The 60,948-nt window shown below is 39.7% G+C and overlaps 1 pseudogene; it reads left to right on the top strand.

Annotated features, from left to right (window-relative positions):
• Nucleotides 1-8,909: 8,909 nt before the first annotated feature.
• Nucleotides 8,910-22,803, top strand: LOC118675796 (annotated as a pseudogene).
• Nucleotides 22,804-60,948: the final 38,145 nt, after the last annotated feature.

The following is a 60,948-nucleotide window of genomic DNA, read 5'->3' as shown; positions in this document are numbered from 1 at the left end:
GAAAAAAGGACATTCTGGGCACAGAGAACAGAGTGTGAATAGGAGATCAAAGTGGGGGGAAGGATGCCAGCAAATGAGGAATAGTGCGTCACCTTTCTCCTCTTTCTTCGTCCAATACTGAAACTGTAACTCAAGACTTAAAAATTAACACAAAGAGCTTATTGATGATATAAAAATGAAAGAGAAACATTTTTTCCAACTCTATTTTAGTCTCAAAGGAAACCATTTAGATTCCATTAAGAGAAGGTGAAAGGGGATGATAAATGGCCACTGAAAATATTTAGTTTGCAAAGGGATCATAAGTGACATATTACTTAGAAAAAGTTAATAAAGAATCTGTATTTATTCATTTATTCAGCAAATATGGAACAACTGTCTTTTTTAAATGTGAGCTCCATTGTATCACTATTTTTAAAGCCCTTCGGTGGCTTACATAGACACTAGAATAAAATCCCAATTCCTTACTATGGCTTTCAAGATTTTATCTTCTCTGTCCTCTGCTGACCTCTCTTTTTCTCTTACTTGCCATGATCCACCCATGCAGGCTCCTTTCTGTTCTTTGGGCACCCCAAGCTTGCTCCTGCTGTAAGGCCTGTAAACTCTATGTCCAGATCTTCTTCTTCTTTTTTAAGAATTTATTTCAGAATCTTCTTTTCTCAGCTTTATTGAGGTATTAACTTATATGACATGTAACCTATGTAAGTTTAAGAGTGTACAATGTGACAATTTGATGCACGCATATAGGGTGGGCAAAAGTAGGTTTTTAGTTGTAATACAAATACATAATAAATAATAATACAAGAATAAACTTTATGTTTTGTGTACTCACAACTGTAAACCTCCTTTTGCCAATCCTGTATATTGCAAAATGATAACTATAACAAGGTTAGTTAAAATGTTTATCCTCGCCCTCGCCGGCTGGGCTCAGTGGATAGAGCACAAGCCTGAGGACTGAAGGGTCCAAGGTTCAGTTCCAGTCAAGGGCACATGCCCAGGTTGTGGGCTTGATCCTCAGTAGGGGCTGTGCAGGAGGCAGCCGATCAATGGTTCTCTCTCATCATGGATGTTTCTCTCTCTCTACCTTCCTCTCGGAAATCAATAAAAATACATTAAAAACATGTTTATCCTCCCATATAACTGCCGTTTTTGTGTGTGTGGTGATAACATCTACTCTTTTAACAACTTTCAAGTATATAACACACATTGTTAATTACAGTCACCAGGCTGTACATTACATCCGCAGAATTTGTTTATTTCATATCTGAAAGTTTGTAGCCTTTAACCAACATCTCCCATCTCCCCCTAACCTCAGGCCCTGGCAATTACTATTTTACTGTTTTTCATTTTAGATTTTTTTAAAGATTCCTCCAATAAGTGAGAACATGTAGTATTTGACTTTCTCTTTCTGACTTATTTTACTTAGCATAATGGCTTCAAAGTCCATGCACATTGTTACAAAAACCCAGAATTTCCTTCTTTTTTATTGCTGAATAATACTCCATTCTGTGTGTGTGTGTGTGTACATTTGAGCTGCAATCGGAATGGCATGACAAAACAGCATGAAGAACATCTGATCAGGGATGCAGATCAAAACTACAGAAGAAAAAGACTGTTGCCCCTTCCAGGAAGGCCCGACATAGAATGTTGTAGTTAATTCTGGTTTAAGAGCACACAGACATTGCTTTTACTCCTCCCAAAATGCCCTGTGGGTGGTTGTAACTGTGTCTACATCTCTCCCTTAAGGAATATTAAGGGGCTATTGTGAAGTATTGAGTTTTAAGGGACTTATCCTCAACTATATGGGAAAGTTATCATTTACTCACAACGGCTTGCTCTTATACCCCTAATTGTTTAGCAAGAAATATATGTTCTGAATGTCTCTGGTATACATATGACACACAAATGGACTTTTTGAGGTCTTTGGAGGGTGAAAGAGAGAAATGATTAAAGCATCCTTGGGGAAATATGAAGAATTCTTTGAGTCACAAAATTACCCCCCAATAAAGCAAGTTCAAAGGGACTTTTTGTCTGCATGGTGAATACAATTATTTTTTTATGCAAACTACATATGCTTTTACAACTTCTAATTTAGCAACTCATCTAAACCACTGAACGTTAGGAAGTATTCCTGCCCCATTTCTTAGAACTTTCACTGTTCCCTTTTCTTCTGAAGACTGTTGTTATGAACATATATGTCAAAATGATTTATGTGCTTCAGGATAAGTCTTGTTGGTCCATGTTGCTATTCAAAATCTTCCTGTGCTGATTCAAGACGGCTTTGAAAACAAATTTATGAGTTGACATGGTTGAGCTGTGAAAACTGACATTAAAAGTTTTACATGGTTTCAAATAAATTGCCTCACTGAGTTCCATACCTCCTTCTGTTTAGGTGGTTTAAAGTTTTAATTTTATAGTGCTTGAAGACTATACATATAAATATATTTCTCACGGGCATTTACTAAATTTAAAATTACAGGCAAGGAGGAGGCATTTCCCTCCCCTGAAGACAATCTTATTTTGCCCAACAATAATAATTTAGCAATACTAATTATATTCCAGATGATTGATGTGATTTTTGTGTCTCATAGAATTTTTTTAATAAATAGCTTTTTAAGTGGTACTTTCTAAATACACATGTTCCCATGCCATAGCAACCCCCAAGAGGTATTGAAAACTAAGTTTTTTTTTTGTTGTTGTTAAATCTAAGAACTACTAAAGAAAAGTCTATATATATTGGCAAAATTTGTGAACACTCTTTAGCCTTTTCCTGTAACCTTACTGTGAGAAGGGATGACCTTTTAAGAGAGTATATGAGAGGCCCTGCAGTATATTGAAGTGGCTCTAGAAATACTATCAATAAATATAACCAAGCACATTGAAATGTTCAAAGAAGTAAAGATTGCCCTGGCAGGATGGCTCAGTTGGTTGGAGTGTCCTTTCATAAATCAAAAGGTTGTGGGTTTGATCCCTGATCGAGGCAAGTACTGGAGGTAACCCATTGATGTTTCTCTCTCTCTCCTCCCTCTAAAATCAATGAACATCCTTGGGTGAGACTAAAAAAAAGAAGTAAAGATTATCTGAGGGAAAATATGAAATAAAAAGAAAAGCAACAGTACTGAGCTTGGTTATTGTCAATATAAAGATATAAGACTTATGAGATGAAAAATATATTGGTTATCTAATACCAATTTCTTGATGTAGATTGTGGTTGCTATTCAAAAAGAAAATGTTGCTTGTTCTATAGAATGAAGGCAAAATAATGCTTCATTCCCTCCCACCTTTCTTCTCTCTTCCTCTCCTTTCTCTCCTTTGAGTGGCTTACTATGTATGTGCTCCCACTGTGGAAAGTACTGATAATATGATTAGCAAGATGGAGAAGCTCCTTGCTCCTCTGGAGCAGGTCATATGCAGATATAAAAGTGGGGGATAGAGGAGGATGTTCTTGAATTCTCTGCCTTTGTAGAGTCTCATTGGCCACGTGCACATGGCCAATTTCCTCTCTTGGCTGTTTCTTCAAATATTCTCTTGCTGTTGGAGCATCTCTATTAATATAATTATAAATTTTCAAAACTTACAAATATTAAAAAGATTATCCTAAATTTTTTACTCCCTTCTCTTTTTTCCCCTTTGTTTTTATTCCTTTCCTTTTTTTTCCTCTTTCACTTTTTTTAAGGGATGAAAAGGGGTGACACAGAGCCTAGACAAACAGATAGGCTTGGGCCCTAACCGGTTTGGCTCAGTGGGTAGAGCGTCGGCCTGCGGACTGAAAGGTCCCAGGTTCGATTCCGGCCAGGGCATGTACCTTGGTTGCGGGCACATCCCCAGTAGGAGGTGTGCAAGAGGCAGCTGATCGATGTTTCTCTCTCATCGATGTTTCTAACTCTCTATCCCTCTCTCTTCTTCTCTGTGAAAAATCAACAAAATATATATTAAAAACAACAACAACAACAACAACAAAAAACAGATAGGCTTGGTCTATAAACCCTACCAGCAAGGACAAAAGCCATTCAGAGCTAAAAACAGCTCAGCGATGGAGCTCTTACTGCAATCCCTTGTCAGTGGAAGGAAAGAAGCTAAGGAGGAGACCATAAAAGTGGGACAACAAGAAATTTTAGCGTATGTTCCCTGAGTTCTCCTCCTATAGCCCCCTCCACTATCATCAGGGTCTGTTTGTTCCAGACTCTGTCAGCTACACCAGATTGCTGTGAAAATAAGCCCAGAGACTCAGCATTGACTTAAAAATCTGGCACATAAAGAGAAACAAGGAGGATTGACTGCCAGCCAGAAGCAAAGGACTATTATACATCAGTTCTCTTTTTATTTTATTTTTACAATTTTTTAAATTATTTTTTGTTGTTAATCCTCACCCAAGGATATTTTTCCCATTAATTTTTAGAGAGAGTGAAAGGGAGGGGAAGAGACAAAGAAAGAGAAACATCACTGTGAGATGTTTGCCTCCTACACACATCCCATGGTTGGGGGTCAAACCTGAAACTAAGGTATGTGCCCTGGACAGGAATTGAACCCGGGACCCCTCAGTCTGGTTAGGGCTAGATCTCTCTTTTTTTTCTTTATTGATTAAGGTATTACATATGTGTCCTTATCCCCCCATTGTCCCCCCACTCCCCTATTCATGCCCTCACCTCCCTGGTGTCTGTGTCCATTGGTTAGGCTTATATGCATGCATACAAGTCCTTTGGTTGATCTCTTTTATACATGAATACAACTCAAGATTCTCCTGATCTTTCCGGGCATTGTTTTTGGACCCAAAGGTGAAGGAGATCCTTGCAGTTACAAATAAATAAATTTAACATATATATTTGAAAAGAGATTAAAGTATATGTTTTGATTAAAAGGTAGAGCAAGTGTAATGGAGGTCAAACATACATATGAAGAGATTCAAATTTACATTTTGAAAACAAGGGGAGTTGTAGTAAACAATGCAAAATATAATTGTGAAAGGGTATTCAGGTTTACTTACAAAACAAAATGAACAATGGAGGCACCATATTTGTTCTAAAGAATAAAGTGAATTATGACATTTAGAGAATGAAGAATATAGGATATTGTCCTGTGGGTTGAGCTAACTTTGAACACATGAAATCAATTTCTCTTGATTGTGGTAGGGGGCTGATTTTCCTCCTCAGAGGAGATGGTATAAGCATGTAATATGAGTAAGGATAGAGCAAGCTTTATAATAGTATTACAAGCAATTTCTATGGGAGCACAAAGAAGAGAGAATTTTAACTCAGGGGGTTAGTAGATAATGCCATGAAAAAGGTGTCCATGTGTGCACCCTGAAGAAGAAAATTTCTAAGGGTGGGGTTGGGGGAGGACAATAATCTAGGATGCTGCTAGCTATCTTGAGGAAAGATGCATAATTTGTTTATTCAGCAGATGTTTATTGAGCTTCTACTGTGTATCAGGCAATGTACTTGGTTCACTGGGAGCTTTGTGTAATTGGACCTTAGGAAGTGTATAAAGGAAGATAAGTTTGGCAAAAGTAGGTTGGGGAGTGGTGATATGTAATTCGCTTTAGTTTTAGGCAATTTTATGTAAGTTAGGTCAGTACTTTTGGGTCTTATTTAAAATAAAGGAGGTTGCCCAGCTGGCATGGCTCAGTGGTTGAGTGTCGAAATATGAACCAGAAGATCACAGTTTGATTCCCAGTCAGGGCACATGCCTGGGTTGTGGGCTCAATTCCCAGTGTGTGTGTGGAGGTGCAGGGGAACATCAGATCAATGATTTTCTCTCATTATTGATGTTTCTATCTCTCTCTCTCCCTCTTCCTTCCTCTCTGAAATCAATAAAAATGTATTTTAAAATAAATAAAATAAAATAAAATAAAGGAGGTCGTAAAAGCAGGGGTTGAGAGTTGAAGGGGTTGACTCTGTAGCTTCTTGCTAGCTTGCTCCCTGTTGCACTTTTTTTTTTACAGTTCTTGTTGGCCATATGGTCTACCCTCTAGGGAACAACCCTTTTAGAAGGGAACCATTCTGCTACCCCCCATCCATCTCCACCGGGAACAATGTGTAATACAAACTGTGGGATAAGGTCACATAATTGGGCGTGGGTGGTGAGGAAGAAAGTAGCAATAAAAGAATTAAATGTTTGCCTTCAGCATGGAATTTTCCTTTAATTTTGATCTCTCTCTGTTTCTCTCCCCTTGCCCCTTCCAATTTGGATCATTTCTCTTTTTGTTTTGCATTGCCTCTTTTGGAGATTTTTCATTTTCAGTAAGATGTTTGGCTTTGGACCACCTTCCATTTCAGAGGAACCCTGAGCCTTAGAAAACCAAGCAGGTGACAGTCTGAAATCCAGGTAGAGACAAAGGAGTAGGATGCCCGTGGGGGTGCAGGTTGTCCAAATTAGGTGGTGCTAAACAACATTTGGACACCACAGTCCTAGTCAGTAATTAATACACAGTGCCTCTCATGTTTTTTGTAATATACAGAAATCTCCTTGAAGCTCTGGCTATGCCAGGAGCAGATGGCTTTAACAATAAAGAATTCAGGGATTTGACTATCTTTTGATCAAAACTGGGCCAATTTCTCTTTTTGTTCTATTGGTTTAGGAACTTTAGGACAATTGAACATGATTGTACGCCATGTTCTAGCTCAGGGGTGGGCAGCCCCTGGCACGCGTGCCAAACATAGCATGCCAGTAACTTTTGCTGGCACGCGAAACCCTCTCTTATAATCTTCCATTTACAATTTTTTTCTTAATATCGACTTTTTTATTTTTCAGATAAATTCAGTGTAGGTGCATCTTAGATAAATAAATAATTTTACATAACAAGTTATCTTAAAGACCATAGACATGGATTGACGAGAGAGGGGAGGAGCAATTTCTATGCCTCTGCCTTAACTCTCCCTGCCTTCCTAGATCCGACCAGTGTTTTGGTTTCATCCACATACGCTTGTAAATCTTTGTTCTCAGTGATAACTTTTGTTAAGTCTCATAATAGGAGTAGCCTGATGGATGAAAGTAGTAGCTCGTGCATATCTCTGAAGGTCATGAAATATAAACCTGATGTAAAATCTCTGTCATCAGTGATGCAGCAGCAAAAGTCCCACTGATAATATCAAATGGAGTCATAAAATTTTCTGTCGGACTATCAGTGTACATGTATACATTAAAAAATAAATGTATTTTTCATCATTATATACTGTGTCGCTCAAATGAATTTTATTATTTCTTCAAGGTTCTTCACATATGTATACCTTAAGAGATATTAAGTAGGCATAACATGTTCTCAAAAAATTAGGGTTGGCACGCAGAAGAATTTTGAGGCAGAGATTTTGCTGGTTTGGGCACGCACTCCCAAAAAGGTTGCCCACCCCTGTTCTAGCTATTATGTGCTCGTGTCTTTGCATGCTTGGAAATTCCTATCTCCTACATTCCAGCAATCTGAATATAATATTTTATTTTATTTCACTATTTTTATTAAAGTATAATAAATGAATGAGTGTTTTGGGGGAGCAGGTAGGTATTGAAAGGCTTTCCTAAGGCAATACTAAAATTGTGTGAGTGTCCAGGTCATACTTCTCAAACATTAATGTGAAGATGAATTTTGAGGGAACCCTGTTAAAATGCAAATTCTCCTTCAGTAGGTGGGTGGCACCTGAGATTCTGCATTTCTAATAATTCTCATGTGATGTTTTGAATAGGATCTAGCGCACCATTACCAAGTCAATTGCACCAACAAGGGGTATTACTGTCCTAGTTACATATTTGCACTAATTTCTCAGCTACTTGAAATGTAGTGGCAGTACCGGCCCTGTTTACAGCATCATTCTAACACATTTAATCACAACATCACAAAGCAAAGAGAGCTGGAGGAGTAGGTCTATCTACTAAAGTAAGGGGATATTGAAAACTAACTGCAAATCAGTATGGGTCAATTTCAAAGCATAAGGATAAACAACTTGAAGACCCACATTAATGAAAAGGATGCTTAAGTGCCTCTTTGCAATATAGGTCTCTGCACAGTCTCATTGGGAGGGTCCTCTTGGGGCATTAATAGAATCCTTGGATGTAGCATTTTCACTGCTCTTCTACCTTGGGAATAGTGCTAGTTATTTGAGTATTCCTGCTGTTCTTCTAGAAATAGTGGGCATTTAGAGAGAGAAAGTAGAGGCCAATAACTGTCAGAAAAACTAGACAATTAGGAAGAAAGTGGTGCCCAAGGAATTCCAGTGTTCTTCCTAATTCTCATTCAGGTCCTCTGATAGCTCCCTCCTTTGCCCCATGTGAAAGTTACATCCTAGGTTGTCTTAGCTGCTTGCCATTCTCCAAACAGGAATGATCCATCTGCCCTTGGCACCATATCTCACACTATTTCCTTGGTGTCTTAGTCTATTTGAGTTGCTATAACAAAATAGGACTAGGGGGCTTAAGTGACAGAAATCTATTTCTCACAGTTCTGGAGGCTAGGAAGTCCAAGGTCAAGGGGCCGTGAGATTCAGTGTCTGGTGAGGACCTGCTTCATGGCTTGCAGACATCCCCCATCTAGCTGTGTGGTCACATGGACTTTATTTGGTGCCGGCTAGTGGGGGGGAAGGGCAAGAGGGAGAAGAGGAGACAGAGAGGGAGGAGAGAAAGAGAGCCCTGGTATTTCTTCTTATTAGAAGGGCATTAAACCTTATCATGAGATACCACCTTGATGATCTCATCTAAACCTACTTACTTCCCAAGAGCCCCACTTCCAAATACCATTATGTTGGGCTGTAAGGTCTTAACCTGTGAATTTTGGAGGGGACACAAACATTCAGTCCATAAAACCTGGCATACCCTCACCCACTAGCTTTTTCCCTAGTAGTAATCATTGCTATCCAGTGCAGGGCACTAATGTCAGGCTCCTGATTTTTATGCATCATTCAATTTAATTCTCAAAACAGGCTTACAAGATGGGTATTGGCATTACCTACGTCATCACCTTACAAATAGGAAAACCAAGTGTTGAGATGATAGACTTTTCTGAAGATCAGCTAGGATGTGGCAAAGCAGGGTTCCGTTCTAAGCATGTAAGCACCAAAGCAGGGGCTTAAATCAGAGGCTCAAATTGTGTCGTAGGATCAGCAGTTTCAGTATCACCTAACAGGGGTGGGCAAACTTTTTGACTCGAGGGCCACAATGGGTTCTTAAACTGGACCGGAGGGCCGGAACAAAAGCATGGATGGAGTGTTTGTGTGAACTAATATAAATTCAAAGTAAACATCATTACATAAAAGGGTACGGTCTTTTTTTTTTTTTAGTTTTATTCATTTAAAATGGGCCGGATCCGGCCCGCAGGCCGTAGTTTGCCCACGGCTGATTGAAGTCAAAAGCTTGAGTCGTACTGGAGACCTACTAAATCAGAGGCATTGGGTGCGGCTGAGCAATTTGTGTTCCAACAAGCTTTCCAGGAGATTCTGATGCATGCGCAAGTAGAGAATCACTGCTCTAAATAAGTGTGAGAAAGGAAATCTCAGGTAAGTGGCTACTTATTAGTGGGGAAGTTTGTTTCCATGTTAATATTGGGTATATGTTGATGTGAACAATATTCATCAGATGTGCTATAGGTTAAAACAGGCACTGGTGGTGCAGATACTCTCTATGGAAAACCTTCCCATCCTTAAGGTCAAGTTCAAATCCCACCTGCTTCATAAAGATTTTTTTGCTTAATCACTGCCATTTCCCTTGTATCACTCATGTGGTTGATGTAAAGTATCATTTATTAATCTCCATCAGGGTTGGGATTATCTTCCATCATTTTGATTCAGCACAGCAACAGTGTCTCATGTGTACTATGTGCTTAATAAACATTTGTTGGATTCATGAGTAGGTTTCTATTTACAGAAAAAATTTACTTCTGTACTTATGCTTGAAATTCTGCACCAGAATAATTTCTGATTCTGAAAAGAGACCAACACTTTGCCCCCTTTCATTTTGGTATATATGTATTTATTTTGAACAATTGCTAGCTCCCAATGGAGAGGAGCATATAATTTATAATAAAATCCATAGGTAATGTCTAAATTTGATATTTGATTGGAGGATAATACCAGTTTAAAATGCAAACCATTAGGGGAGGGATAAAGAAGGAAATCAGGAAATCTAAGAAATGGGAAATCATTTTTGGAATCATTAGCTACATGCTGAATTAGCTTAAGAGCAACTAAACAAGACATCTCTGACAATGCAACTTATTACTTTTTTTAATGCTCATAAGAGATTTTTAATTTAATTTTATTGAATTTATTGGGTGACATTCTATATAATAAAGAAGTAATATGCAAATTGACCTTTACACCCTCGCACGAGATGGCTGTCCCCATGAGGTCACAAGATGGCCACCACAAGATGGCCGGCAGGGGAGGGCAGTTGTGGGCAATCAGGTCAGCAGGGGAGGGCAGTTAGGGGCAACTAGGCCAGCAGGGGAGTGAAGGCAGTTGGAGGTGACCAGGCCTGCAGGGGAGGTCAATTGAGGGTGACCAGGTCAGCAGGGGAGGGCAGTTGGGGGAGACCAGGCCTGCAGAGGAGGGCAGTTGGGGGAGACCAGGCCTGCAGAGGAGGGCAGTTGGGGGTGACTGGACCAGCAGGGGAGGGCAGTTGGGGTCAACCAGGCCTACAGGGGAGAGAAGGCAGTTGGGGGTGACTGGGCCAGCAGGGGAGGGCAGTTGGGGTCAACCAGGCCTGCAGGGGAGAGAGGGCAGTTGGGGGTGACCGGGTTGGCAGGGGAAGGCAGTTGAGGGTGATCAGGCCAGCAGGGGAGAAGTTAGGCGTCAATCAGGCTGGCAGGGGTGTGGTTAGGGGGTGATCAGTCTGGCAGGCAGAAGCAGTTAAGGGCAATCAGGTAGGCAGGCAGGCGAGTGGTTGGGAGCCAGCAGTCCTGGATTGTGAGGGATGTCCCACAGGGATTGGGCCTAAACCGGCAGTCAGACATCCCCCAAGGGGTCCCAGATTGGAGAGTGTGCAGGCTGGGCTGAGGGACACCCCTCCAGTGCATGAATTTCATGCATCAGGCCTCTAGTTGGTTAATAAAATTATATAGGTTTCAGGTGTACAATTCTATAATACATCATCTGTATATTATATTGTGTGTTCACCACCAATGCTATTACTTTTTAAAAATTTTTATTTATTTGAGGGAGAAACCAAGATGGCGGCATAGGTTAACGCTGGAGATTGCTGCCTCGAACAACCACTTCAAAAAACAACTAAAAGACGGAACGGATATCATCCAGAACCACAGGAAGGCTGGCTGACTGGAAATTCTACAACTAGGAGGAAAGAGAATATCATACCCAGACTCAGAGGAGGCGCAGTGCTGAAGTGAAATACTAAGGTGCGGAGTGCACGCGGAGCGGGCTGGAGGCGGAGGGCGCGGTTGTTGTTTTCAATCGGGAGGGAGTTTCAGACTCTGAGCTCCAGATCCAGGCTAGTCTCTAGGGACCCAGACTCAAACGGGAGAAGCGGGACTGTCTGGCTTCGGTTGGAACTCAAAGGCAGCTTTCTCTCCGAGGTTTGCAGCGGTTGCTGGGACTCTGTGAGGCAGAGCCCCTAGGGACGGAACTGAGAGCAGCCATAACTGCTTGCTCCAGCCCACCCTGTAGATCCCCGGGGACCCGCCCCGCCCAAGCCCTGCGCAGAGCCATTTGCCAGATAGCCTCAGGCAAACGCTAGATTAGCACCGCCCTAGAGATCCAGCTCAGAAGCTCTCCCACTGCAGACACAGCAGACTCTCATAGCCAGTTAGCCTGGAGGTCAAATCACCCCCGGTATTGCCGACAACAATCAAGGCTTAACTACAACAAGACTGCGCACAAAGACCACTAGGGGGTGCACCAAGAAAGCATAAAAAATGTGGAGACAAAGAAACAGGACAAAACTGTCAATGGAGGATATTCAGTTCAGAATCACACTTTTAAGGTCTCTTAAGAACTGTCTAGAAGCCGCCGATAAATGTATAAATGTAGTGAGATCCTCAAGAATACTAATGAGACCCTCGATGTTATGATAAAGAACCAACTAGAAATTAAGCATACATGGACTGAAATAACGAATACTATACAGACTCCCAATAGCAGACCAGAGGAGTGCAAGAATCAAGGCAAAGATTTGAAATGCGAAGAAGCAAAAAACACCCAACCAGAAAAGCAAAATGAAAAAAGAATCCGAAAATACGAAGATAGTGTAAGGAGCCTCTGGGACAGCTTCAAGCGTACCAACATCAGAATTATAGGGGTCCCAGAAGATGAGAGAGAGCAAGATATTGAAAACCTATTTGAAGAAATAATGACAGAAAACTTCCCCCACCTGGTGAAAGAAATAGACTTACAGGTCCAGGAAGCGCGGAGAACCCCAAACAAAAGGAATCCAAAGAGGACCACACCAAGACACATCATAATTAAAATGCCAAGAGCAAAAGACAAAGAGAGAATCTTAAAAGCAGCAAAAGAAAGAAACTCAGTTACCTACAAGGGAATACCCATAGGACTGTCAGCTGATTTCTCAACAGAAACTTTGCAGGCCAGAAGGGAATGGCAAGAAATATTCAAAGTGATGAATACCAAGAACCTACAACCAAGATTACTTTATCCAGCAAAGCTATCATTCAGAACTGAAGGTCAGATAAAGAGCTTCACAGATAAGGAAAAGCTAAAGGAGTTCATCACCACCAAACCAGGATTATATGAAATGCTGAAAGGAATCCTTTAAGAAGAGGAAGAAGAAGAAAAAGGTAAAGATACAAATTATGAACAACAAACATGCATCTATCAACAAGTGAATCTAAGAATCAAGTGAATAAATAATCTGGTGATCATAATAGAATCAGGGACATAGAAAGGGAATGGACTGACTATTCTTGGGGGGGAACGGGGTGTGGGAGATGCGGGAAGAGACTGTACAAAAATCGTGCACCTATGGATGAGGACAGTGGGTGGGGAGTGAGGGCGGAGGGTGGGGCGGGAACTGGGAGGAGGGGAGTTATGGGGGGAAAAAAGAGGAACAAATGTAATAATCTGTACAATAAAGATTTAATTTAAAAAAAATTTTATTTATTTGAGAGAGATTTGGCATCAAGAGAAAAGGAGAAAATAAGTAGAAATATTGTGCAATTGAGTTTCATTTTTTAAATTCTCCGAGAAAAGCTGACTACTACTTTCATTCACTTTTCCCTTACACATCAGCACAAGACTGAAGTAAGAGAGTACTATATTGTGAGACAATTCATACCAAATATCAGTGAATCATCACAGCAATTATGTAAGTTGGGCAAGATTTTAATATTCCAAATCCTATTTCCTACCCAGTAAATGAGAGGAAAGCACTAGTATTATTTTTGCTTTGTAAATTATTACCCCTTTGTTCTTTAATTTGTATTATACAAAACAATTACAATTCCCAGTAAAATACGAAGCTAAATTAGTTTTCACAAATAGAGATATTTTCATCCATGTAAACACACATCCAAATGAAAAAGCAGAGTGTGAACAAACAGATGTCTCAAGACTGGTGAAATATTAAGACTTGTTGAGCTTGGGTCATGTGTACATGGACTGCTTTGTACTGTTCACTCTACTTTTGAGTATATTTGAATATCCTCATTTATAAATAAGTAGTAAATAATATTTTTACAGATGTTTGTGAACACTTTCACTCAGTTCTGAGAGTCTAAACCCTCATATTCCTGCTCTGGAACTGAGGAATTTGGTAGGCAAACCAAACAGTGGAGAACTTGTATGGTGTGGTAGCCAGAACGGTCCCCCAAAGTTATCTACATTATAAACCTTGGAACCAATAAATATATTACCTTATGAGATAGTTATTAATTTCATTTTTTATTATTTTTAATATATTTTTATTGATTTCAGAGATGAAGGGAGAGGGAGAGAGAGATACAGAAACATCAATGATGAGAAAGAATCACTGATCACCTGCCTCCTGCACGCCCCCTACTGGGGATCGAGCCCACAACTCGGGCATGTGCTCTTGACTGGAATCGAACCTGGGACCCTTCAGCCTGCAGGCCAATGCTCTATCCACTGAGCCAAATCAGCTAAGGCAGTTATTAATTTTATATGTCACCTTGGCTGGCCCTGGGTGCCAGATTGAACATTAATTCTGGGTGCGTCTGTGAGGGTTATTTCTGGATGAGAAGAGCATTTGAGTGGATTAACTCAATAGATTACTCTGCCCAAGGTGAGTGGGAGTCATCTACTGAGGTCATGAATAGAACTTAATAGAACAAAAGACTCTTTCTTTTCGGTCTCAATGTTGAGATGGAACATCTCATGTGACCTACTCCTGCTACATGACTGGGATTTATACCCTCAGCTCCCTTGGTTCTTGGACTTTGGGGCTTGGACTGGAATTACACCACCAGTTCTGAGTACACAAAACAGAGTTTGTTGTTGTATTATTATTTATTATATTTTTTCCACACAAATAATTGTAAACCTACTTTTCCCCAACCCTGGATTTTCAAAGAAGTATTTACTCAACGAGGACAAAAAAGATTGTACATATTTCAGGACAAATGACAAAATATTTGTTCTTTCCTTGGAGCAAAAAATTATGACAAAGAATCTCCTCCTACTCCTCAGATGTTTGCGGCTGTTGTATAAAAAAAGTTGTCTTTAGTTTCCTCACATCAAATATCTATCTACTGTCTCTCTACCATCACTACACCCTTTCATTCTGTTTAAAGTAGGCACCAGATTTCATTGATCTGACTCATTTGTCTGAACCTAAATAATACATAAGAGCTTTCATAATACTTAAAATAAAACAAGAAATGGTCCCATGCAATCCATCCCAACCTTTCTGCACGATTACAGAAACTACCTGCAAGTTTTGTGTCCAAACAATGACTGGAGAACAAAACGTGATTCTATTGATTCTGAATGTTTCAATGAGCATGGCCTCATCTAACTTCTAGGGAGAAAGGAAATAAAAAATTAATTTTTGGAAATAAGTACCTATCTGAGACAAATCTGAAACACACATTTAAAGAAGTTTTTCTCAATTTCAACCCCCCAGTTCTTGTATTGAGTGGCATAGGATGACATTTTAATTAAAATAAAAGATTACATTTGAAATGTGGTGTGTCTAGTTGCTATTAAAGCATAGGAAACAATAATTAGGGTTGGTTCTTTAAAAAAAATTATTTTTATATAGCCCAGTAGTTTGCTGGAGAGGTGATAGTACACATTTTGAAGATGACGGCTTGAAATTAGCCAATGAGACAAAATCTGGACTTTTGCCCCGCTGGCATGGCTCAGTGATTGAGCATTGACCTATGAATCAGGATGTCACAGTTCAATTCCCAGTTCGGGCACATGCCTGGGTTGTGGGCTTAATCCCCAGTATGGGGCATGCAAGAGGCAGCTGATCAATGATTCTCTCTCATCATTAATATTTCTCTCTCTCCTCCCTTCCTCTCTGAAAAAACAACAAAACAAACAAAATAAGGACTTTTTTTTCTTGGAGATTCTGTTTAAGGCACTACACTACTTCAACCCCTCCCAATCCATTAGGAAGACTTGAAGTAGTTCTACAAGCATCACAGTTTATGCATCACGTGGTCAGTTGGATTTTAGTCTCTGTCACAGCCTTGGCCAGCCGAGAATCATTGATGGCAGCAGCATCTATGGACCCCATTGAATTTGCAGTGCCAAGCACTCGTTGGCTAGCGCTTCTTTTATCCTACATAGGCCCTGCTTAGGATGCAAAGATGAATCAGGTGGAAGGAGTAGCCCTTAACCACAAAAACTAGTGGTGCAGAACATGTACACAGGTTTGTACTTGAGGACTGATACAAAAAGACAAGATGTTATTTGGATACACCAGGGTCTATTTTTATTGCTAAAGAGACCAAATTCTTAATATTATCTTATTAAATACCACCAGAAGCAGTGTATGAATGAACTGGAAAGTGGGAAAATAGAAGGCAAATAACAAGTAATAGTGCCCTGGATGGGTAGCTCAGTTGGTTGGAGCATCGTCTCAATGCAGCCACGGTTGTGGGTTCCGTCCCTGGTCAGGGCACATCTATGAGAGTCAACCAATATGTGCATGAATGGGTGAGACAATGAATCCATGTCTCTCTCTCTCTCCTCTCTCTCTCTCTCTCCCCCCTCTCTTTAAAATAAAAAAATTAAAAAGTAATAGCTGGTGATGAATACATAATACAGTATAGGTCCATATTATAGAACTGTACACCTGAAATCTATGTAATTTTATTAACCAATGTCACCCCAATAAATTCAATAAAAATAAAATAAAAAAATACTTATGGGATTGTTTTAGTAGAATCTCCATTTCTGCACTTTGGAGAATATGTTGAAGCTGGCCAGACATTTGAATCAGGGAAGACACTTAGGTGGTAATTGTGATGCTATAGGGAAGATAATTGTGTCTTGCACTGGGTTGATGTGTGATAAACAGCCAAATTTTGGACAGATTCTGAAGCTAGAGGAATTAGAATTTGCTGACAATTTTTTTGGTAGAGTGCAAAAGAAGGAGACACATTGAAGATGGCACTCAGAGTTGTGATTGATAACTCAAAGTAGAAAGGTGTTATTATTTGGTGGGGAAGACTGGAGAAGGACTGATAGGTATTTATCAAGAGTTCAATTTCAGTCATCTGTTTGAAATGCCTTCCAAGTGGATTTGTTGGGCAGCTGTTTGAAATTCTGAGGAGAGGTTCCAATTGGAGATGTAAATGTAGGGGTCATTAGTGTGTGGATAGCACTTAGAGCCCCGAGACAGGATGAGATAAACTAGAACAAGGGTGTAGGTAGAAGAGAAGAGCAGCACAGGGACTGAGATCGGGAGCACTCCAGAACCCAGAGGTTAGGAGATAAGGAAGAACCAGCAAAGGAGGCATAAAAGGAGAAAAGGCAGGTGAGTAGGGGGTCTGTTTGCTCATTAGACTGTAAGCTGTGTGAGGACAGGAATCATGTGGTTGTTCAATGCTGTGTTCTTCTCTAATATCTCATTCGCAAGAAGCAATAATGGGTATTAACTGGCTGAATGAAACAATATAGGACGCTGTATCAGTAGCTGGTAGAGGAAGCAGCGAGTTCCTCTTTTCCATGCCAACAAATTCATGATCTTTATGAAAGTTCCTTTTCTCTGGCACAATGGCTGAAGATGCACAAGTTCTTCCTTTCCAGATCCAGGTGTCTCTTCCAAATGCCCTGTCATTCTCACACTGCTGGCTCTGTTCTGTCGAGCAGCACTTGGTTGTTTATTTTACCCTTTGGGTCATGTGGGCCAGCCTCCTTTTCTGCCTAAGACTCATGGATGACCATTAGCCTGCATTCTCAGAGAGGAGGAGGGCTTTAGTCTGTTCCTTTATGCTTTCCTTATTTTCTTTTCTCTTTGTCAAACACGTTCTCCTTTGCGATGCTTTTGTGTTTTGGAAGAGAGTCCCTTATGACCACTCAAAGAGACTTTCACAACTGCATCTGTCTTCTGAGCCCTCAATGTAGTACCACTGGGAGCACTGAGCACGGCAACCACGCTCCCAATGAATCATTCAGTCCCGTTACTTTGGTAATATTCTAATGTGGGTATAACACAATTGTTTCCTTGGCAGTGCCTAGAAACAGTGCATGCTGACCTAATTACAAACTTTCTCTATATGATGCAGTACTACACAGTATGGAACATCTATTCAAACCTATTTTAGGGTGAAGTAAGATAATAAAGAATGCAACTGAGAATTTTATTTTCAAAGTTTTTGCCATAGGAAAAAGCAACAAGTTCAATGCATGAGACTCATAATTATCAATAAGAAGGCTCAGATAATATAAAACAGTTTAGAGTTGTAGTGTTTAAAAGGTCACGTAATACTGTGACCGTTATTGAAGTTGTTGGAAAGATGATGATGACAAATATGTCAGGATGCCCTAGAAATGACTGGTATGTTCAGGCCAGCAACTGAATGGGATAAATCCAAAGTTTGAAGAACAATAGAAAAGAAAAAGTCGTTGCCTTCAGAGGAACAAAAACCACTATCCTACTGAAGTCGCTCCCATTGTTATAAAAATGTCAAGCGTCCTTGTGCGCAGAACATCCTCTGGTCACTGCTTTAAAAGCTTGTAATTGTGAGAAAGTAACTTAGGTCTGGATTTCTAAATCTGCACCAGCACGTTCATTGTGGGCATCATAATGGTACAGGTGCCACCTTTGTCAGTTAATCCCTTTGCTTCATATAGTCAACTATCATTCAGAGAATCTATAGTGAGGATGAAGTTGCAAACTGTTAGCATGCTAATTTTGGTTTGCAAATTTCTGATGACCAATGCCACATAAAATAGGTTGTTTTATGAGACATATAGGAAATAAATGACATTTCTTTTTCTGTTGGATCCTATGCTTCATAAAGAACACTTGAAGGGGTTCTTTTCTCCAGTTTAGAAATTGCACTGGGGCATTATCAGATAATTGATCTGATAATGGAGATAATACCCTAAGTGACTAATGGTCAGGGAGTGTATACATCCACCTTATCCTTGGGATGCATTCCAAAACCACCAGTGGGTGCCTGAAACTGTGGATAGTACTGAACCCTATACACACTGTTTCTTCCCGTACATTCAGACCTCTGATAAACTTTAATCTATAAATTAGGCACAATAAGAGATTAGTAACAATAACTAATAATGCAGTAGAACAATTATAACAATATACTGTAATAATAAAGAGTACTGTGTATGTCTCTCTTCCTTTCCCTCAAAATAGCTGATAATTGATCTGATAATGGAGATAATACCCTAAGTGACTAGTGGTCAGGGAGTGTATACAGAATGGATACACTGGACAAAGTGATGATTGACGTCCTGGGTGGGACAAAACGGGATGGCTTGAAGCTTCACCATGCTATTCAGAACAGTTCAAAATGGATGGTTATTTCTGGCATTTTCTACTTAGTATTTTTGAACAGCAGTTGACCATGGGTAACTGAAACGGAGGAAAACAAAACTGTGCATAAGGGGGGACTACTATACAGTAAACCCTCACTTAAGGTCCTCGATCAGTTCTTTGACTTTAAGAGAAATGATGTATAACAAAACCAATTTTACCACAGGCCAATTGATATAAACAGCAGCAGGTTCCTATAGCATCTCATAATGTTAAAATGAAACGATGCTTTAACATTATGAGATTATAAGACCTGCTATAGTTTAAAAGTTAACACTTACGCAATTTGTTACAAATCTTTGATGAAATCTAAAAAGAGAATGGGGCATTTGCATTAGGTCAATATGGTTTCAAGCTTTATCAAAGATAAAAAAATGTAGTCGAAGAGTCCTTTGTCAAAGGAGATGCAAGCTATTGAATAAAATATTTTTTTTGTGTTAAAAGTAATTTATGACTTATATTTTAATTTTCTCCCTCTTTTAACTGTATACCTTACCATCCTCAAGCTTTCGGTTACTGTTAAATTCATACATGTCAAATATTTTTCTAACATTCATTCTTGGATGATCATTATGACTTGAGAAAAGCCATTTTTCTTTGGTTTTGTTCATTGTTATGAAACCAGTGAAGAGCACCAGAAATTGTACTGGGTTATTGATTGCCTTAGTCTGTTTGGGTTCTCTTAACAAAAAACAATAGACTGTGGCTTCAACAACAGAAATTTATTTCCTCACAGTTTGGAGACTGGAAGTCCAAGATCAAAGTGCCAACCAGTTCTGTTCCTGGCTCATGGATGGCCGCAGCTCCCTGTATGCTGGTATAAGTTTCCTTGGTGTGTTTGTGTGGATAGATCTCTCTCTTCCTCTTCTTACAAGGGCATCAATCTTATTGAATCAGGACTTCACTCCTATGACCTCATTTAACCATAATTACCGCCTCAAATCCCCATCTCCAAATAAAATCACATGCGGGGGTGGGGAGCGTGTTAAGGCTCCAACACATGAATTTGGGAGGGGAGAACTCACACAATTCAATTCTTAGCCCTGATGTATCAACAGAATTAACGACATCAGTGTTTCCAGTGGTTTAGCATCCCACATAATGCTTGAGTTTCTATAGTTAACATTTACGGAGCATGTACTCTGCACCTGACACTGTGCTAGATTTTGGGCATTATAAAGAGGAATAAAAGAGTCTCCTGTCTGTAATCTTATATTGTTTAATAGCCGTGGGCAAACTATGGCCCGCGGGCCGGATCCGGCCCGTTTGAAATGAATAAAACTAAAAATAAAAAGACCGTACCCTTTTATGTAATGATGTTTACTTTGAATTTATATTAGTTCACACAAACACTCCATCCATGCTTTTGTTCCGGCCCTCCGGTCCAGTTTAAGAACCCATTGTGGCCCTCGAGTCAAAAAGTTTGCCCACCCCTGGAACAGGTGACGTTGACGTGTATACTCACAAACTTCACAATACCACGTGAGAAGCTAATAGAAAGGTGCACATGCTATTCCAGAAAAAAGGTTTCTCTACACTGTACTTTCCATCAATATATCCTAATTAGTGTTTTTTCCTATTTTACACAGTAGGAGACCATTGTTTTCTGCTCTGGTCTCTGAGAGCAGGTCCTATCTAGTGAGCCACCAAAAACAGTTGTGTTTTAGGTAGAACATTTTATTCCTGAGCTGCCTTCAGTGACTGTGGCAAATGCTGTCCGTGTGGCATCATTTTATTCAGTCTTTTCTCTCCCTCAATATATGATTGATAAGATTTGGGACATTTCGATGGCTTTAAAATCCTCTAAAAGTGAATTTATTGCTCTTATCAACTAATAGGACTGTTTTCAATGGGATGAATCACTTGCCACTTACGAAGAAAAATTTCTCACAGACTTTGACTTAACACTAAGAGCATTGAAGTTTTACCATTGCCTCAATTTTTATTTTGTTGTAAAATGAAATCAGGTATGCCTATACATTCGTGTGTTGTCTAATTTTTGCTTGGTCACACTTTCATTAGTCATGAATACTTCTGAAATTATTGGTATCAGGCGGGACCAAAGGAAGGGCCACAATGTACACATTTTTGAAAACCTCTCTAATATCATCGCCACGTTCGGACCTCTTCAGGGCAGTCCTATGTTGACGTTCCAAAATTAAGTTGAACAAGTTCAGGAGACACCCTGAGTTTATAAGCATCGCGCTTGGCTTTGCCCTCCCAGCTTCCTCAGCACTATTGTAACTGTTAGGTTTTAAAACTGTTTCTATGTGCTTTGCCCTTTCATTTATTTTAGCTGGTGGACACACCTTTTCCTTTTTAAGCTGGTGTGTCAATGGCCCTTCCTTATAATAACAGTTGACATAATGCTGTTGAGCTTGAAGAAAACAGTATTAAGGAAACACGGGCTGTTTCTCACTTTTTCAGGCCTCTGCAAGGAGGAATGCAGGTCTCACACCAGGGTCAGGTGGAGGGAGAGCTATACCAGTGCATGCAACTAAGAATTTTAGATTCGCAGGCATGCTTCTGTTTGTTTGGGGTTTACATTTTTGCTCCTACCCCAGGATACTGAGTTAGAGCCATAGTGAGAGGCGATGTTTTTCACCTGTTAGATTGGTAAATGTTCTGAACAAGCAATAACAACCCCTGCTGACGAAGACTCTGGGATGGAAACATTTTCTTACTTTGGTGGTAGGAGTGTGAATTCTTCAACTGTTTTTGCAAATAAATGTGGCAGCAGTTATTCAAATTAAAACTATACATTATCTGACAATTTCAGGTCTAGAATTTTAACTTACATTAAAAAAATCATATTTGATAAAGAACATGTATACACATAATGCTATTTGTAGCATTGTTTTTCATGCCAATGAACCATAAGCAATCTGAATGCCCAAGAATAGGGAATTGAATAAATTTTGGTACATACACACACACACACACACACACACACACACACACACACACACAATGATATATAGGTTATTTAAATGTCCCAAATGTGAAGGATGTTCATAATATACTGTGAGATGAATAAAAGCAAATTCAAAGTAAAGTGAACAAATACAACTTGTTAAAAAAAATAGCCAAACCTAAAAACAGGTTATGTGGTCTTTCCAGTTGAAACCATGAGGGTGCAGAGAAGAAAAAAAGTGAATTTTGCAGAGCTGAAGATCAAGCTCCTGAAAAAGAAGTTTATTCAAAGGATGTTTAGAAAGAAGCTTATCTATGAGGAAGGTAAGCACTATCACAGGAATAGAGGCGATATACTGAACTGGGACAAGAATGGCTAGGATGGAAAAAATAAAAAGCTGGCAACTTCTAAGTACCTACAGAATCCAAATTGGCATTTGTCATCCGGATCACTATTAATGATGCTGATGCGAACCCTAAGTTCCGAAAGGTGTTGTAGTTTCTTCACCTCCGCCAGATGTTTAATGGTACCTTCATTAAGCACAACAAGGCTTTAGTTAACATGCTGAGGATTGTGAAACCATTTATTTCATGGAGACACCAAACTTGAAGTTATTCATTGATCTACAAGCATGGTTATGGTAAAATCAATAGGAAGCTAATTGCGCTGACAGATAACACAATGATGGCTCTTGGTAAACATGGCGTATCTGCATAGAGGATCTCACTCATGAGATCTATGCTGTTGGGAATTGCTTCACAGAAACAAGCAACATCAACTGGCCCTTCAAATTATCTTCTCGAGGTGGACTGGAAACAGTGACCAGGCATTTTGTAGAAGACGGAGATGCTGGCAATAGGACAATCTAAGTAAACAGGCTCACTGGAAAGATGAAAAAAAGTGCCTACCATAATTATTTTTTGTCATCTGGTATGTTAATGAATAGTGACTTCTCTCAAATTGAAATGTAAAACAAAAGGCAAGCGCCCCCCGCCCCCCCCGACCCCTTCCTCCCGCCCCCGAAAAAACAGGCTAAGTGATGGACCAAAGAGAAAATGGGACCAGTACACACCCAATTCTTCACATTTATTAACTAAAAGAGGCATGGGGGGGGGGTTATTTACTTTTCATTCATTTATTTATTCTTTTGTTATATCATAAAAGGGAAGCCACAAAGATGGATACTGGGTGAGGGGAGGGCTGAACACCAATATGGCAGCCAACCTCATTATCATCTCTCTAAATGTGAGCAGGGGGCTGCCTCTGACTTTTTGAGCACAGAGATTTGAAGAAAGATATTGACTGGGGAGGAAGAGAATGGCTGGACCACCCAAGTTACCTGCAGTTACTGACAGCCACTCTTCCCTGAACAGGGGTCTTAAGGTTGCCAGGGTAACCAGTTATGCAACCTTGCAGTAACAATCTGCTTCAGAAGAAGTATTGCCCTTACCTATGCCAAGGTCAGCTTCCGAGGGTGGGAAAGATAAAGGCAGCAGAAGGTTATTGATGGATGAAGATGTACCTTCAATGGGTAGGAGTCCAAACTTCCAGATGAGTCAAGAAATTCACCAGATATTCATGCACCCTCCTCACCCCACCCACAACCTAGGCACCAATTTGCATGTGGGTATCACTGTCCAAATATTTGTTAGAAGAACGTGGTAGGAGAATATTTGAAGTTATTAATCTATGCTTTTTTCTCCCTGTATGTATTTTCCTTTCTCTGTTCCTCCTCATTTTAAGCAGGTACTGGGCTATGAGGAAGTGTGAGGCAGGATAATGTTTCTGGCTATTGATTACCAGTCACCCAAGTCTGAAGGAGAAGTCAAGCAAGATTTCTAGAAAAGGCAAAATGAAGGAGGAGTTGTGGGCATTGACCAGGTATCTTGGCCAGAGATAAGCTAAAAAGAGATGTTCAAGGGAATGGGAGGTGTAGGGAGGGAGGGAAGGGAAGAGTTGGTGGGAGCAATAAGGCAGGCTTAGTGCCTGATTGTCAACTTCATAAAGAAGGGAGTTACCCGCCCTTCCCCCCCTCCGTTGTCTTGCCTCTGTTGGTTGTGCTTATATGCATGCAGACAAGTCCTTCAGTTGATCTCTTACCGCCCCCCCCCCCAAGTGTGGGGAGGGGGGGTAGGAGAGGCTGAGGGGATGTCAATGGGGGGGGGGGAAGGAGACATATATGTACTACTATTTGTAATACCTTAAACAATAAAATAAAATAAAAAAGAAGGGAGTTGTAAGACCCTGCCGAGGAAAGGCATGCTTGGTATGGACACAAATGAAACTAAGAGGATCCATTTTCCCAACGGAAGACATTTTGGAATTATACAAATATGTGGCAATAAATAACCTTGTATCCCTGAGCAAGAGTTTTTGTGGGATTTATACTTTAGAAGTTGGCTTGCTGTAGGTCATAAGCTTCAAATTTTGCTGGATATTGCCAAAATGCTTTCCAAAATATACTAATTTTCTCTTTCAACCTCTTATACTTTTCTTCTCAAATGTAAACTACATTCCTTATAGTAACACTTCAATGTTCATCAAGCATCATTAACATTAAAGTAATTAACAGTAAGAATTTGAAAGTTCCTGTTCCCCCTAGTTCCCCGCCACACTCGTCATTGTCAGGCTTTTGAATTTTTTCCAGTCGGACAGACATAAAAGGGTATCTTGTTTTAATTTGCATGTTTCTATTACTAGCAAGTTATAGCTTCCCCTATATTTTTATTGGTTATACAGAACTTCTCTTCTGCGAACTGAAAGTTTATATTTATTTCTTTACTGGAATTTTTGTCTTTTTCTTACTTATTGGAACTTTTTTTACTTCTTCTAGATTGCAACTATTTCTCAAATGTCTGTCTTGTAAATAATTTATCTGTCTCTAGCTTGCCTTTTAACTTTGTGTATGATTTCCAATGTATGGGAACCTAAAATGTTAATGTCATGATATGTATTCATCTTTTAGTTTGTATTTAATGGTTCTTTTTTCTTAATACACTTTATTTTTTTGCAGCAATTTCAGGTTCATAGCAAAATCAGCAGAGGCACACATATTTTCCATATACCCTCTACTTCTACACAGGCATAGCCTCTTCCATTATAGTCATCTCCACCAGAGTGGTACATTTGTTACAATGGATGAACCATTTTATATTTTTAAGAGATCTTTTTTTTAAAGATCTTTAATGTTATAAAGTAATCTCCTATATTTTTTTGTTTTCTGAAACTTTCAAGGGTTGCTTCGAGTCTTAGGTCTTTAATCCATGTGGACATCTTATTTGTGTATAGTATGGGGGGAAATTTAATCTGATACATTTAAAGTTTGTTCCTCAATCACATGGGATAAGACCACCCTATTGGCAGAATTCACCTGCAGCCCCATTGAAAGATTCAGGATAGTAAAGTGGTTCATAGCAGGCATCAGGATTAAACATTGTGGGTAAACCGCTGGGCTCATGATAAGACTTAGAGCCAAAGAGAAAACTAGTGGTGTTACCTGGAACAGTGAGTGGAGTGACTATTATGGAGTCACCCATATTGAGGACATTGGCTAAGGGGGAACCAGGGACACTCACTGATTGGAAAAGGAGGCAACTGGACTTATCTCCTAACTAGATATCAGGATCTGGGTCAAACAACCATCCAGAAAATGCAGCAGCAGATATGGCAGAACTAAGATGGCCAAGGTATTTTACAAGCAAGTGTAGACAATCAGGAAGAAAGTATCTTCTAGATAATGTTTAATCTGTGTAATATCAGTCATTTATTCAATATATTTAATATATATAGTATATGTTAAACATATAATATTTAACATATACTATAAGCTTCTTTAAGTTCTTAAAAAAAACTGAACCTAGTGAAGAGAAGAGAAAGATCCACTTTTAATGTTTAGCTGGAAAAAATAAGGTTTATATTTATTTCTCTTCCCCCAAAAGAATAAAATAGAATCAATTTTAATAATTTGAGCAGATATTTATTATGATTTTTTCTTATACAGTTTATTTTCTATAAGTAAAATGACTACACAGAATTTCATGGTAATTTTTGTATTTATATAGCTTTTTAAAGAAAATAAAAAGCCTTGAGTTATATAAACCACTTATATAGGTATGCTTTCTAATGTAAAATCTCAGTGAACACCATCTCAGTTATCAGAATTAAAAAGTATAACCCAGAATCCAGGGTATAATTTCTAAGATGTGTATCAAATTAAACATTTGAAATACAGATTAATCTGCATGATAATTTTTTTAAATAAAAATAATTAGCTGGGAATATCCCACATGAGTTCTGAATCCCCCAGTTGACCCGCGTAATTTTTCTTATTCCTCTACAGCACATGGGATTCTTTCTATGAATGACATCAGTTTGGAAATACCCCGTGGTTTTCTGAGTTATAAATGGATATAGCACTATGTATGCCTGATTATATTATGATTCATACTTTCACTTCTGTTTTTTACACTATCATTTTGAAAAAGTGAAAATGAAACTGTTTCATTGGCCAACAGGTCAGAAGGGAGAGGAAAAAGTAACGTGGAGTATAATGATTCACGAACTATTGCAGGATTATATTTACAATATTTCAGAATTATATTTCAAATATTTGAAAAACAGTTTCTTAAGGAAAAAAGTGCTCTCAGAGTTACTCTGGAATTGAGAGTGGCTACTGTCAGAGTTCTGCTTTACATAGGAACATTTCTTCCATCATCCCTCTCTGTCCAAAACCTGTTTTTTTGTTTTGTTTTTTGTAGAATCCAGCCTTATATCTCTGAAATTTGTTCCTTTAAATATTAACTATAGCAGAAAGATGGTGATAGCTAAAGAGTTAAGAAGGAAAGAAGAAAGGAAGGAAAGAAGGAAGGAAGGAAGGAAGGAAGGAAGGAGAGAGAGAGAGAGAGAGAGAGAGAGAAAGGAAGGAAGGAAGAAAGAAAGACAATTGGGGAAAAGGAGACATATATAAAACTTTAGACAATAAAAAAATAAAAGAAAGAAAGAAAGAAAGAAAGAAAAAGAAAGAAGAAAGGAAAATGTGGAAAGTTCCCACATGATTTCACTGTTGAATCACTTGCACCTTTGTCAGTTTCTGGCATATAGCAACGTTCAACAAAGATTTGTTGAGTAAATGTACATAATAGCTCAAAAACAATTTCTGTACCCGTGGTTTTCTGTGGAAAACCACAAGAAAAAAATGTTTTCTGAGGTCTCAACATTTAGTAATCATGAAGTATCAGGAATCTAATGGATTTCACTTATGGGATTCTTAAAGTAATGCTTCGCGTCACGAGGCTTGAGGTCTAAGGCTAGATGCCTCAATGCCTTGTGGTTCTTTATTTCACATTACTTGTTAGAATGGGAATTTTGCCAGAGATTATAAACCCTTAATAAAGATTAATGTGACTTAAAAATCTATTTATTAAGTTTATATTTACCTTCTTGGTCTGCCTGTCACCAAATGAATTGCCTTGTGGGTTGGTATATATTTGCCTATAAATGAGTTAATTCCTCACAATTAATTCCTCACCTTCAAATCTTCCCTTCCCAGACTAGATTTTTTTTTTTCACTATTTACACTGCTTGATGTTTGAATTTCAAAGCTATCAACACCTTTACCTTAAGGTATTGAAGAATGATCTTACCTAAGAAAACATATCACCTTTTGTTTTTAACTATCACTAACATCTTAAGATGGGATAGTCTAACAGATGAGTTAGCCAATCACTTTTTGGAAAAACAGGAGGGATCTGATTGTATAAGTGGTAAGGAGTAAAAATGTCTAAGGGGCAGTACATTTGTGAAGACTGTTTAGTCAGAAATATAAAAGTTACTCCTTCCAAAAATTCTCAGAGAGTCTCAAAACACCATTTAAAAATATTAGAACATCCAATGTTAGTTATACCAAAAATTTAATCTGAAAATAACATTGAGAATGTACATTAATAAAATTGTTCTTGTTTTAAGCCACTACATTTTTTTTTTATTCTCACCTGAGGATATTTTCCCATTGGTTTTTATTTTATTTTATTTTATTTTTTTAATTAAATCTTTATTGTTCAGATTATTACATTTGTTCCTCTTTTTCCCCCCCATAACTCCCCTCCTCCCAGTTCCCGCCCCACCCTCCGCCCTCACTCCCCACCCACTGTCCTCATCCATAGGTGCACGATTTTTGTCCAGTCTCTTCCCGCATCTCCCACACCCCTTTCCCCCCCAAGAATAGTCAGTCCATTCCCTTTCTATGTCCCTGATTCTATTATGATCACCAGATTATTTATTCACTTGATTCTTAGATTCACTTGTTGATAGATGCATGTTTGTTGTTCATAATTTGTATCTTTACCTTTTTCTTCTTCTTCCTCTTCTTAAAGGATTCCTTTCAGCATTTCATATAATCCTGGTTTGGTGGTGATGAACTCCTTTAGCTTTTCCTTATCTGTGAAGCTCTTTATCTGACCTTCAGTTCTGAATGATAGCTTTGCTGGATAAAGTAATCTTGGTTGTAGGTTCTTGGTATTCATCACTTTGAATATTTCTTGCCATTCCCTTCTGGCCTGCAAAGTTTCTGTTGAGAAATCAGCTGACAGTCGTATGGGTATTCCCTTGTAGGTAACTGAGTTTCTTTCTCTTGCTGCTTTTAAGATTCTCTCTTTGTCTTTTGCTCTTGGCATTTTAATTATGATGTGTCTTGGTGTGGTCCTCTTTGGATTCCTTTTGTTTGGGGTTCTCCGCGCTTCCTGGACCTGTAAGTCTATTTCTTTCACCAGGTGGGGGAAGTTTTCTGTCATTATTTCTTCAAATAGGTTTTCAATATCTTGGTCTCTCTCATCTTCTGGCACCCCTATAATTCTGATGTTGGTACGCTTGAAGCTGTCCCAGAGGCTCCTTACACTATCTTCGTATTTTCGGATTCTTTTTTCATTTTGCTTTTCTGGTTGGGTGTTTTTTGCTTCTTCGCATTTCAAATCTTTGCCTTGATTCTTGCGCTCCTCTGGTCTGCTGTTGGGAGTCTGTATACTATTCGTTATTTCAGTCCATGTATGCTTAATTTCTAGTTGGTTCTTTATCATAACATCGAGGGTCTCATTAGTTTTCTTGAGGATCTCACTACATTTATCAGCGGCTTCTAGACAGTTCTTGAGAGACCTTAAAAGTGTGGTTCTGAACTCAATATCCTCCATTGACAGTTTTGTCCTGTTTCTTTGTCTCCGCATTTTTTATGCTTTCTTGGTGCACCCCCTAGTGGTCTTTGTGCGCAGTCTTGTTGTAGTTAAGCCTTGATTGTTGTCGGCAATACCGGGGGTGATTTGACCTCCAGGCTAACTGGCTAGGAGTGTCTGCTCCCCCATTGGTTTTTAGAGAGAGTGGAAGAGAGAAAGACAGAGATAAACATCAATGTGAGATAAACACATTGATTGGTTGCCTCCCACAGGCATCTCACCAGGCCAGGCCAGGGAGCAGCCTACAACCGAGGTACATGCCCTTGATTGGAATCGAATCTGGGACCCTTTGGTCTGCAGTCTGATGCTCTATCCACTGAGCCAAACCGGCCAAGGCTAAGCCACTATATTTTGTGATAAGCAGCAATAGATTACCAGAACAGAATTGCTATAAAGATTAAATGGCCCAGCCTGTGTGGCCCAGTGGTTGAGCACTGACCTATGAACTAGGAGGTCACAGTTTGATTTCTAGTCAGGGCACATGCCCAGATTGCAGGCTCGATCCCCAGTAGGAGGCAGGCAGGAGGCAGCCAATTGATGATTCTCTCTTATCATTGATGTTTTTTATCTCTCCCTCTCCTTTCCTCTCTGAAACAAATAAAAATATATTTAAAAATTATAAGGATTAAATGGATATTAATGAAAAGAAAGTCAAATAGCGAGATTCTTTTTAAAAACTGAAAGCAGTTAACAACAGAAGTATGGATATCATCTTATTAAAACAGAATAGCTTATAAACCAATAAGACTGTAACCTGCTAAATATTTTTAAAAGAAATAATGTGTTAAACAGACAGGGAGTTGGTCACCCTGGCATATGAAAGAAGAAACAAGGAATCCATGAAGTGCACTTTGGCAGAGAATTCTAAAGAAATTTGTTCCCAAGATTTGTCCTTTTTGGTGCTGATGGTTGAAATTGTAGCATTAGTTACTCATTACTTGATGCCATTGAACATCTTGTTTAAATCAACCCCTACTTACTCTGAATTCATATTCACTAAACGATATTTGGATTATAATTTGATTTCTGATATAACTTTACAAGGAAGGAATGCATTGGCTAGAGGATCCCTTGGCTGTTGTACCTCTCATTATGATTAATGAGGTTTTTTTTTTTCCTGGTTTGTACAGAAATCTGTAAGTTTTCTGTAAGTTACAGTTCCCAAATCTGACCAAATCTGGGGCACTGACCAGATTGAGTTTTGGACAAGGCAGAGCAATGGAGTTGGGGCTTCAGTGGCTTTCCCAAGGCTGTTGCCACTTGGACGAGTCTTCCTGGCCTTCCTACTTCTTGTAGGGACAGTGTGAAAGAATATGTGGTTAAATGCACGGCAAATGTTAGTTTCCATCCCCAAGTGTTTCCTCCAACAGTTTGTATAAAGAAGAGGGGAAAAAAAAATCATGTACTGAGAAGAAGCAGAGCAGGGAGGAAAAAGAGAGCAAAAGAGTTGGGTGAAAAAATGCTTTCTTGACATATTAAGTTCTGACAGAAATCTCCCTGGTGATGGAATATTGTACTTTGTCAGGTGTGATAGTTAATTTTATGTGTCAAATTGATGGGGCCATGGAGTGCCCAGACATTTGGTCAAGCATTAATCTGGACATGCCGGTTAACATTTGAATTGGTAGACTGAGTAGAGCAGATTGCCCTCTCCTAGGTGAGTGGGCCTCATCCAGTCAGTTGAAGGCCTGGATAGAACAAAAGGCTGATCCTCCAGCAGAAGAGGGAACTCTTTCTGTCTGACCGCTTTGGAGCTGAGGCATCAGTTTTTTTCTTGCTTCCAGGCTCTAACGGAAACATCAGCTCTTCCTGGGCATCAAGACTGCCAGTATTCTCACTGGGTCTCCTGTTTGCCAACTGAAGATCTTGAATCTTGCCAGCCTTCATAATCCTGTGAGCCATTTCATTATAAAAAATCTCTTTATCTATATACATCCTATTGGTTTTATTTTTCTGAAGATCCCTGATTAATACATCAGGTGTTTTCGAGAAATGGCATGTTGCCAGACAATTTTACTTTTGCAAACAAATTAGGTATTGAATGTATTCATTGGCAGGGGAAAATATTTTCATATAAACTAGATTTTCTGAGATTCAGTGTGAATGAGTTTTTTTTTTTTCATTAATGAGGATATATCCCATCCCATAAACACTTGTCAAATTTACCCCCAGTAATGGAAAATTATACACAGTAATAAACTTAAAACTATGGTGTACTTTTATGTTAGGATATCTGTGGTACATTTTTCCTGGTTGGTCTTATTTGTAATGTCGTCACATTTCCTTCAGCTTAACAGGCTATTCCTTCAAATCCCCAAACTCAAATCTGACTCTTCACTAAACCACCCACTACAAAGTGAACAGCTCTACAGCTTGCAAGTCCTGCCAAAATTCTTTCAATAATAATTTATTAGAGGGAAATATAAATGAATAAGTGGTTGTACTCCATCCCAGTAACATAAGACCATTCACTAATTCCACAAGCATTTATTGAGCACCTACCAATGTACCAGACTAGAGAAACAAGGATGAAATGAGCACAGACCTTTTCCTTAAAGAGGGAACATAGAAAAACACATGTGAAGGCTAAAAGGAAAAGTGCCTGCTGTTTATTGAGTATCTGTGTTTTACCAGGCACACCACTGGGGGCTTTGCAGTGGATCTTCACAACAACTTTCCAAGGTAGATACCATAATCCCTCATTCATGAGGACACCCTGGCAAAGGGAGGTCCTCTAGGTAGAAGAATAGAAAGTATGAAGTTATGAGAGGCTTGGTGCACAATCGGGGCTGAGGAGGGACACAGGAGATTGGCCAGCCGGGGAGGGATCGCGAGAGGGCTCCAGGGCGAGTCTGGCCTGTCTCGCTCAGTCCCCATCGACGGGACCCCAACAGCAAACTCACCTACTGGTCAGAGCGTCTTCCCCCTGGTGGTCAGTGCACACCATAGTGAGTGGTTGAGTGTCCTTAGCATATCATTAGCATTTTATGCTTTGATTGGTTGAATGGCTGACTGGACGACCAGACACTCAGCATATTAGGCTTTTATAATATAGGATAGCTAGAATTCACTGAGTCACAGTGACAGAGTTCAAACTTGTCTCTTACAAAGCCAGAAACATATGAGTTATCTTTTATCCCCCTCCTTTATTCTTTAATCCATCCCACCATTAAGACTTATCAGGTCTACTCCAATTAATCCAAGACTGCCATCATTTCCCACCTAGGTCTTTGGATTAGATCCCTGCATCCTTTTTGACTGCCTTCTAATTTCTTTTCCACACAGTAGCCAGGCTGAATTCTTGAATTTAAGATCTCATTGTATTATTACTCTTCTCAAAATATTCAATAGTTTCTCATGTTCATTGGAGAAAGTTAAAAAAACATTATTTTAGAAAATTGAAGACAAGGCTCTAATTTCTGGACCCTAACTACTGCTTTAGTATGAAATGCATGCTATTAGGTGGGTTTTATCTTAGTCAACACAAATGCATAAGCAAACATTATTCATTTGCAATCCAGAGCCTTTTAGAAGTTATTCACTTGTATTTTCATTTTTCCATTCAGAAAGGATTAATCTGAGCTCCTGTTTATGGACAACCAAAGAGATGACCTCTGGCCACACTTCAAAACTTCCTGGTAGAGCTATAAAGTCAATTGGCCTAGACCTTAAGTATCATTCCTTATGAAAAAGTTAATTCCCTATGAGCAAGTTGTTTTTTTTTTTTTTTTTTTTTTTTTTTTTTTTTGCTAAGGCATAGAAAACACATTGGAGAATATCACAAGTGCATTTATTTTATTATTCTACAAACCTTTTCATTGGCCTTCAGAGGGAGTTATTCAACCAAAGATTGAGCTGAACTTAAAGGGTAAAGATCTGAAATCAAAAGAATCACCTTTCTTTCCTTTATTTCTGAACAGCATTTTCAAAGCTCTCTAATATCTTGCTTTTCCCTGTCTATGGATAAGAAAACCTGGGGTTGACCTACATTTCCTTTAGTAATGTTTGCTCACTTATACTGCAGATGTCATCTTTGTCATGTGTAACTCTCATTCCAGATGTCGATAGGATACAGAGCCTAAGGTAAATGATGAATGCAGAGATCATATCAAGAGTCTATAAGAAGACTATGTCTCTGGTTTGGAACCTCAAGAACAATAGCTCATAAATGGAGCAAAGATTGCTTTTGAAGGATCATATTTCTTATCCCTGACAAGTAACATGTTGCATACAATAGAATGTAGGTTATCTTCTGGTGATTAGAGAGAGACTCAGTTAGAAGGGAACTGATTATTATGGGATAAAAGCATAAACCTTCATAAACATATTGTGGGAAACTGATAATAGGGTTAAGCCTTGGACTGACCTGCTGGCAAAGTCACAAACAATTCCCAGCTTAGAGGGCACAGTCCTCTTAGCATAATTAGGCTTGACCTTATAACACTCCCTAGATCTTATCTGGGAAGCTAAGGGGCTGAGGAAGTGCAGGAAGTATAACCATGGTGTAAACAAGTGAAACTCACAAGAAAAGTGTAACTTTGGTAACCACTACCTTGTTTACTGCTCACTATAAAAAGTTTGGTGAGGCCTGAGCACAGTGGAAGTCCTTCCTCTTGAGTTGGACTCTCTCGCCTGGTCCCCCAATATTCCCAAATTATCTCCTGTCTTTTCTTTTTCATTTGTTGTGCGGCTCCTCTTCCAGACCCGAACCCTGAACCACGCAGGACGTGGAGGGAAACACTTACGACACATATATTCACCAAAGCCTGCAGTTATTCAGACATTCTAGAATCAATAAAGTGTATTCATATTCCGAAGGTTCCACTGGTTCTCTGACGGCTCACCATTTCTTCAAGTCTTCCTTAAGCAGTACTATCAATAAGGGGCACTCATAGCAAATGTCTATACCCTATGAAATCTCTTAGTGCTAGTGTGAAGGAAGCGGAAGAAGAGGATGAGTAGAGTAAACTCCAACATTTGCAGGATGGGTATATGAGGAGGAGCCAATAAAAAGTAAAAAGAAGAAAAAAACAGGTAGATAGAAAGTAATTCAGGGCTGATTATATAGTCAATTAATCCAGTCTGCATTCCCACCAGCAGTTCAAGAGATGAGCACTCCTAAAAGTGAAATGGTGGGAAACAGCTTTAAGTTCTACAGAGAAGTGAGAAAAGATTGAAAAACATCCTTTAAATCTAGCCTCAGGGTGATGATGGACATGTATCTTCAGTTTAATAACAACTTTTTAAAAATTTTCTCTATTAATTAAAGTATTAAATAAGTCTCCCCCCCCCCCCATTGACCTCTCCCTGTCTGTGTACACTGGTTATGCTCATATGCATGCATACAAGTCCTTTGGTTAATCTCTTACCTCCTCTCCCCCTCCGCCCCGCCCTCCACCTTCTCTCATAGGTTGGGCAGTCTGTTTAATGCTTCTATGACTCTGGTTCTATTTTTGTTCATCAGTTTATGTTGTTCATTATATTCCACAAATGAGTGAGATCATGTGATATTTATCTTTCTCTTACTGGCTTATTTCTCAGCAAAATGCTCTCCAGTTACATCCATGCTGCTGCAAATGGTAAGAATTCCTTCTTTTTTTACAGCAGTGTAGTATTCCATAGCGTAGATGTACCACAGTTTTCTAATCCACTCATCTGCTGATGGGCACTTAGGCTGTTTCCAAATCTTAGCTATTGTAAATTGTGCTGCACAGTTGGTATTTCTGGTTTATTGGGATATGTTCCTAGAAGTGGGATTACTGGGTCAAATGGCAGTTTCATTTTTAATTTTTTGAGGAAATGCATACTGTCTTCCATAGTGGCTGCACCAGTCTGCATTCCCACCAGCAGTGCAAAAGGGTTCCTTTTTCTCTGCATCCTCGCCAGCACTTGTCGTTTGTTGATTTGTTGATGATAGCCATTCTGACAGATGTGAGATGGTACCTCATTGTTGTTTTGATTTGTATCTCTCAGATGATTAGTGACTTTGAGCATGTTTTCATATGTCTCTTGGCCTTCTGTATGTCCTCTTTCAAAAATGTCTATTTAGGTCCGTTGCCCATTTTTTTGATTGGATTGTTTATCTTCCTTTTGTTAAGTTGTATGAGTTCCTTATAAATTTTGGCGATTAGGCCCTTATCAGAGATAACATTGGCAAATATGTTCTCCCATGCAGTGGGCTTTCTTGTTGTTTTGTTGATGGTTTCTTTTGCTGTGCAGAAGCTTTTATTTTGATGTAGTCCCATTTGTTTATTTTCTCCTTAGTTTCCATTGTCCTAGGAGCTGTATCGGTAAAGATATTGCTAAGACAAATGTCTGCTATCTTGCTGCCTATGGCTTCTTCTAAGATTTTTATGGTTTTCCCTCTTACATGGAAAGGAAGGAGATAAATTCAAGGTTCATTAACCAGACATCAGGATCCATAGAAAAAAAGTTGATTTGTTTAAAGTAATTGAACTCTAGGCATGACTAATGGCAATAAAGATGAAGGAAGGAAGGAAGGAAGGAAGGAAGGAAGGAAGGAAGGAAGGAAGGAAGGAAGGAAGGAAGGAAGGAAGGATTCCTTAAGTTGTATTTACAACTTAAAAAAAATTCTTTATTGTTGAAATTATTACATATGTCCTCTTTTTCCCCCATTGTCCTCTCCCAGCCTGTCCCCACCCACCCCCAGCCTTGGCCTTTACCACCCCCCCCCCTTGTCTGTGTCCGTTGGTTAAGCTTATATGCATACAAGTTCTTTGATCTCTTACCTCCGCCACCCCCCCTCCCCCCCCACCTGCCTTCCCTCTGAGGTTTGACGGTTTGTTTGATGATTCTGTGTCTCTGGATCTATTTTTGTTCATCAGTTTATGTTAACAACAACTTCTGTTCCTCACTCTCCTAACTAGGCAAGTCTTAGTTAGTGTGGTCAGATAGCCAGGGCGGGAGGGGTTAGCTAGGGGTTTGCCCACCATTCCTAATGTCCACAAAGAGGTAGCATGGTAGAAAAGGATTTCTTTCCACTTCTTGAAGTAAAATTACTGAAACTTATAATTAACTAATTTCTAAATAATTTATCTGTTTGCACACCCTACTCATGGAAATCAAATGACTGCTTCTTAGAAAGAGACTGTGGCAGGAATAAGGGTTTATCCTTTCCCACTTCATTCTTTCTGAATATCTCTATACAACAAACATTATATGAAGGATCTATATTTTTAGTATCAGAAGTTGTGAGTTTATTATGTGGGTCTGTAGATCAGTTTTAAGAATATAACTCTACCAATCACATTGAGTGAGAATTATACTTTCATGCTTTGTGACACTGGGCAATTAATCAGAAATAAAGACTTTCAATGGTCGAGCTGGAAGTCAGATAAATCTGTTTGAACACTGCCGCATACTTCCTGGGTGATCTTGAACAAGTTATTAAATTTTTTTACTTTTAATTTCCTCATAGGTCAAGTGGGAACGATGCCATTTACCTTTTAAGGTTTTTTACAAGTATCTACGAAGATAATGCACGTTAAGCATTTTGAACAGTTCTTTGCACATAACCATGGCTCAATAAATGTTCATCACTATTATTTCTTTTCTAATTTCTAAAGTTAACCATTTCTCCTCTCTTTGGGGCCCATCCTTGATTGAAGCTTTTCAGGCATTGCTCCCACACTTCACCACAACCAGCACTTCTAAGGATACTCTCCCTTCCTTCTTTCCTTCCCTTCCTTCCTTCCTTCCTTCCTTCCTTCCTTCCTTCCTTCCTTCCTTCCTTCCTTCCTTCCTTCCTTCCTTCCTTCCTTCATCTTTATTGCCATTAGTCATGCCTAGAGTTCAATTACTTTAAACAAATCAACTTTTTTTCTATGGATCCTGATGTCTGGTTAATGAACCTTGAATTTATCTCCTTCCTTTCCATGCCAACTCTTTCAATAAATACTCTATGCTTATTACACGATCTGTTTTGTTTGTAACCTTTGAAATGGAATCTTAAGTCTCCTGAAACTGCTTGTTGTTGACCCATTTCTAGTGAAAATCAATAGCCTTTTGCAATTCTCAGCCTTCTGAGTTAGTCAGCTGCATGAGTCTGCTGAGAACCTTCCTTGAAAAAGCTCTTTTTGTGTCACCACAATATCCTCAGTCTTTTTCCCCTCTGGTTCTTATTTCCTGCCATGTCCCAATCATTGGAGGTAGTCAAGTACTAGTCTTTAGTTTTCTTTCTTCTTTTATACACTCATTTCTTCATAGAATTTTATCTACCTAGGGCTTTTATCATAACATTGATGATGAAAAGTATTACATCTACATCTGTGCTCTGAGTTTTCAGTATTACATCCACAGCTGAGCTCTGAGAAAAAACAAATACAACTAATAAATTCTTGCAGGAATTTTGCAACCTTCATATTTCCAAATAGCTAGAATCCTGCTGTGTTCTCATTCTTCAGCAGGTAAGCTCAACTTTCATTCCTTTCTTGGGCTTTACTGTTTCTGAACCAATAAAGACCTCTTCTCTTCCTGTTTCTCTTAGATGATGCCATTCAGATTAGTATCTGTCTTAAACTGTGTGAAAACACTATTCTCTAGTAGCTTATATGTACTTTGAGGACAGCACTCAGATTGGTATTTCTTGTGTGAAACTTAAATACTTGATAATGCATTACTGTGTGTCCACTTTTTTTTAAATGTCAGTATTGTAGCTGAAAAATAAAACTTAGGTAAATACCAGAGTAGAAATAGTTTTATACCCTAAAGGAATGTAATACTTATGTGGGGATTTGTGTTTATGGTCAAGTTAAGTTTATTTAATAATATTGAGAAATAATTAGAATATGAGATTTAAGTCTATTAAATATTAAGGGTCATATAAAACAAACATACTAAACAAATATTTTTTCCTCTGTTTTTTTTTTTTTTTTTTGTTAATTATTTGACACTGGAACTTAATAACATTAAGATGTTTCCTCATAACCCCGGTTAAGAAATGTGTAGAAATTTTTTTCTGGAACATTAAAATGGGATATTTAACAAACATTTTATGACTCATAATTTGGAGAATGCAATTAATTTTGAATATAATTACTTTCATTAAAATCCACTGCAATCTGATTTGTGCAATTAATTAGAAAAAATATATGGGTGGAAAATTCTATGTTGAAGAAATATTTTGTTTTGTGTGGTATTGAGCAAAGCTTCCCAAAATTTTCATGTTTTTTATTTGAAAAGACTTGAACAAAATCTCAGATAAATTGTAGATACAGTAAAAAAATTAATAAACCAAACTTTTTGATACAAAGTCTCACAAAAGGAAAGCAATTTTGCATTGATTGGAACAAAGGGGCCATTTCCTTTATTCTTACTTAGTGTACCACGTTAATCTTAGAAAGTACATAGACTTTTCATATATTGTCTGGTTGAGAAATGACTAACATTCTATTCTTGACAGGGTCACTTGGAAGGCCTCTGGGTGGTGCCAAATAATAATTATGATACTATTTGGGGCTATATGTCGGAATATTGAAAGCTCAATTTGAATTCTTTTCAGTAGCTGAGTCACTGCAGTGCCCTTGCAAATGACTTTTATTTTTGCACCTCAGTTTTTTTAATTACAATTCTAAGGGGAATTTTGATTAGAACATACAAGACATTATTTAATAATAAGAAAAATTTGAATTCAGGAAAAGGAAAAAAACCTGATCAAGTCTTGCAGGAATTTTGCCAGCTGAGAGATGAGGGTCATATATGGGTGAATTATAACTGAGACAATTGGATAGCACCAGTATTTTATTTTAGTTTACCTCAAAGAATTATGTCTCTAAGATTGTATATTTCTGGCCCAGGGATCAACCTTATTTGATTTTTTGCTACTGTGGTTTCATTTATTCACTTCCGTATTCTATCAAACAGATATGTGTTGACTGCAACTACGTGGTAAAGTTCTAATGATTGGTGACACAGGTAAAGCCTGTGATGAAGTTACAGACCTTACTCTTGCTAAGTTCTTCTCATTTATCCTTGCCTAGGCTTTACTCCAAAATGAGAGCCATTTGCAAGAATTATAGGATGTGAGTTTTATACTTTGGGGAATGCAGAATTGGGAAAATATGTTTCTGGCCCTTGAACCCATCATATTTCTTTTGTCACCTCTACTCGAAATAGCAAGAAATTTAATACTTAGAGGTAGAACTTGGAAAGCCTGACACCTATTTGTAAATAGTCCAAGTTCTGGACAAGGGGAAGATGACCACTGTGAGTTCCAGTTGTGTGGGTGTGGGGCCTCCTGTGCAGGCTATGCTTCATGGTTTTGTGATATATATGTAGGTGGTAGCTGAGATTTAGAAGATGAGAAAGAGAGATAAAAAAATGTAGGTATAACCCTGTTTTAATATTTTTCCCTACTTTAATGAATCACTTGGACTTGTTCCTTTTAATTCATGGAATAATCTCTCTATATAAAAGGCAGAGTGACCTTCTGACCATCAGACCGGCCGGTGGGTATGACACGCACTGACCACCAGGGGGCAGACCCTCAATGCAGGAGCTGCCGAGCTGCGGTGACTTGGCAGTGGTGGTTCTTGGGTAACGCACCCTGGAACCAGAGAAGAGGGAGCCGGATTCCTCATGGGGCCGCTCGATTCCACCTTTGGCTGTGGGTTATGTTGTTGCTGGGGCACTGTCAGCCCGAATCTGGTTTATTGCTGAGCTGTGGTGACCGTAGACGGTGCCGCCCCAGGTGAGGCCGGCTAGGGAGGGACCACGGGAGGTTGGCTCCAGGGCATGTTTGGCCCATCTAGCCCAGTCCCACCCTGCTGGCTGCCTTCTAATTAATTTCCTTTCAATGTGCATGAATCTGTGCACCGGGCCACTAGTTTTTAAATAATTACAAAGGAAGTGGATTCATAGACAGGTCCATTCTTTTCCAGAAGAGAATTTTATTCCAGTTGTGCTTTTCTCTGTGTTCTATCTTCTCTCTCTTTTTTATTGTTATATTGCATGGTATTTTCATCTGACACATACAGTCCAAGTTATTTCCATAAGGACTTGTCAGTTTTCTACATAGGAAGGAAATTGGCTACTACTGTAAATGGGAATCTCCTAGGGTGTGTCTCCAGGCCATGCCTTCTATGCTTCTCTAACCCCATAAGAGTTATGATCAGAAGGGAATTTCCTTGTTTGAAGTCTTGTCATTTCAGTGACTTTCTAAGTGGAAACGAAAGAACCCAGTAAAGTTTTGAAAAAAAAAATTGTCCTTCCTGGCAATTACATGTTTTTCCTCTTTCTTTTCTCCCCTGGACATCATTTGAACGTGAGGAACTCTTATTGCTTTAGAAACAAATATGAGAGAATTCTCTGGAAAAAGAAATTTGATTTTGGGTCAACAACTGGAAAACACTAATTTTCTTCTCCTGGAGCTCCACAATAAAATGTATCTTCAATATAACTGAGAAGAAAGACTACAAGTATTGCTTGTTATTCATGTGTGGCCCTTTGAATAATGAACATAAAGTTTGAGTAAGGGTACAAAATTGATACGCCCTTCAACTTTCTTAATACTTAAAAAAAGTGTATGTGATAGATAGCCATCTAAAAATTTACTTCAAATTTCCATGGACTCTCTTATGTAGAAACAGATACTATCTTATTTCTTATCTAAAAAGTGAAAAAGGGAAGTGACAAAGAATAAATATTTCATGGGTCATTGACTAGGATTCTAGAAGATTGTAGTGTATGGGTGTGTAACAATGAATGAGGGAGGGAAGGAGAGTTGGAGAGAGAGAGGGAGAAGAGAAAAAGAGAGGTGGTTAAGGGAAGAGAAAGTAAAGTGCTTGTTAAATGCAAAGTACATATCTATACTTAAAACATAAATTCTAGCTTAAAATAATGCAAAGTAAAAAAGTGGCTATAAGAGAATACTAAGCAGAAAAGGATTGGCGGGATAGGATATTTCCCACCAATTAAAAAAGTCTATGGCTATGCTTTTATTTCCTAAGGTACAGGAATAGGCTCTGTACTTCCAAAAATATAATCTTTTCCTTATAAAAATTAAAAAGAAAACTATAGAGGTTTACAAATAAGCAACTTATGACTTTTCACTCAATTTATTATTTAGGTTTGACTTTGGTGTTTTCCCTCATCTAGTTTTCAAGATGATCATGCTGTTGCTAAAAAGGATTCAGTAAGATTAATATAATTATTTGTAATAATATTTAATCAAAAAAGTCTTGAAGTAGTGTAAATTACATATAGTCAAACATTTTGCTATATAAAAGTGATAAACAGAGTCCAAAGGGAAGGTGCCAAGATAAACATATTTAAAATTTGAAACCATTCTCATCATAGTGAAAATATCTATTAATACTTTTGTTTTCATACATGAAAATCAATTTCCTCCCCCCAAAAATCTTTTTCTAATTTTTAAAATGTTAGCTATAAGAGTGTGAGAATGAGCACCAAAAGGGATAAATGTAATCTCAATTATGCTCTAATTTGACATGCTGTAATATTTGTTCAAGTCAAAATTACCATGTGATGATTTCATTTTAAATGAGTTTATTTGAATTTTACAAAATAACTATTTTCGGAAGAGAAAAAGTCTTGATTCTCTTTGTAAAAGAAACACTATTGGGTATGTGTTATATTACCGAATTGTAGAAAAAGACTAAAAAGTGTTGGAGATAATAGAATAAATGAAAAAAAATCTCAATTTAAATACTATATTTTGTTAGAAAACTACTTGTGTAATTACTTTCATTCCAAATGTTTCAATATTCACCATCATTACTGTTTCTTTCCTGGCACTGAGAATCAAGAAAGGCCAGACAGAAAGAATATGAAATGGAATGGTCACTAAATGAAGAAAGTGTGTTTAACCCTAATACCATAATACCAATTAAACTAATATTATGGCTTCCTGGTTTTCTTTCAAAAATAATTTCCCTCCTCTAAACTGTTTGACAGGCTACTACTTGCTACCAGCCATGTCTCAAGAGATGGGTACTGACTGGAAATTTTGAGCATCTATAGAAGTGTTTATTGAATTTTTGAAAAATTAGATTAAACACCAACAATAAGCAATCCTTATTTTCCTGTTTGTTGAGCAATTGCTCCTAGTTGGACCACAAACTTGGGCTACAAATTCAGAAGAAAGAGCAAAAGTGCAGTAAGTTGTTTGCATGGAAAACACATTTGTAGATCCTGAAAAACAAATCAACCAACCAAACAATCCACCAAACAAGCCTCAATAAAAAACAAACTGAGCATGAAAATAACATTAGAACAAGTCCAATATACCTGGGGAGGGAAAAGTCATAATAATAGTGTGTGGTAAACACAGTTCTTTTCTAAAAGTTTATGTCTACCTTCTCTCTCCCTTATATAACCTTTCCTCTTTAAATTTGGATGGCTCAGAGGGAAGTGGGATGATATACAGTATTAATTTTTCTTCACTTAGAAAGGAAACCTGACAGTGTGGAAAGATCCTGTCCACTAAAAACTTTCCTTCCAAGATCATATCTGTCTAAGCTAGAGCAGGGGCAGAGAGCTGCTCCCACTTTGGTATATGCCACTTTTTTTTTTTCTAGTTCCAGTTGCTGGAAAGTCTTTCCTCATTACTGCCCTGAATTTTCCCTCCACATTCCAGCTTATTCCTAGGGAGCGAGCCTGGATCTCTACCATAGGATGGGCTTTCGACGCTTTCTTCTTCTGTAAGTTCAATATTGCCAGGCTCTTTCCAAGGCCCATTTTGGCAGCTCTTCTAGACATTTTATCTTCATAATAACCCCCTTCCTTCAATGCTCCCTGTGTTACAAATGCCCCTCTACTATGTGATGGGAAACCTGATCTAAGAAAATTTCAGTTCAGGGAATAGTTATCAAGCAACTTATAATGTGCCAGGCATGTGAGCCCTGGGGCTATGCCAGTGAACCGGGTCATCTGCCCGCCTGAATATCACAGTTTAGGAAAGACAGACACTCAGTGAGTAATGACCACTGTGAGGAGGGTTATGGAAGAGGCAGTAAATTTTCTAGAGCAACAGGAATAGAATGAATCCTGGAGAATCATGAAAGGCCTCCCTGATGAAGAGATGTTTAAGCAAAGACTGAAGCATGAGTAGAAATTAGCCATGACAAGAGGTCCAGACAATGGAAGTGGAACATGGGGAGGACTTGGGGTTGAGAGGTGTCCTGAACTCCGAGGGAAGAGCATGTTTAAGAAGAGGGTTCCAAGGGGAGAGCATCCTGGTTGCTGCCATCATTGATAATGGGGAACTCAGCTGGTTAGGAAGGAGCAAACTCTCTACTCTTCTTTCTGTGACTTGCCACCTAGCTGTCCACACTGGTTCCTCCACTTTTTTTACACTGTAGTTTTAACTGTCCTGGTTATGGGAATGTATTATCTCAAAAATAAATGCTGTTAAGGTGATATACATATAAGATGATAGATATATTTTTTTGTGCCACAGTGGACAATTAGATAAAGAACAGAAAATGTTTAATATATTTAGCAATAATTTATTCATTGGTGACATTGCAAAGAGTCCTTCATGGCTTAGAGGGAGAGCAAGCCACATTGCAGGAGGTTGGGGAGCAAATAGTGGGAGAGATAGTGAAGACCGAGAATGCAGACACTCTAAAGAATCTTAGCTATAAAGGGAAGACAAGTGATAGGGCAAGTGCCTATAGGAAAAGAGGAATGAAGGAATATCAATTTTTTTTTTTTTTTGCTAGTTCCAGTTGTTTGCATGGAAACACATTTGTAGATCCTGAAAAACAAATCAACCAACCAAACAATCCACCAAACAAGCCTCAATAAAAAACAAACTGAGCATGAAAATAACATTAGAACAAGTCCAATATACCGGGAGGAAAAAAAAGTCATAACAATAGTGTGTGGTAAACACAGTTCTTTCTAAAAGTTTATGTTTACCTTCTCTCTTCCTTATATAACCTTTCACGCTTCCTCCTTCCCTCCCTCCTCCCCAGCAGCGCTCCCTCCTGCTTCCCTCGCCTCTGGGGAGGAGGGAGGGAGGAAAAGAGGCAGTGCCACTGAGCCAAACCAATCTTCACTCTTCTGCTCCCTTTTTCTTTAGGGCCTAAAGTATAGGGTTTCAATCACCTTCCTTTTTCTGAGAGATTCAACTAAGACCACTTGTTGAGGTGAGAGAGCTGAAGCACTCACATTTGTCTCTTGTTGATCACTGACAGAGAAAGAATTCTACAGGGCCCTTGTAGTTTAATTGTGAAATCCCTACATGAGGAGAGAGTAAAGGAGACTATGTCTTTTTTTTTCCATGTCTCTAATATTCAGAAATATTCCCCTGAGAAAATTGGGGAGAAGAGACAGGGAATAAGGTGATGTGTGCCGAGCTCCTGAGAAGCCTTCTCAAACTCTGAAAGAATAACAGGATAACTCCCTGTGAACTAAAAGGCATCTCTGGTCAGCCTCAGTCTTGAAGAATGTCTTGGCTTAATAGTCCTTTTCCAGAGAGCAGGTTGCCTAACTTAGTGAAGAAGTTGCACCATGTGTATGTTTTCCATCCCATACCTCTGACCTCATCTTCTTGGATTTCTCTGCAAAGCCAATTGAACAGTTGTATCTCAGACTCAGGCTCAAAAACATCTCGGATGAGTTGTCACACCTGTATACTACTCTCACCTCACCCTAGCATAACCATGTGTACATGTTTATCTAGATTAAAAGATGATGAGAACATCAAAAGAGAATATTGGGAGAGCTATGGGTATATTGACTACTTATTATCTCATCCTAATCGCTAATTTATTATTGCAGTTCTTCCAGAACACTAGTATTTTGCTGTGCTTTTCTCTGAAGTTTTCCCTGCCCCTTTACTTCACCATGGACTGCACCCACTCTACAGGGACTGTAATGTGTTAAAAGCACAGTGTAACTAATAGAAATAAGGAGTGCAATGCCCCCTCCCCTAAGGTACTCCTTCTAGATGGAGTCTCTCACTGATGGTCAAAGACAAACAACAAGGTAGATGGATGGTAGAGGGTTCAGTGGGAATGGGTAGCATTTGGAGAAACAAAACCTTAAAAGAATGGTTCTTTCTCTTGTTCTTTTCCCTTTCTCTTTTTGGAATGACCCACCTGTTGCAACTCCAGTGTGACTGGTTGAATTAGAAGGGACTGGGATCTTCTCTCATCTGTAAGAATGAGCTTCCCTTCTGAAATGCTAATCTACTAAGATTTTATGAAACACTGATGGTGGGGTGGGAGGGAGAAGACTGCTTAGACCTGCCGGTAGGGAAGGGAAATAAAGAAAAAAAAAGAGGAGAGACTAAGGCAAGATTAAATATTGCTGGAAGAGCACTACTATTTAGGGAAAAGTAGGAATATAGGAAAAATAGGTTCCTCAAAAGGATGCCTTTGTTTGATGACCCACCTTGTCCTTGAGTCATCTTCCACACAGATATTTGCTGACCAGTCCATGGTTCCGTGTGGTCCTTGCTCACTGATCCATACAGTAAACAGTCTAGACAACTCTCATTCTTGTCCACCTCAGCTTCCGGCCCAGTGGGTCTCTCTGCTATTTGCATGCCAGGCTTGAGAACTGGGGCATCTTTTTATTGCTTCCATGCTATTCTTTGCCAAAGACTTCCCCCAGTGCAAATCTATGACTTTATGTGACTTCATCACATCTTTAAGTTTATGATCCAAGAAGAGGATCACATATCCACATTTATTCTCTGTGTCCTAAACTATGTCAGGGTCTTGCCCCCTCATTGAAGTTCTAATATAGAAAGCAGAATCAATACTGTTTTTCTCTAAACCACCAGGCTTTGTCTTTCTTCTGCTGTTCCCCAGCCTAGCAGATTATTTCCCTAGTCTGTAGGGGAAATCCCTCCCTGTATAAATCTTGATGGTTTTCCCCAGATTCATGTTTGCCCTTAAAACAGCCCTTTCATGGGTTTAGGATTTTGGAACATATAAACCAGAGACCTATAGGAAGCTTCTGTCTTCCACCCTACCCCGTCACACCCACATCCTCAGGAAATAACTCAGAATACATTATTTGCCTAAATTGGGTGAGCAGGTGGGAAAAGGAAAGTGGGAACTTTAGGGAAAGATTCATTGATATTTCAACATCCTGTAATAATGACAATTCATTGCCTTATCTTATAGTTTACTATACAATTTGGAAATTGATAAAGACCGTACACTGGTTACTTCAACTAGGCCAGTGTCCTTCAGCAACACACGTCAGCACATTTTTTTTCATCTGTATTCTTCATCCACATTATTTGGAAAAAATATTCTGTGCCAATTCCTTTAGCGCAACTGATGAAAATTCAGATTAGTTGGCTGAAATGTTAGTGTCTGGCAATCACAATTCTGAGATCGTAGTGGCGACATTTTAAGACAGTCATATGGATCTTAAGCTCATTTTATAAAGGAGATTACGACACTCCAGACTTTCTTCTCTTGGAAGAGTTCTGCAAAATTAATACTGATTTTTTTTTTTTTTTTTTTTTTGTCCAAGGTCTCTTGGTCACTTCCCAAGGGCATAAAATTACTCTTTGCAGTTTTGTGGCAAGTAGTAGAACATATACTATTTCTACTTAAATTTTTATTTAATATAAAAATCAATGAACAGGTTGGTGGATTTTCACTTTTAGTCTGTGCCTTCTGGGAATAAATCTCTGACCTGTGCTATGCAGAATCAACAAAATAGAAGGATGAGTTCCATTTAAGAGCAGGTTTTCTAACCTAAGGCATGTCATATGGGTTTGTGATTGCTCTTATTCTCTAGTTAGTTTCTCTACTAGGTATCCTCTCCACCCCGAGATTCAGCTAGTTTAGCTTCCCCAAGAGATATCCATGGGATTTGATGTTCTAGCATCAACATTAGCAATGACACAGTGCAATGTAATTGGGGACTGGCAAGATGATGACTTTTGGCATAAGTACTCAATATTGCTTTTCTAAATGTCTAAGTAAATATTTGGTCCTAGGCTTTGGGCATAAATATCCATTGCTATGGAGAGGATTTCATCGTTAAGAGTAGCACAAGCCGTTGGGAGACTTTCTCAAAGAAGCTGTGATCTGTACTAGTCATAAGAGCACCGATGTGAAGGCAGCTGAAGGGCTTCTTGGCACCCAGGATAGCAGCAGTAATGTGATTAAAATATGCTTGTACTCAAACTGTGCCTGATATTATTCTTGAACAATTGATGTGTTGTGGCCATCTGGCATTTCGTTGCACCAGCACCATATGGTGAAGTGCGAGGGGCAGGAAACTGTGGTTTATTCATTGTGCTTTGCTAACAAAGACTCAGAAGTCACTAACTGTTTGACATTCCTGAAAGTGTCCTCAAGTTGGAGAGCCCACCCTTAGACAATGAAATAATGAAAAAATTGGGCAATGAATGCATGTGTGTGTGTGTGTGTGTGTGTGTGTGTGTGTGTGTGTGTGTGTACACGCACACACAACACATGTCACCCCAGGGACATGTGAAGGTCTGGTTTTGCTGCTGGAGGGGAGAAGTTATAGAGCGGTGTGACTGCCAGCACACCACCTTTTGAACGGAGTGGATTGATTCAAGCAGACAAACATTTTCAAAGGTTAGCATTTCATTTTTTTTTTTTTTTTGTTTTGTTTTGTCTTCTTCCTGACTCAGACACAGGCTATATAAAAATGAAGGCGGCCGCTTCAACTCTGCCTCTGAGTGTGCCCTCTATTAGTCCTGCAATTAGGACTCACCTAGGATAGCACACAGGGATGCCAGATGTCAGTGCTTTCATCAGAAGTATCAGAAAATTCCAGGAGGCACAGACTTTCCAAATGGCTAAACCTAGAATGTCTGTCAACAGGTGTTAGTTGATTAAATATCTGCAGTAACATCTGTAATGACTAAAAGTACTTCTACATGTGGGCCAGGACTTCACAAAATGGCTAACTATGGGTCTTACCAGACAATTATGTTTAGAGCCAGAATGTTAGAGTTGACATTTCGGGGGTCAAAGAGACCGGAATGAATTTGGACCCTGACACCCAATAAGTGTGAATGGGGGCAAATTACTAAATCCACTTGAATATCAGTTTCATTATGAAGATAATAACTGCCTTAAAGACTGGTTGAGGAAAGAAGTATGAAATCACCTGTTTTCATATTTAAGATTTAGCTCTTAATAACTTTTAGGTGAATTACTTAAAAATACCCATTTCTAATATCCTTTAACCTACCTAGACTCTTCTTCTTTTTTTTTTTTTAAAGAGCCATTATCTTCAAAAAAATATTTTTATTGATTTCAAAGAGGAAGGGAGAGGGAGAGTTAGAAACATCAATGATGAGAGAGTATCACTGATAGGCTGCCTCCTGCACCCCCACCCCCCCACCCCCACTGAGGATTGATCCCACAACCTGTGCATGTGCCTTGACTGGGAATGAAACCCTGACCTCCAGGTTCATAGGTTGATGCTCAACCACTGAGAACACTGTTCAGGCTATCTAGACTCTTAATAGAGTTTAAAATAAAAGGGGCATGTCTTGCTACCTGATTTAAAATTTTATTTTTCAAACAATCGATCTCATTTTTTCCCCCAGGTTTCTAGTATGATGGAGAGGAAAAGTTTTCAGATTGTGCCCGTGGTTCCCATTTTTTGTTTCTCCACTTAGATTTTAAGAGATGGTGTCTGTTATAGAGGAGGAGAGTTTGCAAGACAACTGCAGTGAGTCAGCTCTGTTCTCAGCAAAGTAGAGAGAATGTGAATTGCCTACCGAGGCTTTGAATGATGTTGCCCTTGAGACTCATTGATTTGGGGGAACAGACTGGCCACTCTTACCTGGCACAGCCAACCTGGAGGATATTCTACACTGGTCAGTTTTCAACTGGATATTTAGTCCACATGGGCACAGTCAGCCTTCTGTGTCCAGAAACCTCTCTGGGTCAATTGGCAATGCTTTATTTTGTGCATGAAAGAAGCTAGCCAGCTGTGAATTTGCTTTGGAAAAACCCTCCGTTTTGATGGAAGGATCACACATTTTTATTCTGGGAAACCACTTTATCAGTTTAGCATTCAATCATTTGCTTATGCATGCATTCAAATGTTTGTTTATTCATTCATCCCTATTTCCATGCATTCAAGAAATAGGTTAAATGCTGGCAGAGGTAAGGCACTGGGCTACATCACCCGGGCTGGGCAATTCACCTGGGCAAATGCTCAATATGCCCATCAAAGTGGTGGGAGTACTAGTGTGTATGAGGGTCCGCCAGAGAAACAGAACCAATCTGTTGCTTGCTTGTTTATTGTAAAGAATTGGCTCATGCAACTGTGGAGACTGAGAAGTCCCAAGGTCAGCAGTTGGCAGGCTCAAGACCCACAAAGGGCTGATGTTTCAGTTGGAGTCTGAAGGCAGGAAAAGACCAATGTCCTCGCTCAAGGCAGAGAGGGAGGAGTTCTCTCTCATTCCCTCCAGAGCCAGCCTTTCTGTTCTATTCAGACCTTCAACTGATAGGATGAGGCCTATCTACCTTATCCTAGGTAGAGGGTCATTTTCTTTCCTTAGTTTACTGAATCCAGTGTTAATCTCATTGAGATACACCCTCACAGACACACCCAGAATAATGTGTGACCAAATATCTGGCCACCCGGCTGGCTCAGTCAAGTTGAGACATAAAACTAACCACCATCCCATTTTTATTGTTGAAATAATAAAACACTGAACTCTGTGAAAAATCATATTATAAATCAAAACGTGTCTTTGGAACTTTTATTTTCTGGAACTCTTTGGAGAGCCTGTCACTCCCTCACAGCTCTGGGATTTAGTTTAAGTTTTCCTCAAAATTCTAAGTACTCATAAAAGTTATTGACTGGCATCATGCCTTAGAATATTTAATGGACATTAAAATATTCAAATATCAAAACAGTCCTAGGGAAGAACAAATATGTCAATTTTCTTAAATTTATCAACATTTTTGAGGACTATGCTATATAAGAGAACATTTATTGGAGATCACATATGCCCCCAATGGACAGTTCCCACTTGCTTGTGTACAGAATTTCCACTGGTGATCATCTCTATTCAATGGCCATAAAGTAATTCTCAAACCAAGAAAGCTGCCTTTGGATTTTTATATATTTTTAAGCAGGTTCATAAAAGAAAGGTCCCTTGCTCTTTTTTAGAGAGAAAGAGCAAGAAATATAGTTACTATCATACATAGAAGGGTGAACACAAAGTAAACTCCATGCATCCTGATTCTAATCACCTATCATTTTCACATGCAATCAGGTTTCACCAGAGGTTACCTTTACAAGCAAATGTGGGCCAAACCTGCTTGTTCTCTCCAACCCTCTGGCCCCTTGTCTTCTGTTCTTACTTCTAAATTCAAGGTTCCCACATGGGCCTCTTCTTTCAAGCCAGGGGTCTGTGGCTTTGGGGTTTGGCACTATTCATCCTTAGGCTACACCTCAGCATTAGATAACATAACTGTGACTTCAACTGAATCATGCCTTGCATGAGACTTTGTGATAACTCATATGCTCTTTCACTTATGCTCTGAATGGCCTTCACTCAACAGGGACACATTGAAATTAGTGGACAAAAGATTGTTAAAAATTAAATTTGTTTTTTTGTTTATTAATTACTAGGGCCTCAGTGCACGAATTCGTGCACCTTGAAAGGAACTGTGGGCCATGAGGCTGTGGTGGGCACAGGGGTGGGTCTCAGCCCATCCTCTGCAACCCCGCCCAGCCCCTCCCACCGCGGCCCCTGGTCCCCTGTCTGTCAGCAGTCCCGCTCCCACTGCCACCGCTCCCATGCACTGATGGCGCTGGCCCCACTGATGACGTGGAGCGATTGAGGCTGGTGCCAACAGTGGGTGTGAGTAGAGCCAGTGCTATCAGCAGGTGTGAGCGGCGGCTGTTGCCCCGATCACCCCGCAGGAGCAGGGGGAGGTGGAGAAGCCCTGAGGGGCGATTGGGGCTGGCAGCCACCTCTCGCACCCACTGATGGTGCCGAGTGATCGGGCCCAGCGTTGGGTGCCAGCAGTGGGTGCGAGTGGGTCCGGTGCCAGCAGCAGGTGTGAATACCGGCGGGACCATGGCATGTGGGAACAAAGAATTTTCAGTAACCACCATAGGCTTGCCCTGATGACAGCGACTGGTACCCCACTTTGGTCTGGCGCCCTCGCTCACCTGCTCCACCATCCTGCCGCAGCCGATGCCCTCCATGTTCCACTCTCTGCTGCCTGCTGCCAATTCTCCCCATGTTCTGGACGCGTTCCCTGGTGGTCAGCGCACATCATAGTGACCGGTTGTTCAGTTGTTCTGCCTTTTGGTCTATTTGCATATATTAGGGTGTTATATATATAGATTATTATTTTTTAAATATATTTTTATTGATTTCAAGAGGAAAGGAAAGATAGAAACATCAATGATGAGAATCATTGATCAGCTGCCTCCTGCATGCCACACTGGGGATTGAGCCTGCAACCCGGGCATGTGCCCTGACCTAGAATTGAACTGTGACCTCCTGGTTCATAGGTTGACACTCAACCATTGAGCCACGTTGGCTGGGCTGAATTTTATTTTGAAGGCAGAATTATAGATAGATCATTCCTCCTGAAATTAGTTAAGATTCAGACGAGATCGGGCGCGTTCAGGGTGGTATGGCCGTAGACTTAGTTAAGATTCAACTGGTATATAATAAAAAATTATTATATGACATCAGATATCACAGTAAAATGCATTTTTATATAATTATAAGATGATTAAGCTTAAATTCAGAAACTGAAAGTTTTTTGTTAAAATGGAACACATTCTAAGTAGTACTATGAAAATATTACATTGCATAAACAATCAGATATTTCAAATATAAGTAACAACATAGATCAGAAGATCTTCCAATGGAGAATTTTAGGTATAATCATTTTCTAAAAGAGGTGCATATTATAGAGGTATAGTTGCAGGTTTCTAAAGTCCTAAAAAGAAGCCATTTAATCTCTGCCTCTTGTGTATTATAATGTAGAATGTATTCATATCCAGATTATTTCTTTAGGGGGACTACTTGGTTCAAATGAAATAGACTAAGACCAAGTGATTGCATTGACTGTAAAGGTTTAATATTCTTGGCATTTGAAATGGCACCAGGCTTGCACTTGCTACAACATTTATAACTTCCCTTTTGATTTCACAGCAATACTTGTGTAGGCTTAGTTTATTTCTCATATTACCTCTCTGGAATTGAGAGATAAGATGTGGCCTGGAAAACTCCCCCAACACAGTCAAGTTCCTGTTGATTAATTCTGCGATCACCAAGAACTGGCTCCCAGTCCTTGAGGCCACATGCAGTAGTACAGGCTCTGCTTGGATTTGAGAGTGTGGTTTATGAGACACCTCATCTCAGTGGAAGAGGAGAGAATCCAGAAGACCTGTAGTCACACGTCCACAAACCATTTGGTGATGGGGGATGATGGTGTGAGTGGAGATCTGTGGGTGTGATGAATCCCTGAATGACTCAGGTGGAGGGGGGGCGTTAATAGGACTCTCCATCAGAGGCCACTTGCTGTAATTTTCATATGAAAGACTTGGAAAGCCCCCCAACATGTAAGAAAGATAGGTCCATGTTGTCTCTTTCAAAAGTGCTCCTGTAGAGAAAGGCATTTCTATGTTAAAAAACCCTGAGATTCCCTGAAAGAATATCTAACTAATCCCTGTCCTGGAGCCTTCCCCCCCCCACCTCCCCATTGTTCTTTACTCTCCATCTTGGAAGACTGACTGTACTGCCTCCTACTCTCACTTGAAACACAGGGAGGTCTAAGCACAGGTCAACTGTTTATTTCCTTCTTTCAGCTCAGAGAAGTATGTGTCTCAGCTACCCAAGGTTTACTTTTCCACTCAGCTTCTTTATTTTATATTTTAAGTATTATTTTGAAAATTAAATTGTTTGGAGGACTTGCTGCCCCCACCTCCATAATCAAGGTAATGACTTCTCATTATGGGGAAGTTGGAAAAGTAAAAAGAAAGCAACATTCTTCATAGTTTTGCTCAATCAAAGTAAACCATTTTTAATTGTTCATTGTTTTTTTTTTCTTTATTATTCCAAACTCCCTCCTATCATCCTCCTTGCCCATAAACTTGCCCCACCCCTTTTAGTGCTGGATTTTATCATATATTTATAACCTTGTAAGATTGCAGCATTATTTACAATAGCCAAGATATAGAAACGACCTTTATTACTAGTAATAGGAAAAGAGCAAACGAGAGGCCAGACATTATAAGCATGGCCATCTGGGTAGCTTCACCAGGAAGTTGCTACTTTACACTCCCCAAGGGATCACTGGGGAAGGGGAAATGGATGGACACATGCGAAGTGAAGCTGGAGTGACATAGGGAAGGTGCCAGTTAGTCCAACCTGGGAAAAACATAATTGGCTAGAGCAATCCTAGGGGAGGTTTCAGGGGAGGGCCTTAGCAGAATATTCATTCAATTTTCAGACATATTCAGTGTCCTTCAATATGTCGATTCATCAAAATGTGTGTATAGTGGGGCCAGGGTTATTTTCTGGTTAGTTTTATTTTTAAAAAACGTTATCAAAGCGGGACTGGGACCAAGGCCGGCCTGCCCTGGGCAGGCGGGAATGTATAAACCATTTGCTCCTAAGTGTCCTTGGTTAGGGAAGATAAAACCTTGTGATTCATTAGCTGCCTTAAATTGCTCAAATTATCTGGCCTTGTCTAACTATTTTGTTTCTGTTTCTCTTAATCCGCTTGTCCAGGAATTTCCCTAGCTTCTTACTAGCCTGCCTCACTGGAAAAGGGCTCATTGACAAAGCCCAACTTAGGCAGCTTTGGATCTTTCTTTCTGAGAAGGTGTGGAGAGTAAGCATTGTTTCTCCCAGCTCTGGCATTTTGATGTATAACATGGGCAACTGTACACCTTGAGTATCCTCTCAGATTTGATTCTGGCTACACGGGTGAGTAGAGATGAAGACAAAACCAGAGCAAGTTGACTGGTTAGTGAGCAGTTCAGGAAGCAGTAAACCTAATGGTTTTAGTTAAGGTATGGAAGAGAGGAGGGTTTACAGGGAGTGGCTGAAGGGTGTGGTCCCTTGCTTGAGTGGCATACAGTACAGGACCCTACCATCCCTTTCCCAGGTGAAACACCAACACTTTTCAAGCAGCTCAGATCTTTGTAGAAATGAAGATGGCAGGATGCAGATATCAGAATTTGCATCAGCGCCAAAATAGTGTCAAGAGGGTGATTGGGTCTCGTTTGCAGCAAGTTGGGGCATTTTTCAGCTTCAGTGTCTGACATGAGCAGTGGTGACTGGCTACCTGCCTGCTTGGGTTTGCATGGAGGGGGGGTACGGGCTCTGAGGAAGGCAGTCATGAATGAACATATGAATGTGAGTCAGGAATCCTATGGTCTGGGAAGTTCTGACAACTTAACATCTTTAAATTATTCATGGCCAGTCTATTACCTTCATTACTGCCTATTGATCTGCTGACATAAGGTATCAGGGTGCAGTGTCTCTTACCTAAGGCCATAGATGGCATGCAGCTTTGAAACTGTCCTTTTGGAACTATGAGGCCAATTACTAGCATAAGGACGAAAAGCTCTGATACCCCTCTTTGGGAGTCTGATTATGGGTAGAGAAATATGAAAGATAGGATCCAAAGGTGTTTTTGAGGGCAGACTCCAGAGAAATCTTTAATGCATGCAGCAATATAAATTTCACTTTAAAAACATGGATCCCATGTCGAAATCATAATATTTTGGATATATTGGGGTTAGTATTATATTATTCATATTAACTTCATCTGATTCTTCATTTTAAATATGGCGACTAGAAAATTTAACATTACATACATGGCTTATATTTGTGGCTTTCATTATATTTCTACTGGAAAGTGTTGCTCTAAATCAGGTTGTGGGTAGTTATTGGTGACAACTTGGGAAAAGTTGAAGTCTCTGTGGGGATCATATAGAAAAGAATGTGTAGAGGGTTGAGGACATAAATGTGCAGAATGTCCACATTTATGTTCTAAAAGGTGAAGGAGAATGGGAAGGAGGTAGAGAGTAGACAGGATGAGTGGAGAAGAAATGCCAACACAAGGCAAGAGGAAGGGGGGTCTTTAGGGAAGACAGTTAGTGAGCAGGATCACATGAAATAATTTGCCTTTATTCTACTGTGGTTGGAGATCATATGGAAGTTTTGTTACAGAATTTACCAGGCGACTGAAAAATACACAGAAGTACTCGGAGATACAGGAAAAACCCATTTATTTCCAGATTTACTAGTACCGTGACTCAGGGGAGCCTGTTTCCAAATCCTGAGCAAGCCAATATGGAGGAAGCTTTCTCTTTATATGCCGGGAGCCGGTCCATCCTTGCTGTTTCAAAGGACCTGGCATATATGGCATACTGTTCTTAATATGTTTGCTCACCTTCTTGGCACTATGTGTTTTAACCAAGGTCTCTGAGAAAGGTTGTTTCCCCAGGTAGGGATTTCCCCCTGAAGTTAGGGAGGGAATAAAACCTCTTAACTAGTGCCAGGTGGGTAATTAATCACTTTAACTATGAACAATCATGCTTAAGCTACATAATCTTTACTCCCTGGAATGGAGATAAGAAACGCCCTAACCTTTGTAATAGAGATTGATAGGATTGAATCAACTGGTATAAATACAGATGTAATAAGACAGCAAGACAGAGAACTAAGAATACAGAATGAAGAGAGACAGAACCTAGGCACAGAACCTACACAGAACGTTCTCTAGAGACAGAAGAACTTCGCTGGAGAGAACATGGCAAAAGATCCTGGACAGAAACTGGCCTCAGAACCTAGAGACAGAACCTAGTGAGAGAACATGGCAAAAGATCCTGGACTGAACCTGACTACAGAAATTGGCAAGAGAACCTGACTAGAACCTGGTGACTGAACCTGGCTGGAGAACCCTGACAGAACCTGGCTGGAGAACCTAGCGAGGGAACATAGCTACAGAACCTGGCTGGAGAACCTGGAGAACCTAGCAAGAGAACATGGACACAGAACCTGGCTGGAGATCCTAAGCAGAACTTCGCTGGAGATCCAGACCAGAACTTGGCTGGAGATCCTGGCTAGAGATCCTGGCTAGGCTGCTGATCAACTGAACACTATCTCCATGTCATTCCTTCTTCGCCAACTCCGTCCACACCTTTGGGGACCCCTGGACCTGCTGGGGTTGGACCCCGGCATTTATACCCTTTGGTTTCTTTGTCCCCCAAATATGGATCAGACTTCCGGACCTTTCTCAGGCTTTGCAAAAAGTCCCGTATGTTGGGATGGGGGCCTGGCCTGGTGCCAGAGCTGATAACCCCCTCTGGGTGTTGTGTGTGGTTCATGGTTTATGACCTCTGTAAAATGGGAGTATTTAGGTAAACAGGTCTTGCAAGACCAGATAATTAAGGAAGGGGCAGTGACTAGACTACAGGCTAACAGGAATGTGCATTAGGGATACTGATTAACTAGGTACAGAGTCAGGTTGCTAGCCTCCTACATTCTTTCACAAATGGAGTTAATTATCCGCTAGCAAGAGTGTGCGTTGGAAGGCAGGTTACTGGCACAGATTCAGATTGCTAGCCCCCCATAAATGTCTTATGTTTCCCATCAGTTTTACTCCATGACGTGAAGTGACCAAATTTAAATTTTTAGAAGATGATTTGGGCAGCAAAATAAAGAAAATATTGGATTGGGGAAGAAACTGAAGTCCAAGGGGCTAGTTAGAAAATAAAGGAATAAGAACAACCCAAAAGCTCTTCAGCATCTATAAAGCCGAAGAGAAAAGAACCGTTTCCACTTTGAGGAAAAACTTCCTATTTATTTTCTTGCAGTGAAAAATGAGGTGAGATTTTGGTAATTTAAAGCATGTGTCTTCTGTTTACAGAATCCAGGAAAATGGGTTGCAATGAAAGTCGCTGTCACAGATGATTAAAGATGCTTTGTGTGGGAAAACCAGAAAGATGTAAAGTAGTTAAAGCCATACACAAAGTCAAGGATTTCTAAGAAACAAAGGTTGTTTCTTTCTTTTCATGTAATTGTTCCATGCAGGAGACATAGAAAAGAACATGATTCCCATCCTTGAAAACATGACAGTAGAGAAGAATGGTTTCTAAAAAAGTTTTCCTTGAGGCTCTGGCTCCATAACGTACGGCCATTTCAGGTATTTCTAAGTGTTTACAAATCGAACATATACGTCCTAGAATGTCCTGTACCGCAGAGATGGTGGTACATAAAATGATTTATTTGGAGTAGTGTAGAGGGCAAAGAACAGATTGAAAACTCTGAAAGGACAAAATTCAGGTAAGAAGCAAAGAGGAACTGAATGTTTTGAAGGTATTTGGATTATATTTACATTATGTTATAAATCTTTGTCAGTTTAAAGGAAAAGAGAAACCAGTTTGGCTTAGTGGATAGAGCATCGGCCTGTGGACTGAAAGGTCCCAGGTTTGATTCCAGTCAAGGGCAAGTATCTTGGTTGCAGGCACATCTCCAGTAGGGGTTGTGCAGGAGGCAGCTGATTGATGTTTCCCTCTCATCGATGTTTCTAACTCTCTATCCCTCTCCGTAAAAAATCAATAACATGTATTTTAAAGAAAAAGAGGGGGGAAAAAACTGATGGTGAAAGAAAATTAATTGAATTGTTCAAGATGGAACTAAACAAAATGGAAATGACTGATCAATGAAAGACATTTAGAAAATAGGTCCTGATAGAGCACCCTATGAATCAGGCACTGCTGGAGGCGAGAAATACTGACTTAGGATAAAACCCATGTATATTGCAATAACAATAATAATGATAATAATAATAGTAACAATGTTATGTGTTAGCCAAGATTTATTAAGCATGTATTATGTACCAGCGTTTTTGTGTTTCTAAGTTCTTACTCACTTATGTATCACAATAACCTTACAAAATAGGTATTCTTTCAGCGTTATAGATGAAGCACAGTGAGATTACGTAATTTGCTTAAAGTCACACAGCTAGCCCACTATATCATACTGGCTCCTCAAATGTTAGGAAGATGCAAGGTGTATCAGGCAGCATTGGCTGGGTTATGCTGTGGTAACAAATGATCCCCAAAATCTTAGTGGTATCTAACAGAGAGGGTTTTTTTGCTTTGTTTGTTTTTTTAAGAGTCCATTGCAGGATACCTGATCTGCTTCATTCCTGGACTGAGGCTGAAGAAGCAGTCCTTGTCTAGGACATTGGTAGTCTTCAGGCAGAGGAAATAATGAAGCAATGGAAGAACCATGTGATGGCTCTTATGGCTTCTATTGGAAGGAAAACCTATCACTTTCTCTCATATTTCTATGGCCAAAGTAAGTCCTATGGCAAGCCTGTCAATGGTGTGAGAAGTGTAATGCTCCTTAAGGGGGGTGGGGGTGGGGGGCTGGAGTCAGAGGTCCCATGGGGAAACATTTTTGTTTTTCGTTTTTGATATTTTGGTCCTATGAATCTTTAGCTTTATAAGGATGAGAATCAAAGAATGGTTGGTTTGACTTTGTTTCCCACCAAGGAGTTAATGCTATGGACCCCCGCCTCCCCACCGAACTAATGCTTGAGCTGTCAGGATTGAATGGAGTGACAGGGTAGCAGATGGTTGTGCGAATGGAAGACTATGAAATGGAGAGCAGCCACCTCTTCCCCGGGACCAGTAAGGGCAGCCAGGCTGCAGCCAAAATGCTTGCTGAGACACCTGGGAGGAAGACTGAATTTCAAGAGTATGTCAGGTCACAGGAAGCAGAAGGTAAGGACTGACCTGGGTTGAAAGCTAGTAGATCAAAGTGATAGCAATCCCAGGATCTGGTGAAGGCTGATGGTTTAGTTCAGGTATCAAGGAAGAAAAAAAACATTTTTTGAGGGGTGGCCTCATGCCCTGAATTCCTTTATCTGAAAAACCCCTCCCCTCCATGAATTCCCCGGGTGTGTACTCTGAAGTGATGGGCACTAATGTGTGTAAAAGAGGAGCAATTGTAAACAGTTTTATTTATTAAAATGGGGCAAGATGACCGACGCAAGGATATCTGTACAAACCAAGCGATTAGAACACAAGTCCATGCAGGCAGTGAGGTGGAACAGACATATTAGAAGATGGAAAGAACGCTTGAATTCTCAAATCACTGTTACATTCACTCTGCATTTACTGGAAAAATTGCTCATTTTCATGCACGTAAATCTGGTTTAAAGACTCTCACTACAGATGTTTCCACAGAGATGTAAATTGTTCTTGATGAATACAATAAAAGCAAGCAATGATCACTTTTTGGAATTCAGAATAAATTCACATCAGGTGAGGGGAAAACATTTAGACATGTGTAAGACAATTTATTTTCTTTTTCAATCCTAAAGATCTGTAAAAACCAGAGCAACAGCATAGGAACATTTGGAAAATGAAGACCAAAAAAAATATTTAATCTCATTACCCGTATATGCAACAATTTTCTAGTTTTTGTGCATTCCTTGTGGTATTTTTCTACATATAAAACCTGTGTAATTAGAGATTTTAAATTTTTATTGTAATACAGCGTTTTCCATAAACAATTTTCCAGGTGGTAGTAGTCTTTATGATTATAATGGCCACTAAATAGTCCACTGCATAGAATTAACATAATTTAATTTATTATTTTCTGATTATTAAGCTTTTTGTTTCTTTGAGTTCTTCATCATTATCAACAATGCTACAGCAGATGGCTATGTAGAACCTGTATCTTAAAATACATTTTTGGGTGCAGCACAATTTCACAACCGGTATTACTAGGTCAAAGGTTATCAATGCTTCATAATTACCTGTAAATTGATTTAAAAATAATTGCATCAATGTAATTAAAAGGTGTATGCATTGACCAATTAATAGAAAAATATTCTACTTTGTGTGATTAAATACTTGGGAGGCTGAACATTGTCCCGGTGTATATGTACCAGTCACACGAGCCAGCGTTCATCCACGCACTCATTCCATCACTATACAAATATTTTTTTGAGCACCTACAATGTGACAGGCATGGGTTTTGTTTCTGAGCACACTGCGGTAGAGAAAACAAAAATCCCTGCTCTAATAAGTTTTGTATTTTAGGGTAAAGAAGATAATAAAAATAATAAGAAATAAAATTGTGCAGTATGTTGAATGTTATAGCTATTATTTCTACTAATAAAAGGGTAATATGCTAATTAGACTGGGAGACTTTCCAGGAGACTGGACGTCCTTCTGGACAAAGCCATGGTGGTGAGGACAAGGCAGAGGTGGTTAGGGGCAAGCAGGCCAGCAGGGGGGGCAGTTGGGGGCAATCAGGCTGGCGGGGGGGGGCAGTTAGGGGCAAGCAGGTAGTGGGCAGGCAGTTGGGGGTGAGCAGGATGGCAGGGAGGGGCAGCTGGGGGCGATCAGGCTAGCAGGGGGGCAGTTAGGGGTGATCAGGCAGGCAGGCAGGTGAGCAGTTAGGAGCCAGCAGTCTTGGATCGGGCCTAAACTGGCAGTTCGACATCCCCCGATGGGTCCCAGATTGGAGAGGGTGCAGGCTGGGCTGAGGGACACCCCCCCACCCCCCGTGCACAAATTTCATGCACCAGGCCACTAGTCTCTATAATAAAAGTGCTGTGATGCGCACTGGCCACTAGGGGGCAGACGCTCAACGCAGGAGCTGCCCCCTGGTAGTCAGTGCACTCCCACAGGGGGAGTGCCACTCAGCCAGAAGCCCAGCTCATGGCTGGTGAGCGCAGTGGTGGTGGCAGAAGCCTTTCCCGCCTCCATGGCAGTGCTAAGGAGTGGTGAGCAGCCGGTTTGTAAGGAGTGAGGGAGTCCCGGACTGTGAGAGGGATGTCTGACTGCTGGCTTAGGCCTGCTCCCCGCAGGGACCCCAGACTGTGAGAGGGCAAAGGCCAGGCTGAGGGACCTCCCTCTCCCCCCCAGTGCATAAAT

The sequence above is a fragment of the Myotis myotis genome, unplaced genomic scaffold, assembly GCF_014108235.1.
Source record: "Myotis myotis isolate mMyoMyo1 unplaced genomic scaffold, mMyoMyo1.p scaffold_m19_p_2, whole genome shotgun sequence".
NCBI classification, from domain to species: Eukaryota; Metazoa; Chordata; class Mammalia; order Chiroptera; family Vespertilionidae; genus Myotis; species Myotis myotis.
Note: the sequence above shows the minus strand (reverse complement) of the source record. Positions and strands in the feature narration are given on the sequence as shown.